Below are 72,089 nucleotides of genomic sequence, written 5' to 3'. Positions count from 1 at the left end.
AACCCTTTTAGGCTCTAGAGAGCATCTTTTTTTGTGTACTGTAACTAGGGCCAAGAGTTTTCCTTGAAAAGATTACGTGGTCAGGAATAACTCCTGGCCCATACAGTATATCCCTTCTTTATCTGACTATACAATCACTGTACTGTATTGTACTTGGTCATATGATAACACCATCCTATATGTTAACTAATTGATCCATAAGTGCCTTTACTTTATTTCCTCAATGGGGATTTCAAGATGATTCTCTTTTGATAAATCACCGTCCACATGCCCTTGGTGTGATGTATGGAGCATTGTTAAACATTTAAATCCTCTACCAGTACCACAGCCTGCAGTATGTATATATCATTCATACGGAAGGGGACTAGCTATTTGTGTTCTGTGCATTCTGTGAGGGAGATTGAGAGATAGGCAGAGGCAGAGGGAGAGAGAGAGATAAGCAGCAGCTCTCTGTAACGAATATATTAATGGGAGCAGCGTCTTGCCTCTGGCCCTCATAGGAACCCATTAATATACACTAAGTGATGGTATGAGAAAACACTTTTCTATCAGTCTGTCACTCTGTTTTTGTACAGAATACAAGAGGCTGTATGTATTAAGTGTTGAAGTGTGAAGCTAATTTAGGATCCATTTAGCCTTTTAGATCACAATGAGTAAGGTTACATGAACAGGGGGGACATGATCCTAGATCAGCACTGACCAGTATCAAAGCTAAGCGCTCATAATAAAACCATATTGCTGAATTGCAGCTCTGGATCCACTCTTGCTAAGTCATGTATGAAAATATCAATGGTATCAATAGTGAATGCTGCTGATCTATCATATGTTCAGTACAGTACATCACCCTCAGGTTTGGTTGTACTTTTAGTGGAGGCATTTTAGACAGCTTAAAGTTTGAAAGTTGAAAATCAAAATGAGGATGGAGAGAATATTGTTAGAGGGGTGAGAGACAGAGAGAGAACAAGAGAGATGAAGTGATGACCAGCTTGAAAAGCAGATGGATGGATGGAATAACAATTCTCAGCTGGAGAGATTGAAGAGGTAGACTGCTTATCCTCCACTGGCTTTGGCATGATGATGTTGTGACTGGTTATGGACCATAGACGTCCAGCTGAGAGCAGCAGTCACCAGTCTGGATGGTGGTACTGTAGACAGCCCAGCTCAGCCAATTATTTATAAATACACTAGATGACTGATAGGGGGCGCTGTGTTGAAGCCACTGTGCCTCCATTTTGGCACGTGCCTCCACAGCGCCCTCACCATTGTAAACAATATTTTGGAAGCTATAGAACTGCCAAATTTATTCTATTACACACAGCTTCATGCAAACTTTTAAAATAAAATATATATTTTTCAAATCCTTCAAGTATAATTTTTAGAGATGACTAATGTTACTGACCCCACTACAACAACAAAAATACATAAATACATGTCATTTTGTCCTTGTCCTTAAGTGTTGGCCTCCCGAGTGGCGCAGCGGTCTAAGGCACTGCATCGCAGTGCTAGCTGTATTTCTACAGATCCTGGTTCGATACCGAGGCTGTGTCGCAGCCGGCCGCGACCGGGAGACCCATGAGGCGACGCACAATTGGCCCAGCATTGTCCGGGTTAGGGGAGGGTTTGTCCGGCCGGGATGTCCTTGTCCCATCGCGCTCTAGTGACTCCTGTTTCGGGCCGGGTGCATGCACGCTGACACGGTCACCAGGTGTACGGTGTTTCCTCCGACACATTGTTGGCTTCCGGGTTAAGCGTGCATTGTGTCAAGAAGCAGTGCGGCTTGGCGGGTTTGTTGTTTCGGAGGACGCACGGCTCTCGACCTTCGCCTTTCCCGAGTCCGTTTCAGGAGTTGCAGTGATGGGACAAGACTGTAACTACCAATTGGAAATGACGAAATTGGGGAGAAAAAGGGGGGGAAAATAGAAAAAATTAAAATAAAATAAATTTAATTTAAATACTGTAGAATTCCATTCATGCCTATGGAGGACTGGTCCTACTGGGAGTCCCAATATTGCCGACCGGTGGCTTCAAAGACTCTCAATGGCCAATACATAGCATCAGCAATCCAGGGTTTATATACATCATTGGCCCCAGCAGTCCCCTCAATGACACCCAAGGACAGAGCAGGCATCATTAAACAGTACAGTCAGTGGTTAACAAGGAGGACTGCAAATGACCATCGACAGCTACCTCTCTTTCTCTCTTTGTTTCTCTCACTAATTCTCTTACGCATTATTCTTACACAATATTATATTTTCTCGATTTCTCTTTCTATCTCTTTCTCCATTTTTCACATGCAATACTCTTTCTCCATTTCTCTCCCGGACTCCTTCTCTCTCTCTCCTCTATCTCATACACACATATTAAAGAGTATATACAGATTGCATCTTTGATCTCATTATGTGTGATGATGGTACTGTAATAAGGTTTTACATTCTGCTGTGTTGCCTGATATACAGGGCTCAACATTGGCTTAAAATTACTTCCCCACCTCAGCTAATGTCATTGTGTGTGTGTGTGTGTGCGGGTGTGTATGTGTGTGTGTGTGTGTGTGTGATCTATGTGTTTGATTTATACGTCCTGGGGTAAAGTTTCAATATATATGCAGAACAGAACAACTGCACTTTAAAAATATTGTTTTTATACAGCATAACTGAGGAGATGCATTGAGTTCTTCAGGCAACACTTACAGCAATAAGTGTTGCAATAATATAGTAAGTAGTACAGTGTTATCATGTTACAGCCTTGAGAATGGAGACGCTGAGTTATAGCGGTTGAAATATACATTGGATTTAAAATAAGCAGTGGAATGATTCAGGGGAAAATGTGGACACCTCTTCAAATTAGTGGATTCGGCTATTTCAGCCACACCCGTTGCTGATTGATGTATAAAATCGAGCACACAGTCATGCAATTTCCTTAGACAAACACTGGCAATAGAATGGCATGTACTGAAGAGCTCAATGACTTTCAACGTGGCACCGTCATGGGATGCCACCTTTCCAACAAGTCAGTTCCTAAAATTTCTGCCCTGCTAGAGCTGCCCCGGTCAACTGTAAGAGCTGTTATTGTGAAGTGGAAACGTCTAGGAGCAACAACGGCTCAGCCGCGAAGTGGTAGGCCACACAAGCTCACAGAACGGGACCGCTGAGTGCTGAAGCGCATAAAAATCGTCTGTCCTCGGTTGCAACACTCACTACCGAGTTCCAAACTGCCTCTGGAAGCAATGTCAACACAAGAATTGTTCGTCAGGAGCTTCATGAAATGGGTTTCCATGGCCGAGCAGCCGCACACAAGCCTAAGATCACCATGCAAAATGAAAGCGTCGGCTGGAATGGTGGACTCTGGAGCAGTGGAAACGCGTTCTCTGGAGTGATGAATCATGCTTCACCATCTGGCAGTCCGACGGACAAATCTGGGTTTGGCGGATGCCCGGAGAACAGTACATGCCCGAATGCATAGTGCCAAATGTAAAGTTTGGTGAAGGAGGAATAATGGTCTGGGGCTGTTTTTCATGGTTGGGCTAGGCCCCTTAGTTCCACTGAAATGAAATCTTTACGCCACAGCAATCAATGACATTGGAGACGATTCTCTGCTTCCAACGTTTTGGTAACAGTTTGGGTAAGGCCCTTTCCTGTTTCAGCATGACAATGACTCTGTGCACAAAGTGAGGTCCATACAGAAATGGTTTATCGAATTCAGTGTGGAAGAACTTGACTGCACAGATTCCTGACCTCAACCCCATCCAAAACCTGTGGGATGAATTTGAACGCCAACTGTCAGGCCTAATCTTCCAACATCAGTGCCTGACCTCACTAATGCTCTTGTGGCTGAATGGAAGAAAGTCCCCGCAGCAATGTTCCAACATCTAGTGGAAAGCCTTCCCAGAATAGTGGAGGCTGTTATAGCAGAAAAGGGATGGCCGACTCCATATTAATGCCAATAATTTTGGAATGAGATTTTCGACAAGCAGGTGTCCACATACCTTTGTGTAGCTCCTCTTTCACTAGCTGTTTGGGAAGTTTAAATGCCCTCTAGTCAGTATATGACTTTGGCATGCTAGTGCATGTGTGTTTTGGACGTTTGTGTGCCCTTCACTGGCATATGTGTGTGTCAGTGTGTGTGTGTGTGTGCATGTTTGTGTGTTTGTGTCACAGGGCCAGGCTGTCTGACTGGCAGAGCTGAGGTCACCCCTTGCCACAAGCATCTGGACAGATACTCTGGAGCATGGACTCTCTCTGACACACACTGGGCCACACACATGTACTGTACACACACACACAAACGGGCGTGCACCGCACACACACACTGCCACATGCCAAAGCATCGTCACCGTTCCAGACTCTCCTTTTAATTTATTCACAAATGCAACCTCCCTCCCCCAACTACTACCCGTGGCAAATATAGTAAACAACACACACACACACACACACACACACACACACACACACACACACACACACACACACACACACACACACACACACACACACACACACACACACACACACACACACACACACACACACACACACACTGCTGAACTGTAATATTAACCACTAGTTTGGCTGATTCTGTTCACCTAAGCTTAAAGGGTGTTAAGTCTAGAAATGTCATTAGTTTAGCTCTACCACTCACAATGGTCGAGACTAGACCCTGGCTATGAAGAGTTGATCCTAAAGAGAGTGTGACTGATAGGATTCAGTCTGTCATTGACCCTCACTGTAGCAGCATGCTGAGTCCACTCATCTAGAATGCAGCTAAAGGCACATCACAGACTATCCTGGAATGAATATAAGACTGTGAGATAGGTGGTCAGCAAAAGGACAAAATGCTTAGACACATGCATGCACGCGCAGCCAGGCACGCACACACACACACATACAGGCACAAAAACACACACACACACACACACACACACACACACACACACACACACACACACACACACACACACACACACACACACACACACACACACACACACACACACACACACACTGCTGAACTGTAATATTAACCACTAGTTTGGCTGATTCTGTTCACCTAAGCTTAAAGGGTGTTAAGTCTAGAAATGTCATTAGTTTAGCTCTACCACTCACAATGGTCGAGACTAGACCCTGGCTATGAAGAGTTGATCCTAAAGAGAGTGTGACTGATAGGATTCAGTCTGTCATTGACCCTCACTGTAGCAGCATGCTGAGTCCACTCATCTAGAATGCAGCTAAAGGCACATCACAGACTATCCTGGAATGAATATAAGACTGTGAGATAGGTGGTCAGCAAAAGGACAAAATGCTTAGACACATGCATGCACGCGCAGCCAGGCACGCACACACACACACATACAGGCACAAAAACACACACACACACACACACACACACACACACACACACACACACACACACACACACACACACACACACACACACACACACACACACACACACACACACTGCTGAACTGTAATATTAACCACTAGTTTGGCTGATTCTGTTCACCTAAGCTTAAAGGGTGTTAAGTCTAGAAATGTCATTAGTTTAGCTCTACCACTCACAATGGTCGAGACTAGACCCTGGCTATGAAGAGTTGATCCTAAAGAGAGTGTGACTGATAGGATTCAGTCTGTCATTGACCCTCACTGTAGCAGCATGCTGAGTCCACTCATCTAGAATGCAGCTAAAGGCACATCACAGACTATCCTGGAATGAATATAAGACTGTGAGATAGGTGGTCAGCAAAAGGACAAAATGCTTAGACACATGCATGCACGCGCAGCCAGGCACGCACACACACACACATACAGGCACAAAAACACACACACACACACACACACACACACACACACACACACACACACACACACACACACACACACACACACACACACACACACACACACACACACACACACACACACACACACACACACACACTGCTGAACTGTAATATTAACCACTAGTTTGGCTGATTCTGTTCACCTAAGCTTAAAGGGTGTTAAGTCTAGAAATGTCATTAGTTTAGCTCTACCACTCACAATGGTCGAGACTAGACCCTGGCTATGAAGAGTTGATCCTAAAGAGAGTGTGACTGATAGGATTCAGTCTGTCATTGACCCTCACTGTAGCAGCATGCTGAGTCCACTCATCTAGAATGGCTTTACTTGTCATGCCTATAGCTTGAGTGAATGGTTATCCAGACTTCTCTCTCCCACTCTCTCTCTCTCTCTCTCTCTCTCTCTCTCTCTCTCTCTCTCTCTCTCTCTCTCTCTCTCTCTCTCTCTCTCTCTCTCTCTCTCTCTCTCTCTCTCCCTCTCTCTCTCTCTCTCTCTCTCTCTCTCTCTCTCTCTCTCTTACTCCTGCTGTCGATTTCTCCCTCACCTGACTCTCTCCCACTCTCTCTCTCTCTCTCTCTCTCTCTCCCTTTCTCTCTCTCTCTCTCTCTCTCTCTCTCTCTCTCTCTCCCTCTCTCTCTCTCTCTCTCTCTCTCTCTCTCTCTCTCTCTCTCTTACTCCTGCTGTCGATTTCTCCCTCACCTGACTCTCTCCCACTCTCTCTCTCTCTCTCTCTCTCTCTCTCTCTCTCTCTCTCTCTCTCTTACTCCTGCTGTCGATTTCTCCCTCACCTGACTCTCTCCCACTCTCTCTCTCTCTCTCCCTTTCTCTCTCTCTCTCTCTCTCTCTCTCTCTCTCTCTCTCTCTCTCTCTCTCTCTCTCTCTCTCTTACTCCTGCTGTCGATTTCTCCCTCACCTGACTCTCTCCCACTCTCTCTCTCTCTCTCTCTCTCTCTCTCTCTCTCTCTCTCTCTCTCTCTCTCTCTCTCTCTCTCTCTCTTACTCCTGCTGTCGATTTCTCCCTCACCTGACTCTCTCCCACTCTCTCTCTCTCTCTCTCCCTTTCTCTCTCTCTCTCTCTCTCTCTCTCTCTCTCTCTCTCTCTCTCTCTCTCTCTCTCTCTCTCTCTCTCTCTCTCTCTCTCTCTCTTACTCCTGCTGTCGATTTCTCCCTCACCTGACTCTCTCCCACTCTCTCTCTCTCTCTCTCTCTCCCTTTCTCTCTCTCTCCCCCTCTCTCTCTCTCTCTCTCTCTCTCTCTCTCTCTCTCTCTCTCTCTCTTACTCCTGCTGTCGATTTCTCCCTCACCTGACTCTCTCCCACTCTCTCTCTCTCTCTCTCTCTCTCACTCTCTTACTCTCTATCACTCTCTCTCTCTCTCTCTCTCTCTCTCTCTCTCTCTCTCTCTCTCTCTCTCTCTCACTCTCTTACTCTCTATCACTCTCTGTCTTTCTCCCGTGGTCTCTTTCTCCCTCCCCCGACTCTCTCCCACTCTCTCTCTCTCTCTCTCTCTCTTGCTCTCTCACTTTCTCTTCCTCCATCTACCCCCTCTCTCTATCTCTTTTATCTCCTTAGTACAGCAGTGTAGGTCTGTGTATGCCTATGCCCTGCTATAAGTCTATAAGGGATACATTCTAAGGGAGAAAGTGCTTGTGGCAGCATTCTTGCCCCTCTCTCCAACTCTCCCCAAATCTGAGCCAGCACATCTGATATAGCCCAAGGCCAAGGTTTTACCTCCCTCCCTCCAACCCTACCCCTTTTTCCAATAGCCTCCCTCCTTGCCTCTGTTCTAATCTATCGTTCTCTTTCACACTGTAGCTTCTTTAGCTACACTTGCATGTTGTTCTTTTTTTTTTTTCTTTTACTGCCCATTTTTCTGTTGTCTTCCAACCCCTTTCTATCTCTCCATTAGGGTTGCGCATTTTGGGGAATATTCAGAGGTGGAAACTTTCCGTGGGAATTAATGGGAATATATGGGAATTAACGGAAATATATGCAAATTAATATTAATACCATTTAAATGTAGATGTTTTTTGCATTGGATATATTTACCATATCATATGGAGACAGAAACATAAACCTTTTACCGTATCATAAGTAGACATAATTGCAAATTATTAAATCCTTCCAATAGAAATAAAAATATATATATATTTACGAATTGAACTTTAATTGAGTTGACTCTTCACATGGGATGATTTCACTGAACAACAAAAGAAAGGGAATATTGAATGATACCCAATGATCCATCGCATCTCCCAAAAACGTTTTCAACATACATCTGTAAAATGATAGTCTAGAAACTAAAGCTTTGTTTGTCTTTCTCTCGGGCTTCCATGCCTTCTCCCTGGACCTCAATGTCCACCTCTTGAACTTCATACCCTGAGGCCTCATCTTCACTGTCAATTTCCAACCTTGTTGAAGATGGCTCATCGTCAGGCTCAAAAAGCCTCAAATTTGCCTGGATGGTCACAAATTTTTCGACCCTTTTATTGGTCAGCCTGTTGCGTGCTTTGGTGTGTGTTCCCAAACAAGGACCAGTTGCACTCTGAGGTGGCTGATGTTGGTGGGATTTGGAGGATGATGGGGGCAACAGGGGAAAGAGCCTCAGATCCACAAAGTCCCTTCCACCAGGTCGCTGATGAGATATGTTGGCACGACTGCCATATTGCATCTCCATCCCAAAGCCCTTGCTTGGAAGTGTACTTTATCAGACTGCCAAGAACCTTGCCCTCATCCAGGCCAAGGTGGCGAGACACGGTAGTGATGAGACCATAGGCCTTGTTGATCTCTGCACCAGACAGGATGCTCTTGCCAGCATACTTGGGGTCCAATATGTATGCTGTGGCGTGTATGGGCTTCAGGCAGAAGTCTTCGTGCTTTTTGATGTATTTCAGAACTGCAGTTTCCTCTGCTTGGAGCAACAGTGAAGTGGGCAGGGCAGAACATCTCTTACATCTGCAAGCAGAGTCTGAACATCAGACAGGATGGCATTGTCTCCCTCAATCCATGAAATGGCTACTGCTATAGGTTTCAGGAGTTTCAGGCTGCTTACCACTCTCTCCCAAAATACATAATCCAGGAGGATCCTCTCGATGGGGCTGTTCATAACGGCAGACTGTGATATGGCCATTTCTTGGAGAAGACTCCAGAAGACTGTCAAACATGATGACAACACCACCCCAACGGGTATTGCTGGGCAGCTTCAATGTGGTGTTCTTATTCTCCTCACTTTGCTTGGTGAGGTAGATTGCTGCTATAACTTGATGACCCTTCACATACCTAACCATTTCCTTGGCTCTCTTGCTCTCTCCATTGTTTTCAGTGCCATGATGTCCTTGAGGAGCAGATTCAATGCATGAGCAGCACAGCACTGTGTGTGATGGGAGGGTAGGACTCCTCCACTTTAGACCAAGCAGCCTTCATGTTTGCAGCATTGTCTGTCACCAGTGCAAATTGTGTCTGTGCTCTTGTAGAATACTGATTGAGGGGTGGAGATGATGTAGTTAATTATTCCTTGCCCACGAACATTCAACCACCATCAGAGATGATTGCAATACAGTCTGCTTTCTCTATGATTTGCTTGACCTTTACTTGAACTCTGTTGAACTCTGCATCCAGCAAATGAGTAGATAAAGCATGTCTGGTTGGAGGGGGTGTATGCTGGGTGAAGAACATTCAGAAATCTCTTCCAATACACATTGCCTGTGAGCATCAGAGGTGAACCAGTTGAATACACAGCTAGAGCAAGACATTCATCAGCATTTCTCTGACTACGTTCCCCCATTGAGTCAAAAAAACTTCTGATTCCAGGAGGACCATGAGCTGTTGCTATCGATAAGGTGTCTGATTCATCATTTTCACCTCGACTAGAAGTAGAGGGACTTTTGTCAGAGGTTGCTTGTTGTGAGCGCTGAGGGAACTTTATGCACTTGGCCAGATGATTCTGCATCTTTGTTGCATTCTTCACATATGATTTGGCACAGTATTTGCAAATGTACACAGCTTTTCCTTCTACATTAGCTGCAGTGAAATGTCTCCACACATCAGATAGTGTGTCACGACTTCCGCCGAAGTCGGTCCCTCTCCTTGTTCGGGCGGTGTTCGGCGGTCGACGTTACCGGCCTTCTAGCCATCACTGATCCATTTTTCATTTTCCAGTGGTTTTGTCTTGTCTTCCTTCACACCTGGTTCCAATCCCATCAATTACATGTTGTGTATTTAACCCTCTGTTTCCCCTCATGTCCTTGTCGGAGATTGTTTGTTTGTATGTGATGTGCATGTATTATGTTGGTGTGCGACGGGTTTTGTACCCACTTTTGTTATTTTGTAAATCTTGGTTTTCGGAGTGTTATCAACATATATTAAACAACTCCGTTTTTTCCTAGTTCGTTCTCCTGCCTGACTTCCCTGCCACCAACACGCACCCATTACTTAGTGCCCGTGGCATTTTCATGTAAAGATGGTAAAGATGAGAAAAACATTTGTAAAATAAATAAATAAATACAATTCCATGTAAAGATAAATAGTTAAGCAGTTAGATTAAACAACTCCTTTGTAAGATAAATGTTTTAAAATGAAACATGTATGGAAACAGGTGAATTAACACTCCTCAGTTAGCAGGCTCAAGCAAGCAAAAACTAACTAGCAGAAATTGTTAACGAGTTAGAAATGATTTAAACACACTTTGCTGTAAGCTACTATTTACTAGTTAACAAAAAATCATGTATGTCATATAAAATATATTCACCCCACCCAGTATTGTAATCAAAACTTACCAGAAAGCATGTAGTCCTTGGCTCAGACAGTGTAGTAGTGTGGGCTCAATAGCATCTCATTAGTGTGCAAGATCTTGAGAATCAGCTGTACATGTGATGGAAGAGTGCGCTGCACATGTGATGGAAGAATGCACTGCACATGTGATGGAAGAATGCACTGTGCGTGCAGAGGGTTGCAATTCAATTGAATTGGGGATAGTTTAACCAAAATATGCCACAAGACCTAGAATTGCCTTATGTGTATCCCACAAAAAGGCTCACTGTTATAAGCTAACGTTTATGATGAATATCGAGCAAAACTTAAATATCCAGAAATTTACCAGAAGGTTTCCGACCCTTTGCAACCCTACTCTCCATCTATCCATACCCTGTCTGTTCCATCCTTTCTCACTGTCTCTCTCTCCCTCTCTCTTTAATTAGGTCGCTGATTTTCCTGTGATGTGGGGGCTGAATAGAGGAGCTGTCACAGGAGCTCAGTTCTGGCTCGCTACCTTCCTCCGCTCACTCACACACACACACACACACACACACACACACACACACACACACACACACACACACACACACACACACACACACACACACACACACACACACACACACACACACACACTCTCACTCACTCACTCACTCACTCACTCACTCACTCACTCACTCACTCACTCACTCACTCACTCACTCACTCACTCACTCACTCACTCACTCACTCACTCACTGACTGTAAACCTTTCCGACATACTGCAAACTTCACATTCTCCCACTGTGCAATGGTCAGACCAACAAACACACGTCCCGTCTCACCGACTCACACTAAACCTCACACAGTGTTTCTCTTTCTCACACCCACACTCCTCCTTTGAGACACAATTTAGGAATAACAGAAGTGATGTTATAGGGTTGGAAAACATAGCCTTTACCAGCACAATGATGTATGGAATACACAATCCATTTGGTATCATCATTCCCTGCAGCAATAGAGGAAGTTTATTCTGTAGAGGAAGTTCCATTATATCTGGCAGACTATTTCAGCACAGAGTTTTCTCCTCAACACGGTACCACAGCCAGAACTGTAGTCACAATATGCAGTGGTCTTAACACAGCATACTTGAAATTGAGGAAGGTCAGACGGTGTTATAACAGACATATTGCTCCTTTGGTCTGTGTGCTTTCTGCTTATAGTTCAGTGACTTCCTCAAATATTTGCGTCAACATACAGTGAGTGACCCGACTGGAGCCTCAGTCGACACTTCCAGCTACTGGGTTGTATTTACTAAGGGGAAGTAGAGAAAACATTGTGTGTGTGTGTGTGTGTGTGTGTGTGTGTGTGTGTGTGTGTGTGTGTGTGTGTGTGTGTGTGTGTGTGTGTGTGTGTGTGTGTGTGTGTGTGTGTGTGTGTGTGTGTGTGTGTGTGTGGACGTGTTTAACTATTCTTGTGGGGACCAGAAGTCCCTGCAAGAATAGTAAACGAACAAAAAGTTGACCAGCTGGGGACATTTTGTTAGTCCCCACAAGGTCAAATGCTATTTCTAGGGGGTTTAGGGTTAAGGTTAGAATTAGTGTTAGGGTTAGAATTAAGTTAAATATTAAGGTTAGGAGCTAGGGTTAGTTTTAGGGTTAGGAGCTAGGGTTAGGTTTAGGGTTAGGATAACGTTTAGGTTTTTGGGTTAGGGTTAGGGTTAAGGTTAAGGTTAGGGTTAGGGTAAGAGTACGGGTTAGGATTAGGGTTAGGTTTAGGGTTAGGGTTAGGGGTTAGGGAAAATAGGATTTTGAATGGGACTGAATTGTATGTCCCCACAAGGTTAGCTGTACAAGACTGTGTGTGTGTGTGTGTGTGAGAGCATGCGTGCGTGCGCCTGTGTGTACGTACTGCTTGTGTGTGTGTGTGCGTGTGTGCGTGCGTGCGTGCGTGCGTGCGTGCGTGCGTGCGTGCGTGCGTGCGTGCGTGCGTGGTTATATGGGTGAGCTGTGCGTTTGCGCGTGTGCATATACAGTTGAAGTTGAAAGTTTACATACACTTAGGTTGGAGACATTAAAACTTGTTTTTCAACCACTCCACAAATGTCTTGTTAAAAAACTATAGTTTTGGCAAGTCGGTTAGGACATCTATTTTGTGCATGACACAAGTAACTTTTCCAACAATTGTTTACAGACAGATTATTTCACTTGTAATTCATTGTATCACAATTCTAGTGGGTCAGAAGTTTACATACACTAAGTTGACTGTGCCTTTAAACAGCTTGGGAAATTCCAGAAAATAAAGTAATGGCTTTAGAAGCTTCTGATAGGCTAATTGACATAATTTGAGTCAATTGGAGGTTTACCTGTGGATGTATTTCAAAGGCCTACCTTCAAACTCAGCCAAGAAATCAGCCAAGACCTCCAAATAATAACCAAATAATTGTAGACCTCCACAAGTCTGGTTCATCCTTGGGAGTAATTTCCAAATGCCTGAAGGTACCACGTTCATCTGTACAAACAATAGTACGCAAGTATGAACACCATGGGACCACGCAGCCGTCATACCGCTCAGGAAGGAGATGAGTTCTGTCTCCTGTCTCCTGCTAGAGGAAACAGGTACAAAAGTATCTATATCCACAGTAAAACTAATCCTATATCGACACTCAGCAAGGAAGAAGCCACTGCTCCAAAACCGCCATATTTTGGCAAAGCCAGACTACTGTTTGCAACTGCACATGGGAACAAAGATCGTACTTTTTGGAGAAATGTCCTCTGGTCTGATGAAACAAAAATATAACTGTTTGGCCATAATGACCATCGTTATGTTTGGTGGAAAAAGGGGGAGGCTTGCAAGCCGAAGAACACCATCCCAACTTTGAAGCACGGGGATGGCAGCATCATGTTGTGGGGGTGCTTTGCTGCAGGAGGGACTGGTGCACTTCACAAAATAGATGGCATCATGGGAAGGAAAATTATGTGGATTTATTGAAGCAACATCTCAAGACATCAGTCAGGAAGTTAAAGCTTGGTTGCAAATGAGTCTTCCAAATGGACAATGACCCCAAGCATACTTCCAAAGTTGTGGCAAAATGGCTTAAGGACAACCAGGTCAAGGTATTGGAGTGGCCATCACAAAACCCTGACCTCATGCCTATAGAAAATGTGTGGGCAGAACTGAAAAACATTTGCTAACAAGGAGGCCTACATACCTGACTCGGTTACACCAGCTATGTCAGGAGGAATGAGCCAAAATTCACCCAACTTATTGTGGGAAGCTTGTGGAAGGCTACCCAAAACGTTTTACCCAAGTTAAACAATTTAAAGGCAATGCTACCAAATACATTGAGTGTATGTAAACTTCTGACCCACTGGGAATGTGATGAAATAAATAAAAGCTGAACTAAATCTTTCTCTACTATTATTCTGACATTTCACATTCTTAAAATAAAGTGGTGATCCTAACTGATCTAAGACAGGGACTTTTTTACAAGGATTAAATGTTAGGAATTGTGAAAAACTGAGTTTAAATGTATTTGGCTATGTAAACTTCCGACTTCAACTGTATGTGTGTATGTGCTCATATACTTTGTGGTTGCTTCATAGCTGTCTGTCTGTCTGTCTGTCTGTCTGTCTGTCTGTCTGTCTGTCTGTCTGTCTGTCTGTCTGTCTGTCTGTCTGTCTGTCTGTCTGTCTGTCTGTCTGTCTGTCTGTCTGTCTGTCTGTCAGGGTAATTGACAGCCATGGTGTGATGCGTATCATGTGTTTGGTTCTGCTGGTCTCAGTTCAGTTCACACTGGTCTTACTCAGGGCTACTGACTTCTGTCTGAAATGGCACCCTATCCCCTATAAAGTGCACTAAAGTAGTGTATTACATAGGGCAGAGGGTGCCATTTTGGACACAGAGAGTGACTGCTTTCCACGACAACCCCCAGTAATAGGGGAAGTGATCTATCTAGTCTTCAACATCCTTTCCAACACTTCCCCTTCAGCAGTGATGTGCAACCTGTCCTCATACATGTCTAGTAGTTTGACAAGCAGTACTCTCTTCATTCTATCTTTTGATTTAGATTTCTCTCTCTCTCATACATTTTACATTTTAGTCATTTAGCAGACGCTCTTATCCAGAGCAACGTACAGTAGTGAGATCATACATTTTCTCATACTGGTCCCCAGTGGGAAGCAAACCCACAACCCTGGTGTGTGTGTGTGTGTGTGTGTGTGTGTGTGTGTGTGTGTGTGTGTGTGTGTGTGTGTGTGTGTGTGTGTGTGTGTGTGTGTGTGTGTGTGTGTGTGTGTGTGTGTGTGTGTGTGTGTGTGTCAGCTCTTGCAGGGTGGGATGGGCGGTGAGCCTTCATACCAACCACTATAGTGTCCCAAGACTAGATCATAGAAAGTCAAGGGAAAGTGAATGCTTGTCCCCTTGCACTATGATGGCTAATATCTTACACCCCATTGGAACATACTGTTGACTGGAGTACAGGGTCAGACAGTATACCGTTTTTTGTGTTTATTTTTTGTTGCTTGTGTCGGTTCCCATTCTACATGATATAATGTAATAAAAAGATCCTAACCTTTCCAACAAAGGCAGAAGAACATGTAGTGGTTATCAATACCTCCACATAACTCTTTTAATAGTGCCCTGAGGGCGCCACTAACCCAGTGGCCTGGTTTCACCATAACACAGCTGTGTACTGGGGCACGCTGGAAGTGCTGATATCAGTCACACAGACAGAATGGGACTGGGTAACTTATCCTGTTAGAGCTAGAGAGGGGCACTGTTTTCTAGCCTAGGACTATATATCACCTATAACACCTTGCGCTGTACAGTCACAGTGGCATGGCAGTTAATAGTGATTTTACCATAGCTTTGATTTTGGGCCAAGATCCTGGTTTTTGCAGCCAACCATGTCTTCAAGCTCCGCTTGTATAGACGCTGCAGCTATTGCAGTTGTATGTTATAAGAAGGGCTGTGTGTGTGCTGTCGTTCTGTTGTGGGTAGAGAACAGCTGAATATTTCATGGCGAGCGGCAGCAACGGGATCTGATCGCTAGTGTGTGTGTGCGACTGTGCGTGCGTCCATGTGTGTGTGTGTGATCTCTCCGTTTCATTCCTTCGTAGTGTCTGCAGATAATTCCATGAGAGAGAGATAGGCAGGGCAAATAGGACTGTGTGGAAGCTTGATTCTGCCTGCCCTGAAAATGAGAGGCACTTAACAGAGGCACTTAACTGCTCTGAAACGCCACTTACCTTGGGAGAGGGAGGAGGTATGCAGTCTGGCCATGCAATATACATTCTAGACCATACTATAGCAATTTGGAGAGAGAGTGCAAATGTATAGGTAAATATCAAGTCAGTCGGTCACACACAATAGAGGAATATCAACTCTGTCTCTGTCTTTCTGTCCCTCTCTCCCTTTCTCCTTATTCTCTCTCTTCTATCTCTCTGTCTCTGTCTTTCTGTCCCTCTCTCCCTTTCTCCTTATTCTCTCTCTTCTATCTCTCTGTCTCTGTCTTTCTGTCCCTCTCTCCCTTTCTCCTTATTCTCTCTTTTCTATCTCTCTGTCTCTGTCTTTCTGTCCCTCTCTCCCTTTCTCCTTATTCTCTCTCTTCTATCTCTCTCCCTGTCTCTCTTTATCCCATTTCTCCCCCTCTCTCTCTTCTCTCCCTGTCTCTCTCTTTCTCTTTCTCTCTGTCTCTCTCTCTACCTGCCTACGTTGTAATTTGGTCACTGTGTAAAGTGGTGCAGTAGGTGTTTGCTAATACTCTCCATGTACTGTAGCAGATGGTGTCTTCAAAATGCTGAAAATGTTCCAGATAAGCAAAATATATACCCTGCTTTAACATTTATAGCAGCCTATTTCTCTGCTTCCATCCCAAATGGCACCCTATTCTATATGTAGCGCACTAGTAGTGGTCAAAAGTAGAGCACTATATAGGGCCTAGGGTGCCATTTGGAATGCATATTCTGTTAGAGCCTAAAGAAATGTATGAGAAATGTCTCAAAGTGAGAGGGACATATGGTGTCTGTGTTCTTAATGAGTTACGATGCTCGGCTCATATTATGTGGTTGTTCCAGCCTCTGTGTTCAAATACACTTATTGTGAGTCACTGTAAAGTTTCTGCAGAGTGTATTGCAGTTGTTATGCATTGTCTTTTCTGGTATATATCAACTTTTCCTTCTCCAGTCTATATGCCTTTTGAACCATGCATCCCACTGCTGGCTTGCCTCTGAAGCTAAGCAGGGTTGGTCCTGTTCAGTCCCTGGATGGGAGACCATATGCTGCTGGTGTTGTAGGGCCAGTAAGAGGCACTCTTTTGTCTGGTCTAAAAAAACATCCCAATGCCCCAGGGCAGTGATTGGGGACATTGCCCTGTGTAGGGTGCCGTCTTTCTGATGGGACGTTAAACGGGTGTTCTGACCATCTGTGGTTACTAAAGATCCCTTTGCACTTATTGTAAGAGTAGGGGTGTTAACCCCAGTGTCCTGGCTAAATTCCCAAGCTGGCCCTCATACAGTGCCTTGCAAAAGTATTCATCTCCCTTGGCGTTTTTCATATTTTGTTGCATTACAACCTGTAATTTAAATGGATTTTTATTTGGATTTCATGTAATGGACATACACAAAATAGTCCAAATTGGTGAAGTGAAATGAAAAAATGAAAAAATAACACCCCCTTTACTATGAAGCCCCTAAATAAGATCTGGTGCAACCAATTACCTTCAGAAGTCACATAATTAGTTAAATAAAGTCCACCTGTGTGCAATCTTAGTGTCACATGATCTGTCACATGATCTCAGTATATACAGTATATCACAAAAGTGAGTACACCCCTCACATTTTTGTAAATATTTGAGTATATCTTTTCATGTGACAACACTGAAGAAATGACACTTTGCTACAATGTAAAGTAGTGAGTGTACAGCTTGTATAACAGTGTAAATTTGCTGTCCCCTCAAAATAACTCAACACACAGCCATTAATGTCTAAACCGCTGGCAACAAAAGTGAGTACACCCCTAAGTGTACCTCAATCAAATGGAAGAAGGTACTCTGATCAGATGAGACTGAAATTGAGCTTTTTGGCCAACAAGGAAAACACTATATCTGGTGCAAACTCAACACCTCTCATCACCCCAAGAACATCATCCCCACAGTATAGCATGGTGGTGGCAGCATCATGCTGTGGGGATGTTTTTCATCGGCAGGGACTGGGAAACTGGTCAGAATTGAAGGAATGATGGATGACGCTAAATACAGGTATATTCTTGAGGGAAACCTGTTTCAGTCTTCCAGAGATTTGAGACTGTGACGGAGGTTCACCTTCCCGCAGGAAAATGACCCTAAGCATACTGCTAAAGCAACACACAAGTGGTTTAAGGGGAAACATTTAAATGTCTTGGAATGGCCTAGTCAAAGCCCAGACCTCAATCCAATTGAGAATCTGTGGTATGACTTAAAGATTACTGCACACCAGCAGAACCCATCCAACTTGTAGGAGCTGGAGCAGTTTTGCCTTGAAGAATGGGCAAAAATGCCAGTGGCTATATGTGCCAAGCTTATAGAGACATACCAACTACAATGGACTGATGAGCAATCCTAGTTGCAGTGGTACTAGTGCTGAGCGATTAACCAACATTATTAAACAACTAATAACCGATGTCGGTTCAATTACGGTTCAATTACTAATGAACTACAATGACCATAATCCATTGCGCCTGTTCTTTCCGGCTCGGACAGATGGATACACTTGTATGCTTGCTACGTTAGGATAGATACACAGACCGCATGAGAGAGGAAAGTACACAACACAATGAAGAGAGAGATGGATAGTTTGTCTGTTTGGCTGCTACTACCGGAGCAGAGATGACAAATATGATTTTTAAAGCATGAAAAATAATAAAGTCATAAAATAAAAATATAGTAATATACACAAGTGAAATATTGTATTATTTCATAGTAATTTCCTATTTTTCTATTGATGTCTACCCAATGTGGACCTGACAGAGACAATGGAAAGTTTTTTATATTTTGGCAATTGAATGTCTACTGTTGTCACGCCCTGACCGTAGTTATATTTGTTTTCTTTATTATTTTGGTTAGGTCAGGGTGTGACAAGGGTGGTTTGTTTAGTTTTTGTATTGTCTAGGGGTTTTGTCTTGTCTAGGGTTTTTTGTTTATCTATGAGGATTTTGTATTGTCTAGGGGAATGTAGGTTTATGGTGGCCTGAATTGGTTCCCAACCAGAGACAGCTGTTTATCGTTGTCTGTGATTGGGGATCCTATTTAGGTTGCCATTTTTCCATTTTGGTTTTGTGGGTAGCACGTTTCGTTTGGAGGTTTATTGTATTGTTGGCGACATCGTTAATAAATAAGTATGTACGCTCACAACGCTGCGCCTTGGTCCATTTCTTCAACAGACGATCGTGACAACTGTTTTGGGCTTTGGAATTTCAATTAGAAAGATCTATAATCATTTTCATCTCATTCTTTCATAATGCATGTGATGTTGATATTTTTTTTAAACTGTGATTATTTTAAAATAATTGTACTGAAACCGAACTGACCTCAAAAAGCACTAATCGCTCATCACTAACGGGTACAGGTTTTAAAAACTTATAATTGGAAATGGATAATGTACCTGTAGCCACCCCAACAAAAAAATAACAAAACAAATGCACATTTGGTCACCATTTTGTTTAAAGTCCACTTGGGTAAATATGTTGGTTTTGTGTTCAATACTGCATGCCCCTGCATATGAAGTAGAATAGGTCTACAGGAAAATGGTTTGCCCACCTTGGTAGAGCAGAAACATCAGACTGTGTGTGTGTGTGTGTGTGTGCATGTGTGTGGCCGTGGTTGTGTTTGAATTCCCCCAGTCCTGCGTCTTGGCAGTAGGAGAGTAGCACTGTTGTTGGCATTCACGTCAGCCACTCCACAACAGCTACTCCGTGCCTGGTACCCCTCACTGTATCCCTGTCTTTTCTTCCACTTAAGACCCCTCACACTCTCTTGCTCTCTCTCTCTTACACTCTCTTTCTCTCTCTCTCTCTCTTACACTCTCTTTCTCTCTCTCTCTCTCTCTCACACACACTCTCTCTTTTCCCCCCTCTCTCTCTCTCTCTCTCTCACACCCTCTCTCTATCTTACACTCTCTCTTTCTCTCTCTCTCTCACAAACACTCTCTCACTCTCTTTTCCCCTCTCTCTCTCTCTCACACCCTCTCTCTCTTTCTCTCTCTCTCTCTCACACATCTCTTTTCCTCTCTCTCTCTCTCTCTAACACCCTCTCTCTCTCACACTCTCACTCTCTTTTCCCCTCTCTCTCTCTCTCTCTCTCTCTCACTCACTCTCTCTCTCTCTCTCTCTCACCCGCTCTCTCTCTTACTCTTTCTCTCTCTCTCTCTAGCTCTCTCTCTCTCACACACTCTCACTCTCTTCCCCCCTCTCTCTCACACACCCTCTCTCTCTCTCTCTCTCTCTCTCTCCCTCCTCTGTCTTGATGCTGCATAGTGAATGCTGGCAGCCTCAAGTCCCCACGGAACTTTGCAACATACACTATTTGTATGGCTTATTTCTTTTTCTTTGGGAGGAATGTGTGTGTGTGTCAGAGAGAAGGAGTGAGTTTGTGTGGTTGAAAAGCGTGTGTGTACTGTATGTGTGTGTGATGTGATGTGCGTGTGTATGTGTGTGTGTGATTGGAGTCCCATCATAATGCAGTACAATCATTTGCAACAAATCTCCTCTCACTTCATTCTTCCCTCTTGATTCAGTTCCATTCCCCTTGAGAATCATTTAATCACTCTACTCTCCTCTCTGTGAATAACATCAAGAAATCACATTAATGCTGGATCTGAAAGCATTACCCTCAAAGTATTACTACATGTCGCCAACTGAAATACAATACGCCAGTCTCACCCAGATAGACCTGAATAGAATGTGAAAGGAGAAGGCCAGCCCTCTAACAAATTGCATATAAACAAATAGCTGTGGGCCAATTGGTTGACCTGTAGCCAAAGTCTTTGATTGTAAGTGAGCAAGAGAGAGAGAGAGAGAGCCGGGAGGGGAGCATTCCTTGCCACATAATTAGCTTTCATTTGGGTCCCCTGGCCTGGATCACCCTCTCTATCCCTCCTTCTCTCACCCCTTCCCTTCATCCCTCTTCCCACTCTCTCCATATATACATGTCAAGCACTTGGTGATCTAGTGTCTGTGAGGTGAGGATCTGATACATATGTCAGTTACCCAAGGAGACAGTCTGAGTCAAAAAGACAAAGGGAGCAAAAAAGCAGATATGATGAGAGGATGTCAGGAAGAAAGGGAGAGGTAGAAGCTGAGAAGTAGAGGGAGAGTGAGAGATGGAGTAAGCTGAGAAACAAAAAGAGAGAAGGTGAGAGAGAGGAAGAGGTGATAGAGGGAGAAATAAATAGAGGAGGAGACAGAGAGAAGAGAAGTGTTCTCCACCCTAAAATGCTGCAGGGTTTGGCTTGGCACGCCAGGCACGGTCACCATTGTTTGGAGCAAGTTTGTCACAAAGAAACTAGGTTGGCACGGTACAGAGGGACAAGGTGTATTGAGTGATCAGGTTGGTTGACAGGAGAGTACCTTGTTTACGACTGTCCTGTATGGGAAACAGCTCCTCTTGAGGAAAGTAGGACATCACTGAGACATAACAGAGACAGCAACTGCTCCCCGAGCGCCAATGACGTGGACGTCAATTAAGGCTGCCCCCCCCCCCTCCCCGCACCTCTCTGAGAGTTCATCACCAGATCTCAAAGTCCATTGTTCCAGGGGGGGTGTGAGTGACGGAGAGTGTGTGTGTTTTGTGTGTGTGTCTGCATTTGACCCTTTCTCTCTCTCACTCTCTTTCGGTCACTCTGTCTTTTTCAGACGTTAGTTTCTTTTGCTCTTTCTTCCACTGACAGTCTGTAGCCTACCGTCTATCTCCCTCGGTCTGAAATAGAATTTCTCGCCATTCACTCTTCCCCTCATCTCTCTCTCTCTCTCTCGCTCTCTCTCTCATATACCCACACAGAAGCTCAAATATGCAAACAACTTTTTATACACCTGATTGGGACACCTGACACTCTCTCAAATCCTCAAACCCACACAGAAGAACTCCATCACTCCACTTTTCAGGTTTTGAACCTGTAGATAAATGTGCCGTGTCATTGGATGAGACTGTTTGAGTGGAGATAGCATGTCACTTCCCCCCTCTCGTAAAGCCGCTCTGTTCTATGGAAGAGAGGCAGGGCTTGATATGCAAATGCAGCTTGAGGGGGCGGCGGCCAAGAGAGAGTTTGCAGCAATGTGACTCTCTCTCGGGGCCAGCCCAGCTGAAGCCAGTTGCCCAGCAACAACCCAGGGAGGAGGGGGGAGTGGCCTAATCTCAACAACTGTTGCCAGAACTGAGCTCCCTCTGTGTGAATGTGAGCCAGCCGGAGAGCGAACAACCAAATGAGTGTGTGTGAGAGAGTTGCTGCATCTCTGCATGTGTGTGAGAGAGTGAGGTAGTTGCAGTGTGTGTGAGTCGTGCTCTCACAGAGGAGCTAAACCAGCCAGCACAGTTTTAGAGGCTCTGAAAGAGCACTCTCTCCTCCTCCTTTTCTCTCCCTCTTTTTCTGGACGACACTGATTCAAAAGACTACCATTTGGACTATCTAAACCCCTGGCACTTTCTGTACTGACCTGGCTTCACCTGTGTGTGTAAGACGAAAGGCAGAGGACTTAGCCCTTGGTTTGAGGGGCGAGTTGGATGACTTCTGCAGATGAGGGCTTGGCCGGTGGAGTGTTGGGCCAGGGGGACCACCATGGCTCCCCTCAAATAATGGATGGGGTAAGAGACAGAGCCTCTTTGCTACGGGACGGGGGTAGGGAGACAGAGGGGTAGAAGGATAAGAGAGAAGGATCTGGGGCGGAGGTTAGGGGTTGGGGGATCAGGGAGGGTTGGTGGGGTGGAGAGTTCAGCACCAGAGCTCAAAGTCCATTGTTCCAGTGGGGTGTGTGAGTGACGGAGAGTGTGTTTTGTGTGTGTGTCTGCGTTTGACCCTTTCTCTCTCTCACTTTCTTTCTTCCACTGACAGTCTGTAGGCTACCGTCTATCTCTCTTAACAAAATACAATTAATCACCATTCATCTCTCTCTCTCTGACCAGCCAGCCCCGGATTTCAATTAATCCCATTACAATCAGAGGAGGGGTGAACCGAGACAGCACCCAGCCACCGGCTGTACAGAGAGAGAGAGAGAGAGAGAGAGAGAGAGAGAGACTTAAACATTGTGGGTTTTTAGTGTACAGTATGGGCAGAGGCTTAATGTTGTCCATTCCGGCTGTGTAACTTAGCCTATGGTTCAGTGAGAAAGGAGAAGTTTATCCCACACAACAATGTGTCAAAAAAATAAGTCTACATTCAAACTGTCGGAATGGGTGATAGGGTTTCACAATGTTTGAGTTTCCTTGATCAGTACCTGTGACGTTGTCAATATAATTACCGACATGTTGTAATTATGGTCTCAGTTCCACAGAAAAGAGGAAAGGTGTCTGTTTATCATACGGTAGCTAGTTTCTCTCACAGTGACATGTGACATGGCTAGCCGTATCTGTTTGAATAAGACGAATCATGTTCTGTAACAAAACATTATGTAATGAGATGTGTCCTCTTCTTCTGATAGCTGATAGGCCTAAGCTATATTGTTTTGGTCCAAACCAGATCTACCTGTCTAATACTGTATTTTGATCTGGGTAGGAATAACTACACTAAACAAAAATATAAACACAACATGTAAAGTGTTGGTCCCATGTTTCAAGAGCTGAAATAAAAGATCCCAGAAATGTTCCATATGCACAAAAAGCTTATTTCTCCCAAATGTTGTGAACAAATTGGTTTACCTCCCTGTTAGTGAGCATTTCTCCTTTGCCAAGATAATTCATCCACCTGACAGGTGTTTCATATCAAGAAGCTGTGCTGGGGACAATTAAAGGCCACTCTAAAATGTGCAGTTTTGTCACACAACACAATACCACAGATGTCAAATCAAATCAAATCATCTCAAGTTGAGGGAGTGTGCAATTGGCATGCTGACTGCAGGAATGTCCACCAGAGCTGTTGCCAGAGAATTAAATGTTCTCTACCATAAGCCGCCTCCAACGTCGTCTTTAGAGAATTTGGCAGTAAGTCCAACCGTAGACCATGTGTGGGCGAGTCAACATTGTGAACAGATTGCCCCATGGTGGCAGTAGGGTTATGGTATGGGTATGCATAAGCTACAGACAATAAACACAATTGCATTTAATCGATGGCAATTTGAATGCACAAAGATACCGTGACGAGATCCTGAAGCCCATTGTCATGCCATTCATCCGCTGCCATCACCTCATGTTTCAGCATGATAATGCACGGCCACTTGTCGCAAGGATCTGTATACACAATTCCTGGAAGGTGAAAATGTCCCAGTTCTTCCATGGCTTGCATACTCACCAGACATGTCACCCATTGAGCATGTTTGGGATGCTCTGGATCAACGTGTACGACAGCGGGTTCCAGTTCCTGCCAATATCCAGCAACTTTACACAGCCATTGAAGAGGAGTGGGACAACATTCCACAGGCCACAATCAACAGCCTGATCAACTCTATACAAAGGAGATGTGTCGTGCTGCATGAGGCAAATGGTGGTCACACCAGATACTGACTGGTTTTCTGATCGACACTCCTACCTTTTATTTAGGTATCGGTGACCAACAGATGCATATCTGTATTCCCAGTCATGTGAAATCCATAGATTAGTGTCTAATAAATGTATTCCAATTGACTGATTTCCTTATATGAACTGTAACTCAGTAAAGTCTTTGAAATTGTTGCATGTTGAGTTTACATTTTTGATCAGTATAGATTATAGTCACAGTCATTATAGACACTGACCCAGGATGAATGGTCTATAATCCACTCAAAACAATAATTCCTCTTGAACTTTAAACAGTTAATGTGTGTATGTGTGTGTGCTTGCATGCGTTTTTGTGTCCGTATGTGTGTCTACTGGTGGGGGTCGTCCTAACGGCTGAGAGTTGAATGTGTTACCAGGCTGACAGAAGGGAGCTGAGAGGGGCTGGGTCAGGGATACCTGCTGTGTGTTAGTGCTGTCCTATTAAATACTATTCAATGATGTAAGCCACACTTCCCTTAGATGTAGAGGAGAGTCTGGATAGTATGGAGAACTAGCCAATACTGACAGAAGGTAACACACTCTCTCCACAGAAAAACAATGGACTTTATTATCTGAAGTTCATGGCACCAAAGTCATATTATATTAAAGACATGGCACCTCTGTATCACTTTCCACTCTCCATTCCAAGGGCATTTTTAGCACGGATTTTCTGAACCCTGATATGGCCTCCATAGTGGCGTCTATATCAGGGCTTTATTCTGGTAGTTGGGGTTGGTTTTGTTTTGATATGAAACAGCTGGCTCTAACTGGTTCGTTTGAACATGACCAGGGCCCAGTTGCTCAACACTTGTTGCTCAATGGCAACAGGTTTAACACCATGAGGACAAATGGATGGCCAGCATGTTGATGACACTGTAATATGACTCCTAGGGCACTGATACCGATACTAGGGAATATTACACAGACTACATTGGCTCTCTTACCCTCTCTTTATCTGTCTTGAGTATGCGTTCCTGAAATACTCTTTCAGATAGTCAGGATGACCGGACTGATTCCTCTGCGAGCGTCTTAACACCCATTCCCCCTCACCAAGGATACCTTTTATCTATCTGACACGCACGCACGCACGCAAGCACACACACACACACACACACACACACACACACACACACACACACACACACAAAACACACAAAAACACACACACATACACATACACATACACATACCCTACTCAACATAACCCCTGAAACTCCCCAGTATAAAACTTGAAATCTCACCCTCCCAGCCCAATCCTAGTCCTGCCTTGAGGAAAGAAAAAACAGCTGAGGGAAATGTCACCACAGGGCCGTCCAGCCCGCGTGGCACAGAGACACAAACACATGTTTGTTCCCACCTGGCTCTTCAGGGAACAAGTAGCTGATTAGGTTACTAGGAATGTTCTCCAAGACAAAGGAATGGAGAACATGTTTTACTGGGAAACCCAATACAGCCAATTGGGTTGATACAGGGACACTCTGGAAAACACAGGACGGGAAACACTCTGGGGTGGGTGGGAAACACTCTGGGGTGGGTGGGAAACACTCTGGGGGGGGTGGGAAACACTCTGGGGTGGACGGGAAACACTCTGGGGTGGACGGGAAACACTCTGGGGTGGGTGGGAAACACTCTGGGGTGGGTGGGAAACACTCTGGGGTGGGTGGGAAACACTCTGGGGTGGACGGGAAACACTCTGGGGTGGGTGGGAAACACTCTGGGGTGGGTGGGAAACACTCTGGGGTGGGTGGGAAACACTCTGGGGTGGATGGGAAACACTCTGGGGTGGGTGGGAAACACTCTGGGGTGGATGGGAAACACTCTGGGGTGGGTGGGAAACACTCTGGGGTGGGTGGGAAACACTCTGGGGTGGGTGGGAAACACTCTGGGGTGGGTGGGAAACACTCTGGGGTGGATGGGAAACACTCTGGGGTGGGTGGGAAACACTCTGGGGTGGGTGGGAAACACTCTGGGGTGGATGGGAAACACTCTGGGGTGTGTGGGAAACACTCTGGGGTGGGTGGGAAACACTCTGGGGTGGGTGGGAAACACTCTGGGGTGGGTGGGAAACACTCTGGGGTGGGTGTGTGAAATGGGTCCTTCCTATCGTCGAAGAGAAAGCGTGCGTTTGTTTGAAACACACACCATGAAAACGTGACAGATCAATGGCACATAATGAATGGTGGTTTGGAGAAGCTGAGTCCACAGAGAGACTTGAGGACCTACTACTGTACAGGTGTCCTAGAACAAGTATACAGGAGCAGCTGTCAGTTATGAGGTTGTGTGTATGAGGGTGTGTGTCCATTTCTAATTGTTTGTGTTTGTGTGTGTGTGTGTCTATAGTTTGTGTCAGCACGTGCCTCGTGCATTTCTGTTTGTGTCTGTGTGTGTGTGTCTCAGTGGCCGAAACCTGAGGTGCTTATAGAGACTTCTAGTGCTTACTTCACAGAATGCTGCTGGATTATGAGTCATCAGTTCCTGTTCTCTTTTGACTCTCAGGTTTTTTTTACTCCGTCTGTGACTGTGTGGGCTGAGAGTCTCTCCATTGCTGCAAGAGTTTGAATCATAAAGATCCAAAACACACACATAGGAAACACTGGAAATAACCTCAGCTGTACTCAGAGAAGGAAACATACTGACTAAACAGTTAACACATAGGCCTACTGGTAAAGGACAGTAAAAGAGACTTAAAAAGCCATATTGTTTAGTGACTGCACAGGTAGACACCATTGTGTTGGAGAGAGCACTTGAATCGAATGCCGGCTGCTGAGTTAGAGTGTAAGACAGAGATAAAGAGACTGAAAAGCGCTATGCATTGCGTCAACAGTATGAGATTGGATTTGGTTCTTATCTTCGCAAGCACAGTCAGAGAAACACCAGCAAAGCCACAGTATGCCTCTCTCTCTCTTTCCTTCTTTCTCTCACTCTCCCAGTCTATCTTTCTTTTCCTCCCTCTTGGTCTCTCTCTCTCTCTCCCCCACTCCTGTTTCTGCTGACACACACAAAATCAAAGCCTCTTCTTTTGAATTTCGCCAATCAATGTCTGTCCCAGTCGGTGGCTGCTCATACCTGCTGCTCTCTCTCACTCTCTTTCTCTCGATCGCTTTCTCTCGCTCTCACTCTCTCCGTCTCTCATCTCTCCAACATACCCAATATCCATAAAAGATCATCCAGACTTTAATCCAGGGAATAATAATCCAGACTATCTGAATATTTCCCATCTCTGGACAGCGGGAGGGAGAGATGCAGATGGTGGGAAAATGATAGGATCCAGGCTAGAATACATGGTATAGCTAAATTATCCTTTCAGATTTCCCATGCGGAAGTTGAAAGGAGGTATTACGACGCATGGGAAAGAATAGACGGACACAGGCTTTCTGTCTCGTTCTCTTAGGCTAAGTAGAAGGAGAAGAGAGAGTGGAAACATTGCCAGTGGAAAACTTGTCCTTATGCCTTAGGTATAGTATAGTATAGCATATATACCTTGTTGTTATGGTGAGATGTTGGCCTGCATCACGCTCACTGTTTAGTCATGATGAATCAGTTTCTTAAACCATCTTCCATCCTCTTCCTTCTTCCTCAGTCAATAGTAGTGTGAACTGCATGGTCATCCAGATGATTGCCTACTGGCCCTGGGCTGCAGATCAATGACATGTCCAGCACTCAAATGTTATTGACCTTCAGCACCACATGGGATCAGAGAGGGAGTAGTCCATTTTATTCATTAGAGTCGTAGGAACAGTTTTGTCTCTCCACTTAAAACGAACTTAGACCTGGGACCATGTCTATGTATATAGGGCAGTAGCCTCTAAGGTGCAGGGTTGAGTAACCGGGTGGTAGCCGGCTAGTGATGGCTATTTAACAGTCTGATGGCCTTGAGATAGAAGCTATTTTTCAGTCTCTTGATCCCAGCTTTCATGCACCTGTACTGACCTCGCCTTCTGGATGATCCCAGGGTGAACAGGCCGTGGCTCGGGTGGTTGATGTCCTTGATGATCTTTTTGGCCTTCCTGTGACATCGGGTGCTGTAGGTGTCCTTGAGGGTAGGCAGTACGTTGGGCAGACCGCACCACCCTCTGGAGAGCCCTGCGGTTGCGGGCGGTGCAGTTTCCGTACCAGACAGGATGCTCTCAATTGTGCATAATGTGCTCCAGCAACTTAGACTATCCCTAGCAACCTTTATTGTTCAAACTAGAACCCATAACAAATGTATGATGAGTGTTTTGTGTTTTTGCGTTTCACCATGTCCAATACCAAACACCAAACATTACCCAAGAGCTAGTATGGCATCCATATTACACAGTACTCTATAGTTATTACAATTACACCATAGTCATACTGTAGTAAGAGGAGCGTCAACACGACAGGAAACTTGTCTTCAGATTCCCCTCCCGCCCTCTAAGTTTCTGTTGGCCAGATGGAACTTAGGGAATCGTGAGTCTTAGTCATTCCCATGGTTGGTGAAGCTGGTGTCAAGCCTCATGCCTCAATTGTAATTTTTCATCTTTCATCCTCCCACTCTATCTCAGTTTTTCCCCCTTCTCTCTCTCTATTTCTTTCTTTCTTTCTCCACATTGGTTCAACATAATTTCATTGTGTGGGCCCAGTGGGATATCATGTGTGAAAGTAGTCGCTACATCTGCCCAAGTCTGTTTGAGCCAGATGAATCTAGTCTAGATTCATCCCATATGTGTATTAATATATTCATGTTATCTCGCCATACTCTGAACAGATGGTGCTTTAAAATGTAAATGTAATTTTCCCACTAACATCAACTTGCTGACGCGACCAAACTATAGTCATCAGTGTTTTTCCAAGAAAAACTGGAGGTTCGTGTGACAACATGTTCGATATAGCATAGAAGTATTTGCATGTATTTGCATGACTATAATTTGACTGTGCTAAGAATATGTGGATGCTAATGCTCTCGCGTAACTGATGAACTGATATTAGTACAGGAACTAATATCATACATTAAGTTAGTTGAGATGGATTCCGTAATGTTTTAGAGATATACTGTTGAATATCACAAACACACCTTGTACATGCACTGTAGATGCTTGTTGCTTAGTGGAAATTGTTGTTAAGGTGCTCCAGCAAGTGTGTCTGCCCAGCAACTTTATTGTTCAAACTAGAAGCCATAACAAATGAATGATGTATGTTTTTTGTTTTGCATTTCACCATGCCCGATACCACCCACAGCATAACCCAAGAGCTATGGTATGACACACCATATTACCACACAGTGTAGGTTTAACATCCCACGGTCATTAGACTGACACCCTATTTCCCTTCCTCCCTCTAAGTTTCTGTCAATCCCATGGCTGGTGAAGCTGGTGTCATGCCTCATGCCTCTATCTCAGTTTCTCCCCCCTTCTCTCTGACTCTCCCTCCCTCTTTCTCTCATCCCTCTCTGTCCAGCTCTGTGATCTCTCCACTCTGTTCTCCCTCAGTGGGTGTGTGACTGGAGGGGAGGAGCAGTTCCTTTCTTTCTCTCCTCTTCCTTTCTCTCTCCCTCTTTTCCCTCTCTCACGTCCTCTCCTCTAGTGCGCTGGATGTGAATAATAGATGGCTCTACTGATCCTCCTCTCAGAGATCCGTGCTGTTCTCTCGCTCTCTCTCTCTCAGACTGCAGCCCACAAACCCAATGTCTGCAGGAGCATCTTCTGTTTAATAGTAATGATTTGGTATGACTGTATCTAGCGCTTCTCTGCTGTCCAAAGCACTTTATATTGGAACTCAGTGCTTGCACCACCGATGTGGAGCCATTTCTCCTTCTCTCTTTTTGTGCAGTGCTATCACCCACCTGGCAATCATCTCTCAGTAACTCTCATTCTCCTCTACCTGCAATATGACAGCAACTGACACTGACCCCACTTTAGTACCTATTGTCCCTGTGACACACAATCTCCACGTCTGTAGGAGCCTCTAGTGTTTTTATATTAGTGTAGATAAAGAAAAGGGGATGAGGAGAGGAAGACATCTTTAGACTATTGATATGATCCATTGAAATATAATTGCTTCCATGGCTGTAGTGTAGATGAAGGCGAGGAGACGAGGACAGGAAGACAGCTTAGACTATTGAGATGCGTCCTTCTGAATCATCCTCTCTTTAGTCTTTAGACACAAAAACAGCATTGCATGGCCCAGAGCTGGAGCCGCTCTACTCTACTGTGTGTAGCAGAGCATCAATAACAGTGATTTTACTGCTGGGCTTTTCTCTCTCCACTGAGTGAGCAGGCCATGATGAGCCTAATAAAGACGTCCGGCAGGCTGGGTCAGCCGATGACTGAGGGTGTGAGGAGAAATGAGAGAGGAGAGTAGAAATGGGAGAGAGAGGAGAGATGGGATAGAGGAGAGGAGATATGGGAGAGAGGAGAGGAGAGATGGTAGACTATCTGGGTTTTTTTTTTTTTACATTGAACAAAAGCAGAGACACAGAGCTACAACATGGTATTACATACACTGCATTTGAGGAACAATGGGACTTGTTTCTCACTTTTGAGAAAATGGCCTTTGAATGTTTTGGTATCTACTGGAGAGCTCTTCTTTGTCTACACCCATTCAGCATCATTCACACCCTCTTAAGCTTTAGCCCCACCCATCTCTTTAAGGGTTGATCCGAGCGTACTGTCCTAACAACAGCAATCAAGCACCCAAACTAACTGTCTAACGTTGGCTAGCTTGCTAGCTACTTCCAGACACAAACGAGAGAACAGTTCACTGACCATTTTACTCACCCTATCAGAGCTGGTTAGGCTGTTTTTTACGTTATCCAGAGCGTTGGTGACAGCAACTGTGCTGCTGGCAAAAAATAAATAAAAATGCCAACGTTTACTGACACCGGCAATATGCAATGGGTGTTGAGCTTTCGTAAATTCGTCAGTTATTCTGTGTTCTGGCAAACTCAGACGAGAGTGCTCTGAAATCGGAGTAGATAGCCAGAGCGAATTTTGCAGCTAAGTCTATCAACAGTTGTCTTAGTGACATTCTATTGAAATGGTTACTTGCATAGTGGAGTCTTTTGTTAAGACATCTAGCTAGCTAACATTAGGCTATAACTAGCAAAGCAAATGGCTCTGAGATACGAATAACAAGATCATACACGTAACGTTAGCTAGCGAGGCAGCCAGCTAACGTTAGCTAGCTAGTTAACAGTACACTTTAACTTGAAATGAAAACGACCTTCTGTCAAAATTAGAAACATGTAATATCTGAAAATGTAGCTAGCTAGACTATCTTACCTGTATACATCATGGATGGACGCCTCTCCCTGTCACGGATGCCCTAAGTTTGAAAATGTAATCCGGAGACAGGTGTCCATCTCCTTAGCTATCATACTCTAATTCCACTGATTTCAAAACTCGGTCCTCCAGAAAGTGGAGAGCAACACTTATGCAGTTCTACTAAGCGATATATATATTTTTAAAGCAGCGTTAGACAGGATTACCTACACATACTGACCAGCTCAAATAGACAGACGTGAGCTACATGGCAGACCAATCCAAACTCATCTCTCGGCGTGTCCAGCCCACTCATTATCTCAGCCAGTCATGGCTAGTGGGAAGGTTGCTTGCTTTTTCTGTGGCTAAACCAACTAGGCTCGTAATTTAACCATTTTATTTGTATTTACAGATGGAATACAAGTTTGTTATTAAGGCACATGAACGTTCACATGTTCCAGAAGGCATTTCTGCCAAAACATTTACGTTTAAGTTCAAATGGCTCTCCTGTGAAGTAGTGACCCGCGACATACACCTAGCTTCCTGAAACGAGTCACATATGCGTATGCACACAAACATGCACACTTCACTGCTGCTCTTTAATTACTTGTTACTTTTATCCGTATTTTTTTTTTTAACGGCATTGTTGGTTAGGGGCTCGTAAGTAAGCATTTCACTGTAAGGTCTACCTATACCTGTTGTATTCGGCGCATGTGACTAATAAACTTTTATTTGATTTGACTAACAGCCTGGTGGCATACCAAGGACTCTTTGGCAATAGAAAAGCCTTCTTCTACTCCATCACCTCTCCCCTCTCCCTCTCTTCACACCTTCCAGACCCTGATCTCACCTGGGATGTGTGGAAGTGGAGGAAGAGAGAGAGAGGGAGAGGGTGGAATGAGTGATGGCCTGGATATAAGGAAACCAGGCCAGAACCCCTGGGACTTGGGTCTCTCTCAGGTGGTTGGGGGCTTCCCATCTCCCACCTAATCTTTGATTGTATGAGAGAGAGAGAGAGAGAGAGAGAGAGAGAGAGAGAGAGAGAGAGAGAGAGAGAGAGAGAGAGAGAGAGAGAGAGAGAGAGAGAGAGAGAGAGAGAGAGAGAGAGAGAGAGAGAGAGAGAGAGAGAGAGAGAGAGAGAGAGAGAGAGAGAGAGAGAGAGAGAGAGAGAGAGAGAGAGAGAGAGAGAGAGAGAGAGAGAGAGAGAGAGAGAATAGCGGTGATCAAGTGTACACTACCCCCAGCTCATAAAGCCTGTGCTAACATGGCATCATAACGAAGAGTGCAACCCCCTCTGGCATTCAGGCAACACCCAGTGGCTGCTCTGCGGCCATTTGGCCCATTTGGCAACCTCCACAGACATCTGTATATAAGGCTCTGACAGCTTCCTGGTGCACTTTTGGGAACACAACAAGAACATAGAGATGTGTACTGTAAGTATCCTAGGGATATGTGCCAAATGACTCCCATATAGTGTACTACATAGGGAACAAGGTGCCATTTGAGACGTAACCTAGATATTCAGTTGTTATGGCCGCCAGGCTTTCCAGGATCAGTTTGTTTGTTGCGCGAGGATCAGGTAGAGAAGCTGGTATTGCCCTTCCTTGACCTGCCCGCTTCCCACACGCACACACTTCTGCACACACACAAACACACACGTGCTTACCCACACACACGTACGCACACACACATGCCAACACAACTTAATAGGTGGCATTAGGACATAGTTAGGGAATAGAAAAGCCTTTTTCCACTCCATCACCTCATTCCCTCTACATCTCCTCACACCCTCCAGCCCCTGACGTCACCTGGGATGTGTGGATGCGGAAGAGGAGGAGAGAGAGGGAGGAATGGGTGTTGGCCTGGATATCAGGAAATCAGGCCAGAGCCCCTGGGTCTTGGTCTCTCAGGTTTTTGGTGGCTTCCCATCTCTCACTTGATCTTGAATGGGAAACCAGATAGAGCGAGAGGGAGAGTTATAGAGAGAAAGAGGGAGAGAGTTAGAGAGAGACAGAGAACTCCAGTAAGTGATCCAGAGCTATCAATGTTAGAGAAGAGCAAGAATGGGCATATCCTGGGAGGTGGTGATCAACTGTACCCTCTCTGATGCTCATAAATCTTGTACTAACATGGCACATGGCATCATTAAAGCAGAGTGCAACACCCTCTGGCATTCAGGTAACACCCACTGGCTGCTGTGAGGTCATTTGGCAACCCCCACAGACTGTATATATGGCTCTGACAGCATCCTGGTGCACTTTAGGGAACACAGTGATGTGTTAGCCCGAGGTAGCCTAGGTATTCAGCTGTTATGGTCGGCAGGCTTTTCAGGAGTAGTTTGTTGTGTAAGGATCCGGTAGAGAAGCCGGTCTCCATACACACACTGTACACACACACACACACTCCACCCCCTCGGCCCCTCCCGTTGATCACCCTGTTCTCACTGTTGTCAGAAAGGCTAAGGAGTGACTGGAGGAGTGCCAGCTGAACCCCATCCAAAACAAACCACTACCCCATCCTTCTCTACCCTGTCTCTTCTGACCTAAGCTACCAACTGCTTACTGGCATAAAGGCATTCACCCACCCTGACCAAACTGTCCCAGTCTCTATTGTACTGGACTACCAGGGCTGGGGTGATGCTGTCTGGCTGTCTGGCTGTGTGTGTGTGTGTGTGTGTGTGTGTGTGTGTGTGTGTGTGTGTGTGTGTGTGTGTGTGTGTGTGTGTGTGTGTGTGTGTGTGTGTGTGTGTGTGTGTGTGTGTGTGTGTGTTTGTGTGAGTGAGTGAGTGAGTGAGTGAGTGAGTGAGTGAGTGAGTGAGAGTATATGTGTGTGTGAGTGCGTGTGTGCAGAAGGGGTGTGTGTGTGTCTTCATTTTGTTTGTCTGTCTTTCTGTCCGTCCATCTGCCCTCAACTGAACTTTAATTCAGACTTAATGGAGGCCCTGTCTGAGTCTCATGTCTTGAGGGAGAAGACCTTTGGAAGTTGCTCAACGTCTGCATACTGAACTGTACTTTAACTAGATCCTATGCTGTACACACTGGCTATGCAAAACGGCTTCCTCACGCCCAAATAGTTCTTCAGCAACAGGTGTCAAGTCGGGTTAATCAACACCATTCACCTAAAATCGTACCAATTCTTCCTACTGTGTTTTTCTTTGTGCGTTTCCTGTAAGGAATTTACACTATTCACTCTGCCTCCACTACTGCTACTTTTTTCTTGCAGTGTAATATTTCCATCCCGAGAGGTGTGATGGGGCCTAGTTTATTGCCTCTACCCCATGCTGGGTGGCATTCCTTGGGGCATGGAGATGTGAAGACCCCCTCCTGGTCCTCTATGGAATACTAAACAGGCTCTTTATCCTTGTATTGCCCCTGGCCCTCCCTGCCTCAGGGTCCCTGCTGCTGTCGCTTAATCCTACAGACAGTGTGTGTGTGTGTGTGCCTACAGATTGTGTGCATGTGTGTGTGTGTGTGTGTGTATGCGATCGAAGGGCGTGTGTGTGTGTTTGTGTGTTTATGTGTGTATGTGCGATCAAGGGTTGGGTGTGTGTTCTGGGAGGCAGACAGGCTCCTACAGCGCTTTAGTGAATTTAGGAATAGTGCTTTTGGCTTCCAGCCCTGAGTTTTCGTCCGTTAGCAGTTCAACCAGTATTGAGAGAGAGAGAGAGATCAGTTAGAGGTGAGAGCCCTTGAGTGATATTGCCTTTACTATCCTCTAAAGCTGTCTAATGCTGTGTGGGATGTACCTGTGTGTAATTGGGCTGCCCTCTGTACCTCCCTCTTTCTTGTCTCTCTCACTCTTTCTCATCTCTCTCACTCTCTCTCCCTCCTACTTCTCAGGCATGTAGAGATAAAGTAAGGTTCCTCTAATCTAGACTGGATCAGAGCTGTTGGAGCTACACTGAATGAATGACAAGTGTCTCATGATCTTTAACCCCCCCACCTCAATACCATACGTGACCTCTTGGGTCTTCTCACAGTGACGAGTTCCACTAGCCTAATTGAAATTCCTTCAGTGTTTCACTTACGACCTTGTTTGAGCACTTGTGTTTTAGGTTTTGTGCTCACTGATCACTGTTCAACCAACATGTTTTGACCTTTACTGAAAGCCTAAGAATGTATCTGTCAGTGTTTAATGCTATCAATGTTAATAAGGCTGACAGTATTATTTGTGTTGTCCTGTAGTCTGCACAAAGATGTGTGTGCGCTTTCCAGATAGTGAGTGTGTACGTGTGTGTGTTCTGGGAGGCAGACAGGCTCCAACAGAGCTCTAGTGATGTTAGGAATTCAGTATAACCTTTATTTAACTAGGCAAGTCAGTTAAGAACAAATTCTTATTTACAATGACGGCCTAACCCGACCAAACCTGGACCAATTGGGCGCCACCCTATGGGACTCCCAATCAAGGCCGGATGTGATGCAACCTGGATTTGAACCAGGAACACCTCTTGCACTGAGATGCAGTGCCTTAGACGGCTGCGCCACTCGGGAGCCCAACAGGAAGAGAGAGAGAGAATTATGCCTTTATTAGCCTCTAATGCTCAGTGTGGGATGATATACATGTGTGTTATTGGGCTGCCCTCTGTACCTCTCTCTCTATCTCCCTCTCCCCCTCTCGTTCTCTCCCCCTCTCTCTTTCTCTCTCTCTCCCTCCCTCCTACTTCTCAGGAATGTAGAAATAAAGTCATGTTCCTCTATTATAGAGAACAATTGATACAGATTTTTTAGGGCCGATATTTTTGGAGTCAAGGAGGCCGATGGCCGATATTTTAGACCGATATTCAATATCATTACATTTTAAATTGTTTTTGACAAAATGTCCCAGAGACAGCAGTAATGCATCAATTTTAAAGTCAAACAATACATTTGAATTTGTTTTTACCAATCTAACTACATAACAGCACAATGGTAATAATTGTATTCAAATGGTAAATCTCTTGATAAACTGGGCACATTAAGAAGGCATTGGCCTACTCACAATACCGGTGAATGCATATTCAATAGGATTGTGTGCATGCATTGAGTTATTGAGCTTGTGTAGGCTGATCAGTGGAGTCTATGGTGCTACAGATGATAATCTGTTTGTCTTCCATTTGGGATTTATATTAGCATACTGATCAACAACATTTGCGTTGAAGCATCACTCGATTGCGGCTGGTCAGATCAGCACACCTGTAAATAGCTAACGTTACGCTTCGAACACATAGAGTGAATGTGCAAAATAGCAGGCATAATCAGCTGGATATGCATGCAACAAAAGTTCAACATTCACCTTCTGCTACCATTTTTGTCAAGCCGTTTATGCATACAGTTTGACGCATACGTTCGATAAATCCAATGTATGCATCACACTGAACGCACTGCAAAGCAATGCTGCAAGGCAAACGCAGCGTTTCATTGGAAATGAATGTAATTCTGGTGTACCAAAATGCAAAACACTGTCGGTGTGATCAAAGCGTTACTCCGCAAGTCAGATATGGCTCTTTGCTGAAAAGGGTGCATGTTCAAAATGATAACCAGCTCTGGCTATTAGCTCCTATCTGATATCTTAGCACCTTGTTTATCTAGCCAGCTAGCTAGCATCGTAGCTAATATAGCTAGCTAGATAACACCACAGATGAAATGGTTAGTTTTCGTAATATTTGCTAAAAGGTCACATAGCTATCTACTTAGCTTATTACATGCATGTCGAGGCACATCGACAGAAGCCTTATTATTAGTAAATGAACTAAACTAATATTTGCAACAGGAGTTGGATTTTGGTCACTGTGTCAATTCATCCATTTCTCAATACTGAACCTTTCTGTTGGAGAATGCTTACTGCTGTTTCTGTTGGAGAAAGCTTACTGCTTGCTGCTGCTAATTTTCCCAGCTAGACATTCCTCTGCATTGTGCAGTGCTCAGGCAGTGAGTGGCGGCTGGCATAGCAGCAGCTTTGCTATGTAGAGCAGATAGTCGATAAACTAGAAAAGGCCAATATTGGTCTGATATATGGCTCAGCTGATTATCAGTCAATACCCTCCATGACCTCCTGTGACCCCCAGAGTCTTCCCACAGTGAAGGAATCCACAAGCCTGATTTAAATCCCTTTAATGTTTTACTTAACACCTTGTATGAGTTAAGACCTCATTTGAGCACTTGTTGTAGCACTTGGATTTTACGTCTGAGCTCACTGTTCACTGATAACCAACGTGTCTATCAGTGTTAGACACTATCAATATTTTGACTGAAAGTCAGAGTACTATTTGCGTAGTCCTGTAGTTCTGTTGACTGCACAAAGATGTGTGTGTGTGTGTGTGTGTGTGTGTGTGTGTGTGTGTGTGTGTGTGTGTGTGTGTGTACCTCCCCTGCTTACCTCGCTCTCTCTGTATGTAAATGTTAAAGTTCAACATTCACACACACACACACACACACACACGCAGTAAGCAGTACAATCAGATTTTAAAAAACAGGCACAGGCACACACATACACACGATAACAAAGCCCTATACACAAACATACACATGGATTGTGTGCTGTAAATATGTGGTAGTAGAGTAGTGGCCTATTTTGTTTGTAATGTTTTTTTCGTTATTTGTTTTTCGGACCCAGGTAAGACTAGCTGGCGCTAATGGGGATCCTAATAAATCAAATCTCTCTCTCGCTCCACAGCGTGGTGACAAAGCCCTTGCACATCCGGTCATCATGTGCACGCGGGTGTCCCTTAACCCAGAGCCTGGGTGCCATCTATTCCCAGAGGGAGAGGAGGAAGGAGAGGTGGAGGGCAGAGAGAGGGCAGAGTTAGACATGGACAGTGCTGTGGAGAGCAACCCAGGATCAGATGTCTCTGAAGAGGGGAGGAGCAGAGTAGACAAGGAGGATGGACCAGGGGGACTTTTCTTTCCTGGAGACAAGTGAGTACCTCTTTTAGTTGTTAATCTTTGTGTGGTGTTGAACATATGGTGTCTTCATAAGTGAACTCTCTTTATAAAAAACTGTAGAGGTTAGACTTGTTATTGTACATGTAATGCAACTCATCTACCTCATGTGAAATATATAATTTGCAATCTTATTAAAAAATCTGCACTGTCAGAATCTGAATAGTCACCCTTATAATTGAAAATGTATGTACAATTTGTCTTTTTTCACTACGACACTTTAAACGTATTGAATGTTCCTTCCTGAAAGTCTACTTCCTGTTTTTGCAGGTGCAGTCAGCTAAACCCATCAGTGACCTCTGACCTGTCGACGCGTTCCTCTGCCTCTCTGAACGAGGAGCAGTTTGAGGACTACGGAGAGGGAGAGGACGTGGACTACACTCCCAGCAGCCCCTGCCCCGAGGACGAGACGCGCACCAACGGCTACTCTGACCTGGGCTCCTCTGTACCCTCCAGGTAAGAGGAGAGACCCTGACACACTAATACACAGACACACTATTACATAGTGTATCATTACAACATCCACAGAAAGTTGGGGAACACCATATGCAATGAGAAATACAAACGTATACATGACCAAAACTGTGTCAAATGATATGAGACAGAAACACAAACACGAAGATGATCCATTACCTGTCAAACATCATGTGACCCAGAAAGGCAAACTGATAAACTAGAGAAATCTGTATAACACTGTGCAACAAAAAGATGACAAATGCATGCACAGCATCACCCAACCCAGAAATCCAAACACACAGAGCTAAGAGTTTGAACGATTTCAGATCCCAGTGGTGATGACTTACTGTACCCCACAGAGCATAATGTTATATTTTCACAAAACACCCACTGTCAAGTCTCATACCCCCTGTCATATAAGTCTGTTACCCTCTTAATCCCTCAGTGTGTGTGTGTGTGTGTGTGTATATGTGTAACCTATGTGAAATGGCTAGCTAATTAGCGGGGTGCGCGCTAATAGCGTTTCAATCGGTGACGTCACTCGCTCTGAGACCTTGAAGTAGTTGTTCCCCTTGCTCTGCAAGGGCTGCGGCTTTTGTGGAGCGATGGGTAACGATGCTTCGAGGGTGGCTGTTGTCGATTTGTGCAGAGGGTCCCTGGTTCGAGCCCAGGTAGGGGCGAGGAGTGGGACAGAAGCTATACTGTTACATATGTATGTGTTTGTATGTGTGCATGTCAATATGCATTTGCATGCATTTTTGTGTGTGTGTGTGTGTGTGTATGTAACCACTTCAGGCTGCTTCTCTCCTCTCAGAGCTTCTCTTACCAAACTCATTAGTTTTTACTCTTGACTGGAACTGAGTATGATGGTGTCCCAATGTACCCTATTACCTACATATTGCACTACTTTTGAACAGAGACCTATTGGCCCTGGTCAGAAGTAGTGCACCATACAGGGAATAGGGTGCCTTTGTAGACGTAGCCTATATGGCCCCCAGGGCCTCTCTTGATTAATTTTCATCTATAGAGCTGTTTTGAAGGAGGATTTACTCCCAACACTATTCAGCTTTCTTGGTCCTGCTCCGAATATCAAGTGCCTAAACTCATTACTATGGACTTTCCTTTTGTTTGTCCTACTTCTACGTTGAGTTTAGATTAGTGCTTTATGATATTTGTAGACCCAGACATCAGTGTGGGGGGGGGGGGGGTGAATACAGTGAACTGTGTGTTTGCACGTGCATGTAATGTGTTTTGTGTGTGTGGTCAGGCGGGCGGGCGGGGATGGGTGTAGTGTGAATACAATGTACTGTGTGTTTGCACCTGCATGTCATGTGTTTGTGTGTCTACTGTATTTGTATTTATGATGATCCCAGTAATTAATGTTAAGGCAGATGCTACTCTTCCTTGGGTACAGAAAAATTAAGGCAGTGATACACAATTTACATTACATTTCACAACAGATTTCACAACACATTAAGCATATTCACTTAGGCCACTACTCTACTACCACATATTTACAGCACACAATCCATGTGTATGTTTGTGTATAGGGCTTTGTTATCGTGTGTATGTGTGTGCCTGTGCCTGTTTTTAAAAATCTGATTGTACTGCTTACTGCGTGTGTGTGTGTGTGTGTATATTCTGTCTCTAACACTTTATCTTCATCTGTGTGTGTAGTGCTGGCCAGACCCCCAGAAAGGCACGCCACCTGTACAACAATGAGATGATGGACGTGTACTGTTCCCAGTGCTGTAAGAAGGTCAACCTACTCAACGACCTGGAGGCCAGGCTGAAGAACCTCAAAGCCAACAGGTAACACAGGACAGGACACCCACCGACACCATTACACATACGGGCCTAGAGCCCGGCTGACTGAGTGGGTCTAGAACTGGAGCAGGATTTTTGTCATGTCAGATCACGTGGACAGGAAAACTCCTGGCTCTGAGAATGAGATGTGTTCTGACAGAAAATGAAGCTGGTCATTATTTCAGGGAAATGACACACTTCTATTGTCCACTATGTTTACCCTGACTGACTATTGTACTGTAGGTAAGATAGGTTAGATAATACTGTCATAGTGACCTGCTGTTTATTTTGGTGATATCACAAAGGGCTTAAACGTCTTGTCCCCGCCCACACACACACAACTTGTTATGTAAATCCCCAAATGTCAGAATGGGTGGCCACCATTAATCGACCCACATCATCAGCGTGTGTACAGCGAGAGGTGTAGGCGGTCTATTTTCAGACATGTTATCCTTTGTGATCTTTATGGATTTAATCCCTTCGTCTGTAATCAAACAGACACACACACACACACCTGCTTTGATGGACACACACTGACTGACACACTCACATCTCACATAGAACTTACTTATATAGACTTGCGCTCTCTTGTACACAGACACACACACACACACACACACACACACACACACACACACACACACAGACACACACACATACACACACACACACACACACACACACCTGCAGTCCTATCATATGTAAGCTATAGCAGTAGTGGCCCTAGGCTTGATAACTCGGTAATGAATGTAATGAAGTGGTGAGGACTCTGGAATAGTTTTGTCTTCCCTTCAACTGCTGCTCTGTCTCTGCTGACTCTGCAGTTCTTCTGCCTGGTTAAGGTTATTCTCTACTAAGATGAATACCTGGGCTAACTGTAATTAGTCAGACCCCTACCTGCTGCAGGAGAGCAAGTAAAGAGACGTGGAGTAGTAAAGGGAGGAGAGGGAGAGCGGATGGGGATGAGAGAGGGGGCATGGGAGTGGGAGAGAGAAAGTGAGAAGGAAGAGAGAGAGGGAGAGGAGGGAGGTGAGAGAACATGCAATGATAAATAGGTGAATGGGCATGCAGAGAAGGAAAAAGCCACAAAGAGAGGGATTGTAGGAGAAGGATATATTAAAGCAAAGATGGAGGATGCAGAGTTGCTGAGAGTGAAGTGTTGCTGGCAGAGCGATGGAAGACTTCACAAGATCAATCCTTGAAGTAGGGACAGGAGGAGACAGAAAAGGGGGATGGGGAGATGGATGATTGAAGACGTCTTGTCAGCATGCAGTCAGTCTGGGGAGATGCTTGAAATTGCATAAATGTGTGTGTGTGCGCACGTGAATTTGTGTGTGTGCATACCCTATACACACACACGGGTGTGAGAGAGATTTCTCTCTTTGATTTAATGGTGAAGCAGACACAAAGCTTTGAGACAGAACTATTGCTGAGCCCACAAAACTACTAAATGGCACCCTTTTCCCTTTATTGGGTTCTACAATTTACCAGGGTCTAAAGGGTTCTACAATTGACCAGGGTCTATAGGGCTCTACTATTGACCAGGGTCTGTAGGGCTCTACTATTGACCAGGGTATATAGGGCTCTACTATTGACCAGGGTCTATAGGGCTCTACTATTGACCAGGGTCTATAGGGTTCTACTATTGACCAGGGTCTATAGGGTTCTACTATTGACCAGGGTCTATAGGGCTCTACTATTGACCAGGGTCTATAGGGCTCTACTATTGACCAGGGTCTATAGGGCTCTACTATTGACCAGGGTCTGTAGGGCTCTACTATTGACCAGGGTCTATAGGGCTCTACTATTGACCAGGGTCTATAGGGCTCTACTATTGACCAGGGTCTATAGGGCTCTACTATTGACCAGGGTCTGTAGGGCTCTACTATTGACCAGGGTCTATAGGGCTCTACTATTGACCAGGGTCTATAGGGCTCTACTATTGACCAGGGTCTATAGGGCTCTACTATTGACCAGGGTCTATAGGGCTCTACTATTGACCAGGGTCTATAGGGCTCTACTATTGACCAGGGTCTATAGGGCTCTACTATTGACCAGGGTCTATAGGGCTCTACTATTGACCAGGGTCTATAGGGCTCTACTATTGACCAGGGTCTATAGGGCTCTACTATTGACCAGGGTCTATAGGGCTCTACTATTGACCAGGGTCTATAGGGCTCTACTATTGACCAGGGTCTATAGGGCTCTACTATTGACCAGGGTCTATAGGGCTCCACTATTGACCAGGGTCTATAGGGCTCTACTATTGACCAGGGTCTGTAGGGCTCTACTATTGACCAGGGTCTATAGGGCTCCACTATTGACCAGGGTCTGTAGGGCTCTACTATTGACCAGGGTCTATAGGGCTCTACTATTGACCAGGGTCTATAGGGCTCTACTATTGACCAGGGTCTATAGGGCTCTACTATTGACCAGGGTCTATAGGGCTCCACTATTGACCAGGGTCTATAGGGCTCTACTATTGACCAGGGTCTGTAGGGCTCTACTATTGACCAGGGTCTATAGGGCTCCACTATTGACCAGGGTCTGTAGGGCTCTACTATTGACCAGGGTCTATAGGGCTCTTGGTGCCATTTGGAACACACTTTCTTTCTCCTCTTGTACACATACTGATTAACAATACTACCTTAATACCAATCAAACAGCAATTAACTGTTCTATCTATAATTCATTGTTATAACTAATAAACGAATATATCCATGACATCTGACAAGGATAAGACTAACTGGGATGTTTTCTGACTCTTTTCCTCCAGCCCCAGTAGGAAAATCTCCAGCACAGCCTTTGGCAGGTCGGTCACGTCTCCTTATGTATGTGTGGTTACTGTGTTTGTTTTTGTATGTTGGCCATTTCCTTGTTGATCCAGTCCGTTAGTCATGTAATCATTATGTTAGCCAGTGTATTAGACTACTATCTAAGTAATACTTGTTTGTTTTTGTATGTTGGTCATTGGTTAAGGATGATCACTTCCTTATTGATCCAGTCCGTTAGTCATGTGATCATTATGTCAGCCAGTGTATTAGACTACTATCTAGGTAATTCTTCCTAAGTAATATGGTAATGGTTTAGGTATACTGAACCTCTCTACCTCTTCTGTGTTCACTTTACTACTACAGTTACTACTGTGTACAGATATTAATTTGACCAGTTTCTCACGGCAGGGAAATAAACCTGTAGCAACGGGAAATATGGGCAAATGAAGGAAATTGATGAACAGGGTGATCAAATTAAGATGTTTGTTTGTACTGTACATACAGTGTACCTGTATACAATGCAGTGGAGGCATTATTATAGATTATTTTACAATACTTATACCAACGACAACATCACACAAACATCAACTACATCACACCTGCCCAGACCCACATGCTGACACCCTCATCTCAAGCGCCCGCATCACTCGCCGCCATATGGCCTCAAACTGCACCATCTTGTTTCTCTCCATCGCCCACACACTTTCAACATTTAGATAATAAAGCATTTGAGTTTTCCATTGTGTTAACAATGGAGGATTGGTTGATTTTCAAGGTTTTGTATAGCTTGCCTATCATATGAATATCCTTTCATTGTGGTCAGTGTCTAGGGCTTCTAGTCTGTGAATTAAACTGACAAAGAGAGATTGGCCTGCCAGCACTGATCTATGTGTATAGTGTTTTCCCCAACCTCTCTACTCTTTTCCTTTCTCTTGTCCTCTACTCTCTCCCTCTCTTCTACTCTCTCCTCTCTTTACTCTCTCCCTCACTTCTACTCTCTCCCTCTCTCTACTCTCTCCCTCTCTTCTACTCTCCCTCTCTTCTACTCTCACCCTCTTCTACTCTCTCCTCTCTTCTACTCTCTCCCTATCTTCTACTCTCTCCCTCTCTTCTACTCTCTCCTCTCTTCTACTATCTCCCTCTCTTCTACTCTCTCCTCTTCTACGCTCTCCCTCTCTTCTACTCTCTCCTCTCTTCTACTCTCTTCCTCTCTTCTACTCTCTCCTCTCTTCTACTCTCTCCCTCTCTTCTACTATCTTCCTCTCTTCTACTCTCTCCCTCTCTTCTACTCTCTCCCTCTCTTCTACTCTCTTCCTCTCTTCTACGCTCTCCTATCTTCTACTCTCTTCCTCTCTTCTACTCTCCTCTCTTCTACTCTCCCTGTCTTCTACGCTCTCCTATCTTCTACGCTCTCCTATCTTCTACTCTCTTCCTCTCTTCTACTCTCTCCTCTCTTCTACTCTCTCCCTCTCTTCTCTCGCCCTCTCTTCTACTCTCTCCTCTCTTCTACTCTCTTTTCTCTCTCCCTCTCTTCTACTCTCTACTCTCTCCCTCTCTTCTACTCTCTCCCTCTCTTCTACTCTCCCTCTCTTCTACGCTCTCCTATCTTCTACGCTCTCCTATCTTCTACTCTCTTCCTCTCTTCTACTCTCTCCTCTCTTCTACTCTCTTTTCTCTCTCCCTCTCTTCTACTCTCTACTCTCTCCCTCTCTTCTACTCTCTCCCTCTCTTCTACTCTCCCTCTCTTCTACGCTCTCCTATCTTCTACGCTCTCCTATCTTCTACTCTCTTCCTCTCTTCTACTCTCTCCTCTCTTCTACTCTCTCCCTCTCTTCTACTCTCTCCTCTTTCTCCCTCTCTTCTACTCTCTCCCCCTCTCTTCTACTCTCCCTCTCTTCTACGCTCTCCTATCTTCTACGCTCTCCTATCTTCTACTCTCTTCCTCTCCTACTCTCTCCCTCTCTTCTACTCTCTCTCTTCTACTCTCTTTTCTCTCTCCCTCTCTTCTACTCTCTCCTCTCTCCCTCTCTTCTACTCTCTCCCTCTCTCTACTCTCTCCCTCTCTTCTCTCTCTACTCTCCCTCTCTTCTACTCTCTCCTTCTCTTCTACTATCCTCTCTCTCCCTCTCTTCTACTCTCTCCTCTCTTCTACTCTCTCCTTCTCTTCTACTCTCTCCTCTCTCTCTCTTCTACTCTCTCCTCTCTTCAATCTCTACTCTCTCCCTCTCTTCTACTCTCTCCTTCTCTTCTACTCCCCTCTCTCTCCCTCTCTTCTACTCTCTCCCTATCTTCTACTCTCACCCGCTATTCTCTCTCTCCCTCTCTACTACTCTCCCTTTCTACTCTCTACTCTCCTCTACTCTCTCCTCTCTTCTACTCTACCCCTCCTCCTCTCTCCCTTTCCTTTCCTCTCTACCTCGCCTCCTCTCGTCTCTCCCTTTCCTCCATACCTCTCCTCTCCTTTCTCCCTTTCCTTCCCTACTCTCTACTCCTCCTCTCCTCCCCTACTCTTTCCCTCCCTTTCTCCTCCTCCTCCTATTGATGAATAGACTCTGTAGTGGAGGCTGGTGTGAAGCCATTCCATTAGTTAGAGTGGGGCTAGCTGTTGTGGCGGCAGTTTGAATGTCACTGTGTGATTGTGTGTGTGTGTGTGTGTGTGTGTGTGTGTGTGTGTGTGTGTGTGTGTGTGTGTGTGTGTGTGTGTGTGTGTGTGTGTGTGTGTGTGTGTGTGTGTGTGTGTGTGTGTACATATGGGCATGCATGCCTGTGTGTCTTTGTAGTGTAATAGTGTGGGATGTGTGTGTGTCTGCACTCTATGCAATATGATCAGCTCCCCCACTGGCACAGCCCTTTTGCTTATAGTCCCTTTTACATCCTATCCTGCGGCATTCTCTCTGCAAGAGTGGACACACAGTGGCATTATGGTTCAGCAGTAAAGCTCAGATTGATGCCCTATGGGGTGAAGCTAAAAAGGGATAGCTCTAGGACTACCACAGTTGGGAGAGATTTTATTGTTTTTTCTTCAAGTCTTGTATAACAGCCTCTTCCTCTCTCTTCCTCTCTCTCTGTCTGCAGGCAGCTCCTCCACACCAGTAACTTCAGCAGCAGCAACGGCAGCACGGAGGACCTGTTCCGAGACAGCATCGACTCCTGTGACATCGACATCACTGAGAAGGTACCGTAGAGATACATTGTGTTCTGTTTAATTCTATGGAAGGGACTGCCATTTATCGTGTCTGTCTCTGTCTGTGACCGTTCCACTACCTGCACTCCATTCTATTGAGGTGAAAGTTGATAGGATACCAATTGTGAAATTGATTGCATTGGCTGCTACTGTCGAGCTGTGAATCGAGATGAATGGCTCTGGCAGAGCTTGTTGCTGATTGTGCTGGCTGAAGTAAGGACATTGGATGAACGAATGACATAACATCTTTTAACCTCTCGCTCTCTCTCCCCCTCCTCCTCTCTCTGTCTCTCTCCCCCTCCTCCTCTCTCTGTCTCTCTCCCCCTCCTCCTCTCTCTGTCTCTCTCCCCCTCCTCCTCTCTCTGTCTCTCTCCCACACACAGGTGAGTTACCTAGAGAAGAAGGTAGCAGAGTTGGAGAATGACACGCTGATGAACGGAGATCTCAAGTCCAAGCTGAAGCAGGAGAACACACAGCTGGTTCACAGGTAGGAGGTTTACACACACACATGCATGCCCACCCACCCACGCACACACACACACATACACACGTAGATATACACATACACACAAACAAATGCATGCACGAATGCACGCACACACACATTTATTCTTAAATATATATATATGTGTGTGTGTGTGAGCATGTTTTTGCATATCTCATTGATGCTTATGTTTGTTTATGTGTGTGTGTGCATGCTTGTGTGTGTGCCTGTGTGTGTCGCTCACAGGGTCCACGAGTTGGAGGAGCAGTTGAAGGACCAGGAGGCGCGGGCGGAGCAGAACACAGAGGAGGAGCAGAGACGACACCGTGAGGCCTATAGCAAGATGGAGAGAGACAAGAACACTGAGCTAGAGCTGCTACACAACCGGTAACACACACACAAACACACTTACTTCAATCATTTATACACTGCATCGTAGATACTCATATTTACATCTATAAGTGTACACAAAGGTGCTATCTAGAACCTAAAAGGGTTCTTTGGCTGTCCCCATAGGAAAACCCTTTGAAAAGCCCTTTTGGGTTCCAAGTAAAATCCTTTTGGGTTCCATATAGAATCATTTCCACAGAGGGTTTTACATGGAACCCAAAGGGTTTCTACCTGAAACCAAAAAGGGTTCTACCTGGAATCAAAAAGGGTTCTCCTATGGGGACAGCCAAAGAACCCTTTTGGAACCCTTTCTTCTAAGAGTGTAGTCCATAGAGCTAGGTAGATACCATAGATTAGGCCTTGAGCTAGATACCAAATCCAGACCTTGAGGTCCGCAGTACTGCTAATTTCCATTTCTCTTTGTTAGTGGCCTTGTTTTGAATAACCCGGACATATGTTAAACATAGATGAATTATCATAATGTGTTTCCTCTTCTTCCCCTACAGAGTCCAACAGCTAGAGGAGGAGAACGGGGATATATCGGTGAACATGTGCAGACTGAAGTCTCAGACAGAGAAACTGGACGAGGTATGTGCGTGCGTACTTACATATCATCCTCAGAGACACAGTAGGCTCCAGTGCTACTACCTCTACACAGACAGAGACCTCGATAACTGGTTACAAAAACATCAACACCCACCCATCAACAGCACGTGACCAATTGCTACAGACACACACACACACACACACACACACACACACACACACACACACACACACACACACACACACACACGTTTGGAGGTGTGAAGGCTACAGCTGGGCTCATATCAACACCTCTATTTCCAGCCTGCCTGGTGAAAACATCCAAGGGGGTTGGCATGATCATTTGATTGTGTGATTGTGTGAACTCCTAACAGAGTCACACTAACTAACTAATTGCTATGCTATACACGTCAGGTTGCCTGACGACTAAAACTGAGTTCAAAATGAGGGGTGTTGTACAAAACAAAGTCATCAGCAATTTGATTGTATCAAAGCCAATGACGGATTTTCAAACCGCCGCTTTACCCACGTGTATTCTGTCTCTGGCCCAACCCATTGGTTTCTGGAACCAATCATAATGGCTAGAATGTTGTTCCATTCTAAAAATCGTTGGGGAGGGACTCATTGCGGAGAAGAAACTAATGTCAGTGGGCGTGACATAGCGTTTGGAGGGAGCAAGGTGTTTGGGTAGCCAGGCAACATTTCATTCCCAGCTGTAGAGAATATTTTTATGAATAGCTGTTTTTGCAGTATTTTTTTGTTGTTGCAGTATTTGCACTATGCATAGTACTGTAAATTCATTAAAATTATAGTTAATTTTAAGGTATGTGTCTTTAATGTTTCTTCTTACAGGACTATTCACTGTGCATTATTAGACTGACTGTGTTCTTGCTTACCGCATACATCCTAACAACCTAATGCCTTATTCATACTGTGGGACCTTTATTGTGTGAACACCATGTGACTTTTATTTTGATGAGCTACTCTGGAGGTTGGGGGTAGAGCAGAGGTTATTGGGTAATCGGGGTCAGTTTTGAGATTGAGTGACTCCACCCTCTCTAGCTTGCTGTATTATTTTGCCTATCCCTAAGTTGTTCTACTTGGCTTATAGGGCCGCCCCAAACTGCACTGTGCTGGCTTGGGGCTTTTCTATTCACATTGTCCTTGCCAGCACGGTTCCAGAAACTATAGTGGATGCGTACCCAGTCCAGCCCAGAACAGATTACCTTGGCTTTGGCCTGTAATGTGAATCCGGCATATGTTTGAAAACGATCCATGCTTCATTCTCTGTGCATCATCACATGTATTTCAATGTGTCTATATGTGTGTGTTGTCAGGAGAAGCAGAGTATGACATACAAGCTGGAGGACACCAGTCTGAGGCTGAAGGATGAGATGGACCTCTACAGGAAGATGATGGACAAGCTGAGGCAGAACAGACACGAGTTCCAGAAGGAGAGGGAGGCCATGCAGGAGGTGGGAGGAGGGATAGCACACACACAGGGACACACGCGCGCACACACACACACACTTATACTTGCGTGTACACACACTTATACACCCTTTTACATGTAGTGTGAAACGAAAGCTCATGATGCCTCTCCCACTCCTCTGAAGTCTCTAGTAGCTGAATGTTTGTATAGAATACGTTTGCACATAAACCAGTCTGCCCACTGCATCAGACTGGTCTACGTGGCTATCCCAGGTACTCTTTATACTAAACAGTCTTCACGACAGCTACCGCATATCGTCCCTGGTTGTGTCCCTCTCCTGCAGTTGATTGAGGACCTTCGTCGGGAGCTGGAGCACCTGCAGCTGTTCAAGCTGGAGACAGAGAAGCCTGGCCGCGGCCGCAGCTCCTCCTCTGGGCTGACGGAGTTCAACGCCAAGACCAGAGAGATGGAGCTGGAGCACGAGGTCAAGAGACTCAAACAGGTGGGCTTGAGAGCTAGTGGCTAATGCTAACTCTATATGAATGCATTGTTACTTCCTCTTTTGGGGTATTTGCTAAGATTTAATTGGGCAAGCGACTTAAGCAGGTGGGGCGCAAAAACAATCTTTTGCACAGTGTTTTTTTTTTTAACACACGTCCCCCCTCAATTCCACCTCAAAGTATACTGTATGTGATTGTATATGCCACCACTATTTGCTGGTGTGCGAGTGAACAGTGTTTCGTGTGATAGTCTAATGCTGTGAGTATAGAGAGTGGCATACACTAGTCATATCTATCTACAGTGCGTCTTATCTACTGTAAGTGTTGTCCTTTCGACTTCTTAGATAGTGTGCCATTTCTAGGTAGTGAATACCAGTGATATCTGTCTGTCAAGAGCAGTGAAATTACATTGTTATTGTTCCCCATCCTTGTTACGAGCATCGGACCTAGTATAAACATGAGATAAGAGATCAAGATGAAAGTGTTTCTAAGATGTCCTCTCAGACAAGGCAGACGTTATGATACTAAACCACAAAGCCTTGAGGCAAACGCAGGCAAGAGGCTCTAATGCTGAGACATGCAGTGTTGCGGTATCTTCATGTGTAAAGATTTGATATTCTACTGTAGGCATCTTTCTTGCCTTCGGTCAGTACACACTGTCAAACTGACAGTAACGCTAGGAGAGTAATCACAGTGCCTCGCCTTGCCTGCAGCTTTCATCTGGATCTTTCTTGCTCTCTCTCTCTCTTTTTTCTCTCTCTCTCTCACACTAGCCTGGTTGCCGTCTCTGCTCAGCGGTTACATTTGGCAAATGACAGGAGTGGCAAGGGGTGGAATGTTAGCTAAAAAGACTGGTACCCAGACCTCACAGGCTTTGATTCAAAGTTTAAACTACAAGGCTGGAAGAGAAACATTACTTCTGTCTCTAATTGGTGTCAGGCAGATACACGATGCCCTTTTTCTCTTTTCTCAACACTTTTAGATCAAATGGTGCTTATCTGAAACTCCTTATTTAAAACACTCATAGGTTACTATTTCAAATCTGTTTTTTTATAATAGCACTGTTTCATATTTGAGAAAGGGTTCAAAGGAGAATGCAGATCAGCTCGCTGATGTGATAGTATTCCAAACAGGGATGAATGAGTCTCTTCCCTCTCATGTCTCCCTGTGCTCCTCTTTGCTCCTCCTCTGTGTCCAGTGGTTTGTCTCGCAGGACTTTCCTCTGACCTCTGACCTCCGCCACCTCGTAGTATCCGCTGGGGCACGCCTCCGTCACGGTCAGACGGTAAACAAACCCACTGTTGTTTCTTGTGAGCTTTAACCTTTGAATCCCTCCCATTAACCACAGCTAATATCACCACCATACAGCGCCTATAGAGCTTCACCCCGTCGACACAGGGCGCAGTTTGTGCCATAACACCGTGATAAACATAATAACCTGTGTCCTGTCCTGTAGGTGTTACTGTAGATGTACTGTGTCGGCTGCTGTTGAAATCGAGAGATGGTTTGTCATGGGTGTAGTTGTGTGAGGCTTCAGTAGTCTAATCTAACAGGCCTTGCCTACTGACACAGTGTGGATGAAGTGGGGCGCTTGGAGAATTGAGATGAATCTCATCAAGCTGTGAGCCCCCTCTAAACCCATCGCTTCAGTCTGCCAAATCAAACTATGACACTCATCGCTCTCTCTCTCTCTTTCCTTCCCTCCTCTCTCCCTCTACTTCCCCCTCCCACTTCTCTCTCCCAAACTCCCACCCTCCCCTCTTTGTCCCTTCCTCCCTCCTTCACTCCCCACACCACCTAACAGGAGAACCTGAAACTGAGGGAACAGAACGACGACCTGAATGGTCAGATCCTCAGTCTGAGTCTGTATGAGGCTAAGAACCTGTTTGCCACCCAGACCAAGGCCCAGTCGCTGGCTGCCGAGATAGACAACGCCTCACGAGACGACGTGAGTTTTTCATTCATAATGCTAATCATTTGATGATTTGATCATTTCGGAGTAACCCTGCAAGAGTAACCCCATTGACTCAGGTCATAGTACACATAGTATTTAGACAGTAGGCATGTATGTGATCAGGTTCTTAGGCGTGCAGTAGGTTACATTACTATCATAAAATAATGTATTGCTGGTGTAACCGTTCTGATGGTATGGTGACCACGCTTGTCTGATGAGTAACCTTGCCTAAGACCTAAAGAGTTTCATTCTGCATGACATCAGGGTTAGCTGGTATAACCAGATAATGGCACCACCATATCTGATGGTAACATAACATCAATTTGATATTTCTCCACAGTTGATGGAGGCCCTCAAGGAGCAGGAGGAGATCAACTTCCGTTTGCGGCAGTACATGGACAAGATTATTTTGTCTATCCTGGACCACAACCCCTCCATCTTGGAGATCAAGACCAACTAGAACCCCCCAACTAGAAACCCACGACTAGAACCCCCTCCGGGAATGGGAAAGGGAAAGGGAAAGGAAGCCTAGCCAAGGTGGGGCCTGGGACAGCTGGACATCATTGCCCCCTGCTGCCCCAGGAGTGGAACTGTGAACTTGGGTGTATTCATTGGGCACAAAACAGAAGAAAACAGACAAATTGGGAGGTACTACCTGGACTTGTCCAATTAGAAACACTAGTTTTTGTGTTCCGTTGCTAAACGTTTTGCTACGGTGTGGCCTAATGAATATGCGACTGGAGCTATAGGGGATTTTCTGTGTTGACTACTAAAGTTTTGGTACTTCACCATCATACTTCTGTTCTATTCTGTGACTCATCAACATATGTTGGTATCTCCCTCATGTCTCCTTCATGCACTTTCTTCTATGTTCTCTATTTTTTTCTCACAGCCTCATCTTTAGTCTTAAACACAATCGAGATGAATTATTACTGGGAAAAATAATTATACTGGGCAGGTGCTTTGAATATGTAGGGCATTACTGGTTGTTGAACACTGGATATACGTACTTTAGTGGTGTGTGTAGAAACAATGTGAACACAAACCTATTGATCTTCAACAGCGTGTGTTGTAGCCATAGGGGAAGATAGGTACAGAGAGAGACTGGCAGATAGCCACACAGAGATCTTTAGCTTCCAGACAACCCTATCGCCACTGTTTCCTTAAAGTTGATCTGTGTTTGATCGGTGAAGACCGGTATGTGGGCAGAGGCATGTTGATGAAGAAAGTAAAGCAGCACGTGTTTCTGTGCGTAAGAAGAGTGACAGAAAGAGATGAAAGGAGGGAGAGGCGAGAGAAAGTATTGTACAAGCATCTCCATGTCAAAAGATATTGGCTTTGACTCAAGAAGATATCAGTCATGTGAAGTGATAATGAGAGGCAGCAGAACTTGGTGTGATGGAATGGCTTAGTGAAGTCAAAGAAGGAACAGGTGAAGTGTATCGGTCGGTACAGTACAGGATAAGAGAAGAATGCCTTCCTAGGGAACTCTGAGATGACGGAACAGTATGATCTGTGTAGAGTAATACTGTATGATAAATCCATATAATAAATTCTTAACTCACGCAGTGAGTTGTTAATTGGCTGGTTGAGAATTTCCGGATGCCAATTCCTCTTAATCATCATTATTTTCTACTCAGACATTCTGTGGTAAGTCTGTCTAAATAAGTTGGTTAGACCTGGGATATCTGCTATGAAGGATGTCCCATTGCATAGAGCTGCTATAGCTACCCACAAAAAAAAAATACTATAGTATACTATGGTATATATACTATAGTATTCACTGTAGTGTTTTGTTGACGTTTTATCTGACTTACGGAGTCCGCAAAAACACTGCAGTGAATACTGTAGTATTTATTGTAGTATTTACTGTAGTATTCTGTATTATACTGTAGTATTTATTGTAGTAGGTACTGTAGTATACTGTATTATACTGTAGTATTTACAGTTAACTATAGTATAAATACTGTAACAATCGAAAACTGTAGTATATACTATAGTAATAATGTATTGTTTTTGTGGATTGTAGTATTTACTGTAGTGTTTTTGCAAACATTACTGTAGTATTTACTATATTGTTTTTGTTTTATTATCTTTGACATAGAAATGGAGGCTTTCTCCTTCAGGAAACCTACTGGAGAAATACTAAAAGAGCAAATTTTCCATAACCTGTAGGTAGGACTGGGGTCTAAACATATTGTTCAGAGCTTCTGCTCTTTTCTATAACCTGTAGGGAACACACTACATGGTCTATACTTGGCATGTAGTTTTCTGACTTATGGGTGGTACAAATTGCGATATGGGGGACGGGAATGGGCAGGGTATATGCAGTTAAGATACTGTAGTATTTACTACAGTATTTTTTGTGGCTAATACCATAGTATTTACTATAGTTTCTACAGTATACTATAACATTCTATAGTAAGTACTACTGTACACATGATCAAGGAATACTACAGTGTGTAGTATAGTATACTACAGTTTACTATAGCATTCTATAGTAGGTACTTTAGTATTTTATAGTATACTGTAGGATTTTTTAATGTGGGTATTAGCCAACTAGCCTATATGCTTTATATTTCTGTGTCGGACACTGCCACTCCCCTCTCCCTATATCCACACTGAACAAGAGACAAACCCTGCCAGCACACAGGGCTGTCAAGTCAACAGCATAACAATGTACAAGCACATGAATGTAACCCTATGGATGTGAATGTACAGAATGCTTAATGCATTCTGCATAGAGATAGATACAGTATTTATCTCTATGTTATTCCACATCTCAATGTGTTTTATGAATTTCCTCTGGGTGTTAAGCCATGTCAGTGTGGCTCATTGAATCATCCCTATCATCTCTATATAAGATACTGTAGTATACTGCAGTATATTCATCAGAAGTTCACTTACTGTAGACTAGAGTTTGGTACTAATAAGACTGGAATAGCAATCATACTGGGTTTATATAGAGTATATGGGTAGTGTTTGCCCTTTGGCTAGTATACTGTAAATATCATCAATGTCTCACGTAGCTAACATTCTCTCTGTTAAAACCTAATGGGTTTTTGTGTACAAATCTACATTTTGTTGAGACAGTTTTCAAATGTCATACAGTAGGCCTTTGCTGTACTACTGTATTCGAGAGGACGTTGATAGGCAAAGGGGATAACCTGCTGTAAATTAAATTGCTCTAAACGTATGTTTTGCTTCCTTGCACAAAAATATGTTGTTTTTTCTTATTTTTGCATGTTTTCACCTTTTCTGGTATTCGTGCCTTTAAAACACTTATATATTTTTCTTTTTCTTAATATAGCTATGTTGTTTAGACAACTTAATAATTAATATTTTTACTGTTGCTTTCAAAAAAATTGTCTGAACGATGTTCATGACTTGTACATGTTGTACAGAGATACTTTAGTTAGGATTTGTATTGTGCCACTCACCACACTTTTACAGATGAGACCACAAAAATACTATTTTATACAGTTCTATCAGGAAATGGCCAGGTAATCAACTCTAGTTTATAAAACTGTTACAGCACAAGTTTATTTTGTATTTTTTTCTCCCCAATTGCGTGATATCCAATTGGTAGTTACAGTCTTGTCCCATTGCTGTAACTCCCGTACGGACTCGGGAGAGGTGAAGGTTGACAGCCAGTCCTCCAAAAAACGACCCTGCCAAGCCGCACTGCTTCTTGACACACTGCTCGCTTAACCCGGAAGCCAACCGCACCAATGTGTTACAGGAAACACTGTACAACTGGTGACTGGGATGGAACCAGGGTCTGTAGTGATGCCTCAAGCACTGCGATGCAGTGCCTTAGACTGCTGCGCCACTCGGGAGGCACAGCACAAGGTTTTTTATTTAAAAACAGATGAGCATTGGGGGAATATTTTGTTTTTTTCTGTTTCTGCGGTAACCTATCTATGAATGCGGTGTCCATTGCTTTTCAGATCGCTTTGGTTTCTCCATCCTTTCAAAGTATGTTGATATGGTTTCCCCTGTTTTCCTATACACTAAATAAACTGCTGAGAAATATTACTTTTCTCTAAACCATACCAACCTGGCACTACAAGGTTTACTTCTACAACCTTGAAAGATTCACTTCACACAAATTGAAATGAAATTGAGATACATTGAGAAATGTCTTCAAATTGAGCGTTGACCTCGTCCTCATGTAGAAGCCCTCCTATCGTTTGAGGAGATGTTGACCAATGGCATCCCATTTCAGACAGTGCAACAGCCAATCACCTGTTGAGCACTGTCACAAAGTTTCACTTGCAACATTTTAAATAAACTCAAACGTTTCCCATTTGTGTGCTCCTAAATACTTCCTAACACAATGAAAGATGTAGTCTCCTACTCTTCAAGATAGTGAGAGGTTGGATTTTAAAGTGCACAAGGTGTGGCATTGTGGCAATAAGAATGGCTTGGGCTTGTGATATCTTGTTATTTTCTGTTACCTTGTTTCTGTCGTCCTAATTCTCTACCACATACCATTGTTACTCATACATTGAAGCACTGTACTGTATGTGGCTGTAAGTAGGCTACTACTTATGATATGAGGTCTTATCTGCAATTGTGATGTACAAACAACTTTAAGCTGTAAATAAAGAGATTTTCCCTGGCATGATTACAACCTGATGAATGCTAATTTCAGAAATGAAAATGTCAACTTCTTACAGTATGATCAAAGGAATACTCTGTCCTGTTTTAGGAATAATAATGTTTGCCATTGATTCAGAAATGCAGTAAAACAGGTTTGCTACAATTGATAAAATGTGGTCCTAATGTGGGATTTCCTGTATAGACATAACTGTGCCTGATGTGGATCCTCTATCTATGCTGACCTAAATCTCAGCCCTGAGAAATGACTTGTGGGACCCAGAGAATTCTCAAAGAGATGGAAATGATCTAGATCAGTGTACTTCAACACGTACATTAATTAAACCCGTGATTCATACTGTGTCAATTGATTCAAGATTATGATGGTGGGATGGGGCACTAAAACTTTTATTATATGCATGTTTCAATAAGTTGTCCTACAGAGAATACATAGGGTTGGAATGAAGAAAAAAAAACGAATCAGTACAAAATAATAAACCAAGCAGTAACCCACGTGGATGTCAAAACAGAGGCGACTCCACTGTGCGCTTGAACGTTTAACACTGCATTCGGGAGGTAAGTACGAGGAATTGGTTAATTAGCTAGCAATTTACCTTACCTTGATTTTCTTTTTAGAATTGCCCTTTCTGAAACCCAAGTTTATGTAGTTACATTGAGCTGTTGAGTTTACATGAAAGGGGGAAATTTATATGTTAATTGATGCTGGAATAAAGTGAGTTTGATAGCTAGCAAGCGACGTTCGCTAACTATCGAACAATCAATATATTAGCAACCGGGAGACTGTTCATTTAGCAACGTATGCAGTATTTTGTCAAATGTAGCCTATTGCTATAATCCATGTTGTCGGTTTAATTATTAGTGAAGGAGGACTTGCCTCGTCAAAATGTGTGGCAGCAAGGTGATATCGATAGTGCAAGCTTTCTCTATCTAACGGCTGGGATTTTGTAGAATGATGCTGTGAACCAAACATGAATGAATCTTTCGTTTTTATTGTTGAAATTCGAATTTTATCATATTCGAAGTAAATAAATGTTCAACAGCCGACGCCAATCAATACATTTTTTGGGAGGGAGATTACATTACAGTGACAACTTCCACAGCATATAACGTTACTACTTAAATGTGTTGCTATCTATAGGCTTGCTCACTGTTTGATGAGCAATTTCCTTTTGCAAAAGTGTCAAACGTTATTAGTAGTGCTTGACTTGGACCGAAATGGGTTCCTGCCCTGTTTATATTTAGATGCTCCACAATACTTTTGAACATACATTCTATAAGAGGTACAGGAGCTCAAACAGTAGAACATTTGAGGTGCAGCAGCTCAAACAGTAGAACATTTGAGGTGCAGCTACTCAGCTCTGGTGAGCTCCTGCCCAAGTCAAGCACTGCTTATTAGCTGATATGACAACATTTCTCTGTGTTCATGCTTTTCTCTGCAGGCCTACAGTAAACTCTTGAGGGAGACCTGTGACAGTGGACCATGCCCCAGACAACGAGTAACCCCCCGGGCTTGTGCATTGGTGCCAAAACCATTCCAGAGAGGAAGCAGACATATTCATGCAATGGTATACTGGACCCTGCTCCAGGGCGTAGGTACAAGCAGGCCTATCCTTTCAGGTATAGGTGGAAATTGAGGAAGAAGTCAAAAAAAAAAACGCCGCCATTGCCACCAGCCCCACCTCTGCCACCATATGAGGAAGAAAACTGGGAGGAGGAGATAGGAATCGTTGAGACATATGGATTTGCTCCATATGGTAAGGAGGGGGAGAGATACAGTGGGGTCTGGAATTATTGGACCACTTGATAAAAATGAGCAAAAAATACAGTTTAAAATAAAAATACTGAGCTATATTGTATGAAAATATTATTTTATACTAATACAATTGCTCAGAGAATGGGGGGGAGATAGGGGTCAAAATGATTGTATCCGCTGTTTAATACTCCAGCAACCTCCCCTTTCGAGGATAAGGAAACTGAGCATTTTTCTCAAATGTTTTATGAGATTGGAGAGCACATTGGGAGGGAACTTAGACCATTCCTCTATACAGAATATTTCCAGATATTTTATAACCTTTGTCTGCGCTTATGGACTTCAATTCACACCACAGGTTTTCAATGAGGTTCAAGTCCAGAGACTGAGATGGCCATTCAAAATTATGATTCTGTGGTCAATTAACCATGGATTTTGATGTGTGCTTGAGGTTATTGTCTTGCTGGAAGATCCATTTGCTGGCAAGTTTCAGCCTCCTGGCAGAGGCAACCAGGTTTTTGGCTAAAATGTCATGATATTTGGTACAAGATCCCCAGGACCAGTGAAAGCAAAATAGTCCCATAACACCAAAGATCCACCACCATTATTTTACAGTAGGGATGAGGTATTTTTTGCATATACATTGGTCTTTCTATGGCCCAACCCACCACTATTGTGCGTTTCCTCATTCCTCTGTTTATATAGTACATCAAGGACTACCGTCTAGGACAGTGGTCACCAACCGGTCGATCCCGATCTCCAAGGAATTCCTAATCGAATTCCTAATTCCTAACCTAATTTTTAAAATTCGTTTCACGCTGTTTGTAGTAGGTGCACTTAATTCAGGTGCCCTGCGCGCCGGGAAGTCGACGTATTCCCATTTTGAACCATTTCATGTGTCTGAAGGTACAAACTCCGCCTACCCAGCGACCCCAATCAAGTGCACATTATTTGGCCTACAGCAGGCCAATCAGAACTCAGATCACCGTGCAGCTTCCATGAGACGATAGAGAAGCCTGAGCAGCGTTTCTTTCTGGTTCTGACGAGAAAAATAAAATACTGTCTGGGGAGGTTCACTTCTGCACAACTAATCCAGTAAATGTGGAGGAGGATTTAAAATGCGGTGTTGCCTTGTTACCGTCCAAAAGCAGAAGTTACGTCTTATTTGTAGCACTGGTGCTCCTAACTTCAAAAAGTAAGAAGAACCAGACAAATGGCTGTCCTATCATTCTTAATTGTCATCAGTTGTTACCTTGATGTAGAACGCATCACTAGAGAGTGGGAAAGACATTACAATTTAAAAAAAATACTTTTAATAATTGTATTCAAAAGTGCAACAGCAAACCTATTTACATATGTAATTTTGTTTTGGACAAACAAATGTAACGTACAAAACAGAATTGTTGTTATATATATATATTTATACACTTTCGTCAGTACTCACAAAACGCGCTTCTCCCTATCCACTCGCGCTACAAAGTGTGTGTGTGTGTGTGTGTATATACACTGCTCAAAAAAATAAAGGGAACACTTAAACAACACAATGTAACTCCAAGTCAATCACACTTCTGTGAAATCAAACTGTCCACTTAGGAAGCAACACTGATTGACAATAAATTTCACATGCTGTTGTGCAAATGGAATAGACAAAAGGTGGAAATTATAGGCAATTAGCAAGACACCCCCAAAAAAGGAGTGATTCTGCAGGTGGTGACCACATACCACTTCTCAGTTCCTATGCTTCCTGGCTGATGTTTTGGTCACTTTTGAATGCTGGCGGAGCTCTCACTCTAGTGGTAGCATGAGACGGAGTCTACAACCCACACAAGTGGCTCAGGTAGTGCAGTTCATCCAGGATGGCACATCAATGCGAGCTGTGGCAAAAAGGTTTGCTGTGTTTGTCAGCGTAGTGTCCAGAGCATGGAGGCGCTACCAGGAGACAGGCCAGTACATCAGGAGACGTGGAGGAGGCCGTAGGAGGGCAACAACCCAGCAGCAGGACCGCTACCTCCGCCTTTGTGCAAGGAGGTGCACTGCCAGCGCCCTGCAAAATGACCTCCAGCAGGCCACAAATGTGCATGTGTCAGCATATGGTCTCACAAGGGGTCTGAGGATCTCATCTCGGTACCTATTGGCAGTCAGGCTACCTCTGGCGAGCACATGGAGGGCTGTGCGGCCCCACAAAGAAATGCCACCCCACACCATGACTGACCCATCGCCAAACCGGTCATGCTGGAGGATGTTGCAGGCAGCAGAACGTTCTCCACGGCGTCTCCAGACTCTGTCACGTCTGTCACATGTGCTCATGTGCTCAGTGTGAACCTGCTTTCATCTGTGAAGAGCACAGGGCGCCAGTGGCGAATTTGCCAATCTTGGTGTTCTCTGGCAAATGCCAAACGTCCTGCACGGTGTTAGGCTGTAAGCACAACCCCCACCTGTGGACGTCGGGCCCTCATACCACCCTCATAGAGTCTGTTTCTGACCGTTTGAGCAGACACATGCACATTTATGGCCTGCTGGAGGTCATTTTGCAGGGCTCTGGCAGTGCACCTCCTTGCACAAAGGCGGAGGTAGCGGTCCTGCTGCTGGGTTGTTGCCCTCCTACGGCCTCCTCCACGTCTCCTGATGTACTGGCCTGTCTCCTGGTAGCGCCTCCATGCTCTGGACACTACGCTGACAGACACAGCAAACCTTTTTGCCACAGCTCACATTGATGTGCCATCCTGGATGAACTGCACTACCTGAGCCACTTGTGTGGGTTGTAGACTCCGTCTCATGCTACCACTAGAGTGAGAGCACCGCCAGCATTCAAAAGTGACCAAAACATCAGCCAGGAAGCATAGGAACTGAGAAGTGGTCTGTGGTCACCACCTGCAGAATCACTCCTTTTTTGGGGGTGTCTTGCTAATTGCCTATAATTTCCACCTTTTGTCTATTCCATTTGCACAACAGCATGTGAAATTTATTGTCAATCAGTGTTGCTTCCTAAGTGGACAGTTTGATTTCACAGAAGTGTGATTGACTTGGAGTTACATTGTGTTGTTTAAGTGTTCCCTTTATTTTTTTGAGCAGTGTATATATATAATTTCTCTACTTAGGACTTTTTCATGTAGGGTGGTGCTCAGTAATGCTAAACTGGAGAACACATTTTGCTGAAACAGGTGCTAGAGGACTTCTTCAGTAAGACTTTTTTATTTTTTTTGCTATATCTTGAACTACTGAAGATTTTCAATGGGCTGCTCGCTACAGAATATTTAGATATCAATGTTATAGAACAGACATGCTTTTCTGCCATGCTGAATAGGGAATAATGTCCGCTCTAATACAACACATTTATATCTGCAGCATTCAAAGTGTTGCTCCTCCAGAACATGACCCAGGACTGTGTTCAGTAGGTTAGAAAATGTTTTTGAGCTGAATGAAACTGGTAGGGAATACTTCAATGAGAACACAGATTTCCGTTGTCCGTTTCAATATGTTTTGCTACAGTTTGCCCAACTGAACACGAACTAGAATTGCCATGAACCTTCTGTTCCTCTTTTCAGGCCCAGAGGATGTGGATAGAGTGGCCCTACAGAGGTTGACCCTGAACCAGACCCCCTGCCCTCCCCTCCCCCAGACAGCAACCGACTACAGCCCTGCCACCCACCACCAAGCTCCCGTCAAATGGGTCCGCCAAATCATCCACATCGTGGAGGAGCAGTTTGTCGACGCAGAGGATTGAGGTCCGGTGTGTCCCGATACACTTTTTATTAGTTAACTCTTTAATCGTAAGCTCTTAGGAATGATTTTAGTTGGTTTCTCAGGTGTTTAAGTTCTACTTGTTCCTTGGTTTGTTGTTAATGAATTAGGATGTCATATTTGTAGCCTCGTTGACAGTTGGGTTACATGTTAACACTTCATGATTTTTTTTTTGTGAATAATTTCAAGAGATGTGTAGTCTAACTCTTAACTAAAAGAGAAATTGTAGTTTTTATCTTATTTTTAAATACTTTTGTTTTAAAAGCAATCAACTGATATAGGCCCATGTGTTCAAGTGTCACTCTCCTTTTAAAATCAAATGTGTTAAAATGGAGAGGGCACAGTGCAAGAATAAGTATGTTTGGATATATTCTCAAATGGACTTACCTGATTGGACTGATTCTGAGCCCATGGAGAGCAAGAGGTCAGGTTGCCATGACTACAGCAGTAAGACACAACCCACTGGGCACAGATGTCAATTCAACGTCTATTCCAAGTTGTTTCAATGTAATTTCATTGAAATGGTGTGGAAACAACGTTGATTCAACCAGTGTGCGCCCAGTGGGAATGAAATTCAGCTTTTGAGATCAAGATATCTTTAATGCAAATAAACCATGCATTTTAACAATAAAACTCTACACTGATGCTTCATTCCCACACTGTTTTTGTTGTAGTAGTTCAGAAGAGAAAATTGTAGCATTAGATGCCCACTAGGTGGCAGTGTTGGTTAAATATTACATTCACCTCCATTGCGCTGAATTCTTTCCATGCAGCTCTGGGTTTATATAGTGGGTTCATTCAGTTCACAGGCCCCGTTCAAATACTCAAAAAATGCATCCTTCCTTCCTACCTTTCTTGAAAGTAATCACAGATCTGAATTGGTGAAAACAAGAAGGAGCTAACCTTGCTGTGGGCCCGGTTTCCCTAAACCATCTTAAGGTTAAGTTCATCGTTAGTACCTTCGTAGGAGCAGCGTTAAATCTCTGAGCTGTTCAGCAAAACTCTTGTTATTAACGTTGAACTTGAAAACGCTTGTAATGTTAATGGCTGCCTCAGACCACTCATAAAACACTTAAATGTATTGTTAGTGTGTAGCCCAAACTGTTCGGACGCTACAGACAGAAGTTGGCTGATCGGCTCTACCGACTTCAGACTAGTCCCAATACGCTTGTGGGGGTCGTAGAGCAAAACGAAGAACACCATCGTGTTCGTGAGAGTCATCTTTCCACAGAGGGATCATAATAGTTTGTAGGCCAAACCGTTCAGACACTACAGATGGGATTTTCGGGATGTCCCATGGCCTGACACACAGCTCTAGCTCTGCCACCTTTCACCGCAGATGATGGACATCGGCGGATGTGGTGGATTGAGACGCATCCAAAACAAAAAACAACATATCCCTAGTTTAAACTGACAGATTTTGTTATTATGCTAACGTGCGCAACGATGTGACAAATCTGTGTTTTCTTTTGGCCTATTTATTGGGTAAGCATTAGAATAAGCCGCCTCAATATTGCAGCCGTAGTTGGTAATATCTCTAGGAACTGAGCCGTCGTCAACATTGTGAAATAATTATAATGTTAAGGTAAGACTTTAATGGAGAAAGCTGATCCGAGAGCAGGGCTCTCTTTCTTTCGATCCAATCAGTAACGATGCATGCGCCAACGACGCACTTAGAGAACGTTCTTTCTGCGTGGTGTTTTGGGAAAAGCATGTTACGTCTTCGGCCGTTTTGTAAGAAAGATGCATCTTTAAAACACTTCTAAGCCTAAATTACATTGCTATCGTGGAAACCGGGTCCAGACCTATCCAATAGCAAACCGGGTCCAGACCTATCCAATTTCTAATAAATCTGTCTTTTACCACAAGGAAGGAAGGACGCATTTCTAAAGTAAGTGTACAAGGCCCACACGTTCACTTGCCAATTTACATGACTTTCCCTAGTATCATTCACAAAGACAGTTCTTTTGATGAGCTAAAATTTCAATTATTTATTGTAACCAATCTGATTCATGTAATCTAACATGACTTAGTGGTGTGCTTTGTCCTCAGATACTAGGTGTTAGAAGATAAAGGGATGATAAAATGCTTTGGAATTCTCTGCTCCGTGCCAGTAGCTGATGTAGATGAATTTAAAACGAGGTTCCTCCCTATTTTTAAAGTCAATTATTTAAGATTGGATCAATCGCCATCAAAGCAGACCACTTTTGATGTGCTTCTATAATCATCTGTGAGAACTTTGTTGCTCCAAGGGCAGTGTCAGACAGTCAGCGTGTGATGCTGCACTGAAGGCCAGTTCTCACCGGTGATTGTTTTCAACAGAACAACATCTCTCTTGTCATGATTGTGAATGGGGATACTGAACAGGCTATATCATCAACTGCTATATAAAGAGCATAAAGTGTAAAGGGTTTTCAACCCCCAATGGGAACATAGCTTTAAAGGAATTAAGCATGAAAAGGACATTTTCCCCTGGTAGGCTCAATCCAGGTCTGTGCAAGCACGCCCATAGACTAGATCTGGTTTGCTTGCTGTGCGTTCTATTAACAGCAGTGAATGCATTGTTGAGACGCATGTCTATTGTCAGATGTCAGTTCCAATCATGTGGAGAATGATTAATGCCCCTCTGTCCCAGAAGACATCTACCACATCTTACATTGTGAAGGAGTTTCCAATGGTGGGTGGTTGATCAACCCTAGCCACAGATCTAGGATCAGTTTAACCTTCCAAATCCTTTTCTTGACCATTATGACAGGAAAACACAAAACAGACCCCAGATCAGCTTCTAGTGACAACCTACTCCTACTCATCTGGATCAGACTCCGGCAGATCCATATTTCTCCTCTGACTCAGCAGCCATTGCTTTGTGAACTCCATCCAAAGTGTCCAGTCATTTAGTCCGGTAAGTAATCTGGTTATAACCACAGATCTAGGGTTAGTTTACCCAGCGCAAACCCAATCCATAACCATTAGGAGTGGAAAACTTAAAGACCGAGATCAGTGACTAGGTAGGCACAACATAACCAGCACCAGCTCCACATCATTTCCACTGTGTGACTCAACAGCCATAGCCGTGTGATCTCCCTGGTGGTTGATCTGGTATTAATAGCCACGTTTAGGCTGTAGCACAGAACAGGAAGAGGCTTTTGTTAGCTAGCTGCAACCAGAGTTGACCAGAACAGACCTTCAGCAAACCGCTCCTTCTGTACGCTTATAGCTTAGACAGACAACACCTCTGAACAAAATGTCGGCAGTCAGTCTCTTTTGTGTTCACACAGCAAAGACCTTGAAGTCGTCAACCACTCAGCCTTGTTAAAATACTCCAAACCTGGAGGTGGCAGTAGCGTTGTTTGGCAATGCATGTCGGTGTGTGCTGCTTAGTTTATGGTCTAGATTCCAATGTTGGTTAGCTAGCTAGATAGTAGAAAGCCCTTGTTGATACTAGCCAGATGGACACAGCTAGATGACTACCTAGAAAGATGAAGAAATAACATAATTCACTCTCCATAATCCCATTTGAGTTGGCAAGAAAGGCATTTCACTGTGCATGTGACATTAACTTGGAACTACTGCCAGTCCACAGCCAAATGTTTACCTAGCAAACGTTAACATATTCGCTAGCTAGCTAAGGACATTGTACTAACACAGGCAGCTGTTTCATGGAAACTAATCCATTGTGATTTAATTCTAACGTCCATGTCAGTGGTTGGCTAGCTTGGAGGAAGTATTTAGTGTTGTGTGCATTGCATCTGTGCACTTAGCTAGCTACCATCCCATAGCCTACATTGCATATCAACTGTGAGTGGCTCATGACATTTAACCGTGGATGTGTGGAGAAAATGCTCTATTTTTTTCCCTTTTTGTTGTCACTCCTTTTGGCTTCCCCACATGGGAGTTTGTGATCTCTGATTGGCTCAAAGTTGTTGACCACTGATGAAATATGCGATTTTACAAGTAGAATATCGTCGTCACCGGGTCGGCATGCAGCAGGTACCGCTTTTGTTCTGGCAAGAGAAGGAACGGCTCCCACTGTGTACCTATTGGCAGTGAGATTCTCTGGGTGTTTCGTGCTTTACAGGAGCAGGCTAGTGTTGAGATGTGCCACGTGGATCTATGATACGAGAACATTATGTTGAGGTCCTTATTGTGTTAATTGCTCTTAGCAGGGGTCTCTTAACCCACCAAAGGGCTAGTCTTCCTAGAGTCTTGTTCAGTGGGGTCTTCATTAGACCTTGTATAGTTTTTCTTGTTTAGGTGCCACATGGGACTAGTATATTCACTAGATTTCACTTTCCTATGTAGAGGTCCAAGGCTGTGTTTACACAGGCAAACCAATTCTAATCTTTTTTTCCACTAATTGGTATTTTGTTTAAGAGCTGGTCTGATTGGTCAAAAGACCAATTAGTGAAACAAATATCAGAATTGAGCTGCCTAAGAAACCTGGTGGTTTTGGTTTTAATTCAATGTGACTTGACCCAGTGGGATGCCATCATCCATACCAGGGTTTGGGGTGACAGTGCACTGACTGACTCTAGGCTTCCATGTCTATTTTGTCTGTGGAAATAGCTGGCAAAGGTCTCTATGGACATTGCTGACCCGATGACAAAACAGACGTTAGATGTTTCCTAACGTCCATGTGGGACAGTGAAATGGTGCAATGCGACAGGACAGACACACTGGCCATGAGGGCTTCCAAGTGGGCCAGCCCTGTTCATTTACAAACCCCTTCAATTTTTCAGGTTTCAAAGCTAATCGCTGTGGTCGTTGCGTAAGTAATGTGTTTGTTTAATGATGTTTAAAAAAATAAATAATATGTATTGATGAATTAAAAGGTCACCACCAACATCTGGTGAACATGGACTTGTTTTGCTGAGTCACTTTCATTGAAATTCTTCTGTGTTTTTGAGTGTTGCCACACTGTGAAACAACAGTAAAGTTCAAAATGGAGTAACTCATAGAGTTAGATATAGCCTTGATTTTAGCAACGCTCCTACAATCAACTTTAGAAGTTTCCTTTTTTTTTCAAGGTTTGTTATTCAGTAGGTGCCTCACATTGCAACGTGTCGGCCTTACCCTGCTAATACTATACTCGAAATGCATGCAAAACCAATCTCCTCTCTTTGTTCACCTGTCCCCTGGCCTGCAGTACCACCCTGGTCCAGAAGGGGGCAGTGTAGCTGTGTGTCAGTCTATCAGTGGTGGTGGTGCCCTCTGGCCTGTTGGGATGCAGGGCTCATAGCTGGTAGGCTGTAGCCTGGCTGGCTGGCTGCTATACTGCTGTGTCTGTGCTGTGCACTGTCCTGTGACGCCTTCCTGTCTTTGTCTGCAGCCGTGTGGTGTCTGGGTCAAGGTGCTGCTAAAACAAAGCCCTTGAAGAGTGAACCTCGAGAGGGGGGAGAGAGAGAGAGAGATGCTATAGGAAGCACCTAGGATAAGCCAGTTACTTGCACATGCACTCAGTTGAGCTGTTGGATTATTTTCATATTCATTTAATGCTGTTACATATTGGTACTTTTAGTCCAAAGCAGCAGGACTGTGAATCTATGAGGATTGTATCATGATGAATGTCTGAGGTTTCTGTCTGTTTTAGCAGCATTTTTATCACATATGAGACTGACTAGTATGAAGCTGATAATCCAGGGTAGATATTTAACAAATGTAGTGCAACCTATTGTTCCCATCCTATTGGACTTTTCCTACTGTGGCTATGGTATCTCTATAATATCTCCACTCCAGAGGAGGCTGGTGGGAGGAGCTATAGGAGAATGGGCTCATTATAATTGGCTGGAATGGCATAAATGGAACGGTATCAAACACCTCAAACATGGAAACCACATGTTTGACTCCATTCCAGCCATTACAATGAGCCTGTCCTCATATAGCTCCCCTCACCAGCCTCCTCTGCTCCACTCCTACCCTGCTGCCGTACACCTCCCTACTCCAAGTCTCATGGTCTTTAAACCTTTGATCGCAATGCAGAACCATGCATCCTCATTCTGTGCATTACTCTGAGTGGTGATAAGCATGCCGGCCCGCCCGCCTGACTCCCACACCCTCTCGACATCACAACACCAGGAATGTGCCTTTTGCATGAATTACGGTAGTCTTTATCACAGGCACTGATAGACCCTTACCAAGGATTCTCAGGCCATTTTTAAAGAAACTTCCTCCTGTTCTCTTAACCCCCTAGCTCTGTCACTTTCCTCCCTCGTTTCTACTCCTCTTTCTTCTCTTGTTCAGGAGTTGGTTTGATCATCCACTGGCCTTGGGTTGGCCGGGGTCGTGTTCATTAGGGCATGCAACAGAAAGGGTTCTGCGCATTTGTTATTGGGCAAGTCCAGGCTGTCCCTCCGTGTTTCAGTCGGTTTACTTCCGTTTGGTGCCTCATGAACACGGCCCACCCAGTTCTTGTGGTCAGTGGAAACAATGTGAGTAGCTAACTCCTGTACAGCTGCTTACGAATCCATTAGGCCGGCCGACCTCCATAGAGATTTAAACAGCACACAACACTGGTATGTTACATGTCATAGCCCAGTGAGATGTCTGTGGCCACGAGTCTTTGTTAATCATCAGGTCAGCACTGGGCCACTGGCAGGCGGAGGATCGGCTGTTTGCTGTTTCCTCAATCACTACTCAAATCAAATTTTATTGGTCACATACACATGGTTAGCAGATGTTAATGCGAGTTTTGCGAAATGCTTGTGCTTCTAGTTCCAACCATGCAGTAATATCTAATAAGTAATCTAACAATTTCACAACTACCTAATACACAGAAGTGTAAAGGAATGAATAAGAATATGTACATATAAATATTTGGATGGCCAAACGGCATAGGCAAGATGCAGTAGATAGTATAGAGTACAGTATATACATATGAGATGATTCATGTAGGGTATGTAAACATTATAACAAGTGGCATTGTTTAAAGTGACTAGTGATACATTTATTACATCCAATTTTTAATTATTAAAGTGGCTAGCGATGAGTTAGTATGTTGGCAGCAGCCACTCAATGTTAGTGATGGCTGTTTAACAGTCTGATGGCCTTGAGATAGAAGCTGTTTTTCAGTCTCTCGGTCCTAGCTTTGATGCAACTGTACTGACCTCGCCTTCTGGATGATAGCGGGGTGAACAGGCAGTGGCTCGGGTGGTTGTTGTCCTTGATGATCTTTTTGGCCTTCCTGTGACATCGGGTGGTGTAGGTGTCTTGGAGGGCAGGTAGTTTGCCCCCGGTGGTGCGTTGTGCAGACCGCCCTACCCTCTGGAGAGCCTTGCATTTGATGGCGGAGCAGTTGCCGTACCAGGCGGGGATACAGCTCGACAGGATGCTCTCGATTGTGCATCTGTAAAAGTTTGAGGGTTTTTGGTGACAAGCCAAATTTCTTCAGCCTCCTGAGGCGTTGTTGCGCCTCTTTTTCAGTTTGTCCGTGATGTGTACGCCGAGGAACTTAAAACTTTCCACCTTCTCCACTACTGTCCCGTCAATGTGGATAGGGGGGTGCTCCCTCTGCTGTTTCCTGAAGTCCACAATCCTCTCCTTCGTTTTGTTGACGTTGAGTGTGAGGTTGTTTTCCTGACACAACACTCCGAGGGCCCTCACCTCCTCCCTGTAGGCCGTCTCGTCGTTGTTGGTAATCAAGCCTACCACTGTAGTGTCGTCTGCAAACTTGATGATTGAGTTGGAGGCGTACATGGCCACGCAGTCATAGGTGAACAGGGAGTACAGGAGAGGGCTGAGAACGCACCCTTGTGGGGCCCCAGTGTTGAGGATCAGCGGGGTGGAGATGTTGTTTCCTACCCTCACCACCTGGGGGCGGCCCGTCAGAAAGTCCAGGACCCAGTTGCACAGGGCGAGGTCGAGACTCAGGGTCTCGAGCTTAATAACGAGTTTGGAGGGTACTATGGTGTTAAATGCTGAGCTGTAGTCGATGAATGGCATTCTCACCTAGGTATTCCTCTTGTCCAGATGGGTTAGGGCAGTGTGATTCCGATTGTGTCGTCTGTGGACCTATTGGGGCGGTAAGCAAATTGGAGTGGGTGTCAGGTAGGGTGGAGGTGATATGATCCTTGACTAGTCTCTCAAAGCACTTCATGATGACGGAAGTGAGTGCTACGGGGCGATAGTCGTTTAGCTCAGTTACCTTAGCTTTCTTGGGAACAGGAACAATGGTGGCCCTCTTGAAGCATGTGGGGACAACAGACTGGGATAGGGATTGATTGAATATGTCCGTAAACACACCAGCCAGCTGGTCTGTGCATGCTCTGAGGACGCGGCTAGGGATGCCATCTGGGCCGGCAGCCTTGCAAGGGTTAACACGTTTAAATGTTTTACTCACATTGGCTGCAGTGATGGAGAGTCCGCAGGTTTTGGTAGCGGGCCGTGTCGGTGGCACTGTATTGTCCTCAAAGCGAGCGAAGAAGTTGTTTAGTTTATCTGGGAGCAAGACATCGCGGTCCGCAACAGGGGTAGTTTTCTTTTTGTAGGCAGTGATTGACTGTAGACCCTGCCACCTTCCTCTCATGTCTGAGCCGTTGAATTGCGACTACTTTGTCTCTATACTGACGCTTAGCTTGTTTGATTGCCTTGCGGAGGGAATAGCTACACTGTTTGTATTCGGTCATGTTTCCGGTCGCCTTGCCCTGATTAAAAGCAGTGGTTCACGCTTTCAGTTTTGCGCGAATGCTGCCATCAATCCACGGTTTCTGGTTGGGGAAGGTTTTAATAGTCGCTGTTGGTACAACATCACCGATGCACTTGCTAATAAACTCGCTCACCAAATCAGCGTATTCATCAATGTTATTGTCCGACGCTATCCGGAACATATCCCAGTCCACGTGATCGAAGCATTCTTGAAGCGTGGAATCCGATTGGTCAGACCAGCGTTGAACAGACCTGAGCACGGGCGTTTCCTGTTTTAGTTTCTGTCTAAAGGCTGGGGGCAACAAAATGGAGTCGTGGTCAGATTTGCCGAAAGGAGGGCGAGGGGTGGCTTTGTATGCATCGCGGAAGTTAGAGTAACAATGATCCAGAATTTTCCCAGCCCGGGTCACGCATTCGATATGCTGATAAAACTTAGGGAGCCTTGTTTTCAGATTAGCCTTGTTGAAATCCCCAGCTACAATAACTGCAGCCTCAGGATATGTGGTTTCCAGTTTACATAGAGTCAAATGAAGTTCTTTCAGGGCCGTCAAGGTGTCTGCTTGGGGGGGATATACACGACTGTGATTATGATCGAAGAGAATTCTCTTGGTAGATAATGCGGTCGAGATTGTAAGGGGTTCTAGGTCAGTTGAACAAAAGGACTTGAGTTCCTGTATGTTGTTATGATCACACCACGTCTCGTTAATCATAAGGCATACACCCCCGCCCTTCTTCTTACCAGAGAGATGTTTGTTTCTGTCGGCGCGATGCGTGAAGAAACCAGGTGGCTGTACCGACTCTGATAACGTATCCCGAGTGAGCCATGTTTCCGTGAAACAGAGAATATTACAATCTCTGTCTCTCTGGAAGTCAACCCTTGCTCGGATTTCGTCTACCTTGTTGTCAAGAGACTGGACGATGGCGAGTAGTATGCTCGAGCGGTGGGCGATGTGCCCGTCTACGGATCCTGACCAGAAGACCGCTCCGTCTGTCCCTTCTGCGGCGCCGTTGTTTTGGGTCACCGGCTGGGATCCGATCCATTGTCCTGGGTGGTGGACCAAACAGAGGATCCACTTTGGGAAATTCGTATACCTGGTCGTGAAGTTGGTGAGTTGACGTTGCTCTTATATCCAATAGTTCCTCCCGGCTGTATGTAATGAGACTTAAGATTTCCTGGGGTAACAGTGTAAGAAACAATACATAAAAAAAATACTGCATAGTTTCCTAAGAACGCGAAGCGAAGCGGCCATCTCTGTCGGCGCCGGAAGTGTACTGATGGACTGTTGTCAGTCGGGGCCCAGAGTTTTTCCTGCTTAGGTCATGTGGTCTGGAAAAACTCCTAGCTTTCACTTTGATATACAGTGGGGCAAAAAAGTATTTAGTCAGCCACCATTTGTGCAAGTTCTCCCACT

The 72,089-nt window shown here is 44.5% G+C and overlaps 1 protein-coding gene and 1 non-coding gene across 3 annotated transcripts; one reads left to right on the top strand and one right to left on the bottom strand.

The window, feature by feature from the left end:
- The first annotated feature begins 21,996 nt into the window (after positions 1 to 21,996).
- On the top strand, positions 21,997 to 53,818 carry LOC120032979 (rab11 family-interacting protein 4A-like). 2 transcript variants are annotated; one of them, XM_038979256.1, is made up of 13 exons: positions 21,997 to 22,397; positions 38,132 to 38,373; positions 38,668 to 38,853; positions 40,531 to 40,665; positions 43,436 to 43,471; positions 46,509 to 46,608; positions 47,001 to 47,104; positions 47,348 to 47,488; positions 47,998 to 48,079; positions 49,375 to 49,512; positions 49,813 to 49,971; positions 51,774 to 51,917; positions 52,264 to 53,818. In XM_038979256.1, the coding sequence occupies exons 1-13, from the start codon at positions 22,317 to 22,319 to the stop codon at positions 52,381 to 52,383; spliced, it is 1,668 nt and encodes a 555-aa protein (XP_038835184.1). In that variant the 5' UTR covers positions 21,997 to 22,316; the 3' UTR covers positions 52,384 to 53,818. The 2 variants fall into 2 exon arrangements, with proteins under 2 accessions (XP_038835184.1, XP_038835182.1); XM_038979254.1 differs by lacking the exon at positions 21,997 to 22,397 and having other exon boundaries at positions 38,035 to 38,373.
- Positions 53,819 to 54,031: 213 nt separating this feature from the next.
- LOC120033070 lies at positions 54,032 to 54,086 on the bottom strand. Its single transcript, XR_005473908.1, has one exon. It is a non-coding gene; the product is annotated as a U7 small nuclear RNA (small nuclear RNA).
- Positions 54,087 to 72,089: the final 18,003 nt, after the last annotated feature.

This window comes from Salvelinus namaycush, chromosome 39 (assembly GCF_016432855.1).
Source record: "Salvelinus namaycush isolate Seneca chromosome 39, SaNama_1.0, whole genome shotgun sequence".
NCBI lineage: Eukaryota > Metazoa > Chordata > Actinopteri > Salmoniformes > Salmonidae > Salvelinus > Salvelinus namaycush.
Note: the sequence above shows the minus strand (reverse complement) of the source record. Positions and strands in the feature narration are given on the sequence as shown.

Coding starts and splice junctions, on each gene's coding strand:
- LOC120032979 (XM_038979254.1), top strand. CDS start 38,039: ATGTTTTTTTCGTTATTTGTTTTTCGGACCCAGGTAAGACTAGCTGGC. Junction 40,666..43,435: donor AAGAACCTCAAAGCCAACAG/GTAACACAGGAC, acceptor CTTTTCCTCCAG/CCCCAGTAGGAAAATCTCCA. Junction 47,489..47,997: donor CTAGAGCTGCTACACAACCG/GTAACACACACA, acceptor CTTCCCCTACAG/AGTCCAACAGCTAGAGGAGG.